Source organism: Pseudopodoces humilis, chromosome 14, assembly GCF_049639895.1.
Source record: "Pseudopodoces humilis isolate 2021_Gansu_Grassland_sample_001 chromosome 14, ASM4963989v1, whole genome shotgun sequence".
In the NCBI taxonomy this organism is placed as follows: domain Eukaryota; kingdom Metazoa; phylum Chordata; class Aves; order Passeriformes; family Paridae; genus Pseudopodoces; species Pseudopodoces humilis.
In genome coordinates this window covers 14,260,445-14,331,778 of record NC_142213.1, presented here as the reverse complement: position 1 = coordinate 14,331,778, position 71,334 = coordinate 14,260,445, and the positions used below count along the sequence as shown (strand labels likewise).

The following is a 71,334-nucleotide window of genomic DNA, read 5'->3' as shown; positions in this document are numbered from 1 at the left end:
TTGAGTAAAAATGGAAGAAAACCATTAACAGTAAAGGAACTTAAAAATCTCCAGCTGCAAGTGGAAATGTACAGTTACAGTGCTCACAGAACATTTTGAGTTACAGCGCTCACAGGTTGTATTAGGAGGCTTTGAGTAACCTGGAAATATGGATCCATCAGGAAACACAGTTCACTTAAGGGGAAGCTAGCAGTGCTCAGACTTCTTAAAATCAGGTCCATAAAGACTTACACCTAGAGAAGTGTGTCCCTAAGATAGCCAGAAACTAATTGGTCATGGATAATAATATAACATGCTTGCCCTCCACCATTAATATGGGGCTATATTAATATATCATGGCTTGGTAACATAGTATGATTGGAATCTATATCAAATGATTATGTCAATGGTCCATTAAGCAAATAGTACATTAAACCAACAGAAGAGCATTAAGTGTTTGCTCCATAAATGGGTATATAACAGCAGGTTTAGGATTTAAGACTCCCCAATAAATGCAATATTATATAAGCTGCAGGTTAGCAACGAATTTGCTCTACCTCGTTGATTTCTATATAGAACCAGACAAAAGGAGCCATTTTCTATCCTGAGGTTTGAACTGTAGCCAATTAATATGAAATATTTTCCTATGAAAAGTCATACAAACATGACCATGTAATTCTCTTCTAACAGAAATGTTTCATTAGTGTTTCTGATAGAGGTCATCAATTCTTCTTCATCACATTACTTCCATCTTGTCCAGCAATTATTTACAATGCCAAGGACACCAAACACATCTCCTATGCTTTTTTCCCCTCACCAATGTTTGAGTTCAGCTTGTCACAAAAGTTTAGTAATGATAAAAACTCTTGGACAGTAGCCTGTGCAGGATGAAACCCTTTCCTGTAGTGCCCTGATGTTGAAAGGAAATTATTCAGATGAAAGAGGTTTGACTTCTGTGCCCATTCCCCCTGCAGGGTTGTGATGAGGACTTCCAAAAAGAAAAAACAAACAAACAAAAAGCCAACCAACCAAACAAAAAAAATCATCCACCACAACAAAATTCAAGTTGTGATTGGAGATGTTTATCCACATTTCCAGGAAAGCATTGAAATTGCAACACTTGCACAGGTCACCATGCAGCCCTCACCTGGCATCTGACCCAGCCACACCAGGTGGAAGCTGGACAGCAGTGTCAAGGTGAGGGGCACCACATAACAACAGGAAGGTCACAAAGAGCTGAGTCTCTCCAATATCAAGCTCTGTCTCTGAGCACAGCATTAGCCCCAAAGTCACTTCTGTTGTGTTTTGCTGTACAGCCTCTGCCAGGCACCCCCCAGATTTTCCCGGCCTCTCTACTGCAGCTGCCAAGAAAATTCTGACAAGAGGCTGGATTGATCTGTACCTTCCCAAGCCTTCCAGCCCTCATCTTCAAACCATCTGCAAGGAAAACTCCTTTCACCTTATAAAGAAAACAAAAGAGATCATTTTTCAAACAAAGAAATAAACTGAAATTAAATTATAAAAATCTTTAAGCATGTTCCTGTGTACTGTCTCACCAGCAGAGCACAGGGCTGATGTCCTTCAGCACACAGCTAAGTCATGGCAGCAATCATTCCCCCACCAGCACCTTCCCAACCTGCCTGTCCTGTACGCTAGATCAAGAGTCACCTTTTTTTGTGTATCCTTTAACAAACTCACATAAATAAAAGCCATGTGGTATTGATACACACTATTAGTCTACAAGAAAGACTTCAAAAAGACAACATGGATAGGAGATGCAGAACCCAAAGGTTCAGGCCAGTTATTATAAACTAAAAAGGAATTCAAAAATAAACCACTAAGTCACTCAGTACAAGCTGCAGCTGGGGGCCAGGGCCACATCTCTCCCACTGCATGAGCTGAGGAGCAGCAGAGCTTTGAGGAGCACAGACCCTGCATCCCAGAGCTCCCCTACCACTGTCTGTGTGGTCCAGGTGCCCAGCCCTGGTTCTGGGCAGCTCAGCTGCAGCTCTGTGCCCTGTCCCCAGGGCAGGCAGGCTTCACTCAGTGCCTCTTCACCACAGCAGGGCTGTCACCACCACTCCCTTGCAGCACGCTCCTGGGGTTCCCAAGCCAGCCCTCCCCACCTCTGCCGCCCTCCAGGGCTGCCCAGTGCAGTTTGCATGCACCCCAGCCTTTTCCTTCCTGGGATCTTTCCCCAGCACACACAAGTTACAGCCCTTCTGCTTCTCTCTGCACATCGAGCACAAATTGCTCCCCTCCGCATGTGTTTTCTGTTCATGGAAACACGGATCTGGTGACAGTAATCCTCTTTAGTTTCAAAATGGTTAATGGTTTTGGGCTCAGCTCCTCTCCACTGTGCGTTCAGCTTTCTGGCCTCTACAAAGCGAGCATAAAACAGAGTTTCAGACACTTCTGTTCACTGTGCACGAGAGTAAAGTGCTTGAAAAGATGCAAGATAGTGAAAAATCAGAGCGGTGTGTTTCTGCCTCATTCATGCCTGCCAATATCATTTTAAAAAAATCAATAGATTGCAATTTGCATTCATTTTAATACATTTGCATAAACTCAGGCAAATACATTGAAAGCTTTGTCCCTAACAACTTTAAAGTTATGCTGGAGCAAAACACCAGCACCGAGAGCTCATTGCAAGCTGCTGCCTTGGGGGGTGGTTCGAGTGGGCAGGTTCTCCTGTCCCTGCTCAGTGCCAGCTGGGCAGGCAGCGGGGGCACGGAGCAGGGCTGGGCTCTGCCCTGGCAGCATCGGGAGGGATGGGCACGTCCCTGCTCACAGCAAGGCGAGCGTGTGGTGAGCCCAGACCGGTTTTGTGGCTGCAGGTAAGTTCTCAGACTCTGAGTAGTCTGCTCTGTTTCACTCCCACGTTTTGGAGCCCGGTGTTAGGTCCCTGAGGGCTGATCAGGCTCACACTGCCTGCAGCAGTCACTGAGCAGGAGATAGTTCAGGGACACACAGAAATGTGGTTTGACACTGGGACATTGAGGCTAGAGCAGACTGAAAAATCTTTCCTCCCTCTAGTGGGGAGCCTCTAGGTCAAATCTGTGAATTCACCTAGCTCCACCAGCAACTCTTTCTCTTTCCAAGAAGATGTGTTTCATCTCCCAAATCCACAGCTGATCGGGTATAAAATTTGTTGCAAGACAAATTTTGCTTTAAAAAGCATCAGGTTTTCTGGCTCTCCGCTGTGTCCAGCCAGAGCAGCATCCCCTCAGCCTGTGGCACAACCTGCTACATATTGGGACTGTCCCATGCCGTGCAAGGCGCTTCCTGCCATGGCCCAGGTAAAACCAAGCAGGCAGTGCAGGGCAGGGCAGGGACAGCCACGAGCCCCCACACCCACAGTGCACATCCCAACGCTGGCACTGTGCAGCTCAGCCCTTCAGCAGGGCACACAGCCCAGCCCTCCACCCCAGAGCAGCCATCCCCCACCCCTCAGCACGGAGAGGCTCAGCAGACAGCACTTCTCCAAGGTCCTCAAGCCACGCTGTTGTGCAAAAGTGGTGCTGCTGACAGACTGGCACAGCGTGGTGCCCCTCAACCTCAGCAGTCAGCCACAGGCACCACCAGAGCCTACCAAGATTTAAGGGGAAGAAAAATAGTGCTGCTTACAGGCCTAAAACCATAAATACAAGGGTAAAAAAGAAATGAGTAATGGCTTTTCTACAAAATTGTGAAATATCATTGAGAGACTAAAATCTGCAGATGGCTGGAATATGAATAGTAAAAAAATTCACAAATACACTGAGGCCTTCAACATTGCATCTAGACCAAAGAGGAGCAATGTGTTGGAAAAAATTCTTTCAAATTCAGTTCAGAGAAGCTGATTTCTGATGTTCTTCAACTCAGAACTTGGAAAAATCTTTTCCTCTGTAGGAACTTATACAAAAATGACAAAGAAGGAAAAATATATAAAAAGCCAAGAAATAATGACTTTTTAATCTTTGATGATATCTACTCAGAGGGTAACTATCTACAAGGATTGCAAAATTTAACCTATCCTTTCCATAGTGACAACAGAATTTATAGATTAAAGATTTATAGAATTTAAACATTTGGAACGAAACCATCTGGCTCCGCAATAGCCAGCCCCAGACTTAGTGCTTCAATAGCTAGAGCTCTTCTCACTGAACAAAAGCCAAACCTCAAGCCATCAACAGCATCTGGCTATGATAAAGCCCTGCTCCAACACCAACTATTCAGAGATGCTCTGCTAAATTAGCAGGATGCGCCCGAGAAGCCGAACTGCACAAAGGGGTAAGTGGAGACGCAGTAGGTGTCCTCTGGGAAGGCTGGAGAAGGTGCTGAGCATGTGCCTCGCTGGGGCAGGAAGAGGATGGTTGAAGCTGAGCAGACAGACTCAGTTTTTTAAATCTGCTCTCACAGGGGTCAGTTGCTGTCTGGGTGTTCACAGATGTCACAGGAGGCAGCTGCTGGGAGCAGCCAGCAGGGTGGTGCCATGCCAGGGAGGGTGACAATGCAGAACCCAGCTCCACTTGTCCAAGGAAGCCACCTCCACACTCTCCCTGTCCCCATCCTGAGGCTGGGGACCCCAACCACCCAATTCCCCATCAGGGAAGCAGGATCTCCAGGGCTGGTGTGGCCAGAGGCTTGCTCCCCACCCAGCCAACCAGCCCGTTTGGAAGCCATTTCTGTTCCTCAGTGTTAAGGTAGAAATAGAAAACTTGAGACAAATCCCTGACATTTTATAACTGCATTTCCACTAACAAATGTAGATGATACATTTATTGACATTGTAACAACTCCTCCAGGACAACTACATTTTTTTAAAAAAGGAAGAATAAAGATAAATCTCCCATAGATATTGCAATGAATCTTACCCTGACATCCTAACAGCTCTGATTCAATCCTTGAATAGGGAAGAGCTCATTAAAAATATCTTCCCCAGCCGCTGCATGGGGCCGATGGCTCCTTCAGCCCAGCCCCAGCGACTCCCGCGTGCAGCTGGTGGTGCCAGACAGGCACAATTTATGGTTTCATGAATTTGATGAAGTGATATATACACTCAGATTAGTATGTTTGTAAGAATTGTAAAGGTTTCAGGCCCAGATTTTGTGAACTACAAGTTTAATTGGCCCGCGATTACTATGACTGCATATGCAAATTAGATCAGCGCAATTTCACATGTAAATGGCCATAAATTGGGCACGCCGAGCCTGCTGTGGCCTCACTGCCACTCCACCCGCCTGGCACTCGAGCCAGCCCCTGAGCTCTCTACACCTGCATCTTGCTGGTGCTGCTGTCCCCAGGATCCATCAGTATTGCTGGGAAACGTGGCTGGAGGCTCAGCCTTGGGCTGGGGAAAGCACCGAGTGATGCACCACCAGAGCATGGCAGGCTGCAACCCAAAAACTGAGCCAGAACCTCTCCAAGGTGCTTCTCTCACCTCATGAAATCCTTACCCAGGGCTTGTCCATGCTGCTAACTCACCAGCAACTACAAACAAATCTTACCCCAAAGTTTTTCATACAGGCTTGGTTGTGCTTTAGAATTTTTGCAAGTTTTCCAGACTTCAGTGTCTTTCATCAGGACAGCCTCTTCCTCCTGGGTTTTAATTCAAGCCAAGAAGTGTCCACAGTTAACGGGAACCCTGAGGCACAGGACTAAGCCCCCATTTTAAGGCCATTTAGCAGATTTGAACCTAGACTGGTGCATTTCCACCCTGGGCCTGGAGCTTTGGTGCACTTCAGGGCAGCGTCTTGCCTTGCTGGGGACACCCCGCTTTGGGGCCTGGGGGGAGATGCTGCAGCACCTGGGGACCTGCAGAGGAGCCACCTGATCCAGACAGAGCAGCTTCTGCTCTGTCACCCTGAACATCTCATCTGCACACTGTTATTGTTGTTGCTCTTTTTAATGAAGAAAGACTTCAGATCTTCAGCCATGGACTTGGAGCTCCTCAAAAAGAAAAAATTCAGAGGCTAAAAGCCTAATATTAATGAAGAAAAACAGAGCTATGCAAGCCTGAGACAACTAATAACCTATGCAGAGCTATAAACTGATAAAGATTTGCTGGTCTTTAGTAAGAAGCGAAACACCAAGAGTTCTCATATAATAGGAAGACTCCAGCATTCAGTCTATCTGAACAAGATGCTTTAGGCTTAGTTTCCTCAAGACTTTTGTGCCTTTTATGGACCATTTCTGCATGTAAAACAGGAAATTAGTGCACTAAAAATGACTTATGCACCAAATTAGTCTGTTTTCATACCCACAAAATCCCAAAGCAGCTCTATTTAACTCTGACCCAAGTATTCACCTCAGGGGTGAATTACCTAGAGAAGCTGGGTAGGAAGCCTGCTTTACATATTCACCAATAACTTCATTTTGTGGAAACCAGTGCAGATTTGGTGGATGCTGTGCCACGACCCAACGTGGCAGGAACTGTTCCCATAGCACCAGATCCCCACAGTGATCCCTTCTGACCATGGCTGCTCTTCTCATGCTTTCCATTTTAGGTGAGCCCTAAAAATACATTCCAAAATAAAGAATTAATCCAGAGTACCCAACCTCAGTAACCTGCACACGTTGCAGTGCCACAATTTCCACACCCTGCTGCTGCTGGGCTGCGAATCTCACAGGGATGGGGATGCAGGTCTTTTATTCCTACAAGGAATATTCCTTCCACGTCATCCCCTGCCTGACACAGGGGCTGAAGGCACTTGGGAAGGAAAGCTAAGCATGTTGTGCAACAGCCTCCCAGACTGTGGAACTTGTTCCCACCCATTTTGGGGGCATTTTCCAGAAATGTGGATATCTTCCCAGTGCTGGAGGCACCACTCAAAACTTCCCTGTTACTGTTTCTCAGCCTCTGGGTGTGGGTTAGCCTTCAGGAGGTCACAAGCAAGAACTGGAATAGAAATTTGTATCTTTTGCTCCCTTTAACTCAGTGCAATCTCCTCTGTTTACATCTGCAAGCTACATCAGCAAAAACATCCTGCACAGATGAACTCTACAAGTACATAATAAATAAATAATAACAATAACAGTTTGTGTTAATATAGCACCTCTAATCCAATTATCTGAAAGCTCTTTGCAAATACTAATTAATTAAGTCTTGCAACACCCCTGTGACATAGGTTATTATTATCCCCACTTTATATATGATAAACGGGAGTCACCAGAATTCCGCTTCCCTCGAGCACGTGTTTAGAGCAGAATGGCCAGAGCCTGTGAGCTGTGCTCCAGCACCACACACCACATCACACCACTGATGGAAAAGGGTCTCTTTTGGTGAAGACCATCACGCTACAACAGCAGAAAGATGGGAAGCTTCCCAGCCATTACAGGGTACAGGCAGAGCCAGCCCTCACACATCACCGAGCACCAGGCTCCTCCCTGCTGCTTTCCTGCCCCAGAGGATCCCTGCAGATCCACACCGAGGGAAGATGAGGTCACACCTTGCCTCTCCAGCCATCAGCACAACAGGAAACAATAATTATTTGCCTTGGGTCTACTCCAAGGCTAGGCTTGCAAAACAAAGAGGCACTGAGGAAGAGCTCAAGCCCCAGAAGGGCTCACGGGCACGCAGGATTCTTTCCTGGCTTTGGTTTCCTTCAGGTGCTGTGAATTTCAGCATCCCCTGAAAAGTGTGATTTATGGCATGTAAATTTGTGTTTCATCAGGAAATGCTCCATCCCAAAAGCACAGCTGGGTGGAGGTTGGAGGGAGTGGCACTGCCCAAGGGCTCCCTCACCCTCTTGCCTGTGGCAGCCAGGGAGGTTCAGGCTCAGCCCCAGCTACACAGATAATCCACCTTGCTGCCTTTTACATGTCTCAGCAGCTTCAGTGCTCACTTTTTTCACAAACCTTTAGGAGATATCCTAACATCATGGAAGCAAGTAAATTTTTAGCTTGAATTTTATGAAAAATTAATTGTTTAAAAGAGAGTTGCTGTTCGCTCTTTGAGGAAAGCAGGCTGGGTTACTTCACATATCAGGAAAATTGGGGCAAAATACCTCTGAAAATTATTCTTTTTTTGCTCTCTTCTGATAGGGAAACACATATGAAGGCCTTCCAATTTGCTAGAACTCATTTTTTCCCACACATTTTTAATCATTGCTGTAGTCTTGGAGAGCTTTTGGAGCTCCCTGGACCAACCATCCAAGTCCTGTTTGGTACACTTTTGGCAGCAATGTAGTGGGAACCAACCATCACCTCATTTCAGCTTACCCCAACACCAATGAAATGGTGTAAAAATGGGAATATTTTACATTCCAGTTGTATCTTTCCAGGAACATGCTGACCTTCACCCCAGAAGTGTGTTTCTGTCAAACCCATCCCTGCTGTGCGCTGAGCTGTGGTCTGCTTGGTAGTAACAGGGGGGAACCACCCTTTCATCTGCAGTGAAATCCATCCTCCCCATTTTTTAACATCCAAGCAATAAAATTCACACAGCTAAATGAAAGATGTTGTTAATTATTTTATGGACTCGTTGCCAATTCATTCTCTCCCGTGTTATAGTGAGGTCAGTTAGGTGCTGCAGCTTCCCCACTTCCCCAGCAGCACCACACATGCCATGTGGAGAAGAATGGGCAAGGAGGTGTATTTAAGTATGCTTTAAGTCAAACAAGATAAGGTGTGTTTGCCAGTTGATTACTAAACCTAGGAAAGATCAAACAGCTCCGCTGGAGGAGAACTGGGTACAGCAGCTCGTAGCAAGTGTTGTGGCTAATTCCAGACCAAAGGGGAAGCAGGATAAGAGGAAATTTATGAGTAAGCTCTTGAAGTAATGAAACGAAAGTAATGCTGATTGGCCTCATTTGCAGCAGTTCAAAAGCTGATCAGCATTGCTGAAGTAGTGAAGGATCAACTGACAATCATTTCCGTGGTGAGGAGCGGAGCTGACCCGCAGAACACAGCACGGGGGTCCAGGCACAGGGGCCACAGCTGCCGGCCCCCAAACTCCCTCTCAGCATCACCCAGACATCCTGCTGGCCCTGCCAGGGCACCAGCCCAGTTTCCTTGGGAAACAGGGGGTGCAGCACTGCATGATGGCTAGAGCAGCTCACAGGGTGCTGTAAAAAATGTGGGGACAAAGCCGGAGAGTGGGGAGTGCCCAGAGACCCCTCCCAGGAGCCAAGCACCGTGAGTGGAAAACACTGCCCCAGAGCAGAGAGGAACCTGTGACCAGCTGGGCTTCACAGGGACAGGACATTGGCTGAGATCCCACCAGGAGCTCCTGTCCTTGGAGCTGGAGGGGCTGTGGCAGCCCGGGGGGACCACAGCCACCACAGCTCATGATCCTCCCTGTGTGCAATCACAGAGCCAGCAACCAACAAATCCACGTGAAAGCTGCTGGATCTCCAACTACCCCAGAGCCTGTATTTAGGATAACAAGGGTTTGTAGTGTGCTTACCCAGAAATGGGGAGGAAGAGTGGCACATTTGTTACTAATATACCTTTGCTTTGAGACTGAGTCTGACCCGTGTCCCGGTCAGAGTTGTATGGGAACACATTATTTGTGGATATGGAGCCATCTGGAAAACATGTGATTCCACTGGATTTGGACAAACCATCTGCCTATAGGTTGCAATGAAACGCTGATGGAACATGCAGTTTATGGAAATGTTTGTCTCTTCCTGGCTGATGTGCTATATTATGACTAATTTTTGAAGGCCACATTGCATTAAGTCAGGATGTGCAGTGGAAACAACATGCCTGATAAAATCTTATGTGAGACAATGAATTGTAATATGTACATTTTAAGACTGTGGAGAAAAAAAAAACTGGCCTTTTTCATCTACTTATTGATTCAAGTCCTTATGTAAGCACAAAATAGCTGACCATAAACAAATACAGACAAAATCATTGTGTTTCTAGTAGTGTTTCACATACCTGGGAGGAGGGGAAAAAAAAACATGAACCCTAAATTAGTAGAGCACTTTTGATCTTTGTGTTTTGACACTGGACACAGTGAGCTGGTTTAGTTTAGTCACTATAATGGGGAGAATATTAATCCACCCCACCACTGGCAGTTCTACAGGACACTGGTTGTGCCTCCATGAATTTCTTCCACACCAAACTTTATTCGTGTGGAGAACAAAATCCCCTAAGGGCCCAAGAGTTGCCGTGTGCCTGTGTGGTGGCCCTGCGTGAGGCTCTCAGGGCCGGGCTGCTCGGGCAGGAATTTCCTGCGCGAGAAACTTGTTCTTTTGGGCTGGGAGGGATGGAGCGGTGGGAGGGCAGACGGGAACCTGTGGGTGCCGTGGAGGGATGCGGTACAGCGGGGAGGATGCGGTACCGGGAGGAGGATGCGGTACCGGGAGGAGGATGCGGTACCGGGAGGAGGACGCGGTACCCCGGGGAGGATGCGGTACCGGGAGAGGATGCGGTGCCACGGGGAGGATGCGGTACCGGGAGGAGGATGCGGTACAGCGGGGAGGATGCGGTACCGGGAGGAGGACGCGGTACCCCGGGGAGGATGCGGTACCGGGAGAGGATGCGGTGCCACGGGGAGGATGCGGTACCGGGAGGAGGACGCGGTACCCCGGGGAGGATGCGGTACCGGGAGAGGATGCGGTGCCACGGGGAGGATGCGGTACCGGGAGAGGATGCGGTGCCACGGGGAGGATGCGGTACCCCGGGGAGGTTCTGCGGGGCCGTGCGGGGCTCGGAGCGGCCCACGAGGTGGCAGCAGACCCTTTGGAATGCGGCGGCGGGGCCGGCGGCGGCCGGGGGCTCTGCCGGGACAGCCCGGCCCCGCCGCTCCGGGACGAGCCGCCTCCAGAGGGGTTTCACGGAGCAGCGGCACCGGCCCGCCCCGGCGGGGCCCTCTGGCAGGGCTGGGCGGTGCGGGAGCATCCCCAGGCGGTACCTGGGAAGGAGGAAGAGCATCCCCAGGCCGTACCGGAGCATCCCCCGGCGGTACCAGGGGCTCGCCCCGAGGTGCAGAGAGCTCAGCCCTAACTAAGAAGCGCTGCCCGGTCTCCAGCCCCCTCTGCCTCCCGCCCCGGGACGCCCCTGCCCGCTGCCGCACTCGGCACGGCTGCTGCGGGACTGCCGGAACGAGGAGGAATTTAATGTTGTCGAGATCTTTTTAAACGTCACAACAGGAGGGAATTGTCCCTGGAATACCTGTGGTTCCCGGGAACAGCCCCTCGGGGCGGGTAGGGGCAGCCTGCCAGGCTCTGGGGGCACTGGGGCTGCTGAGGACCCGGCGGTGCTGGGGCTCACACGGTCCCTCGCCCACCCCGAGTGCCGCAGGCAGAAACAGCTTCCTCATTTCCTCTTCTTCTGCTTCATCTGCCTGCTGGGGCAGAATTAGGACCAAGCAGCCCTGCCCTGCCCTGCCCACCCTCCGGGAGCCGTGTCCCTGACGGGCTGGGCTGGGCAGGGCTGGGCGGGCGAGTGGCCCCCGGTGGGTCCGGCTTTGGCTACGGCTGCCAGGCACGATCGGCGGTGCGAACGCAGACACGGCAAAATCTCAGCGGCTGCCAGCCGTATCTGGGGACCTGCGGGGTGATGGCAGATGGCCGAAGGAGTTCCTTTATAAAGTGAGAATGCAGACGTGGAGTTGCTGTCCGCACTGAATTTCCCCCCAAAAGAGCTCACGCGCTGATAGAGACTGCTACACATCTCGGCAATTAAGCAGTCAAGGCGTGCTGAATAATAAATGAGCACAGAAAGGCCTGGGCTGCAGCTGGGACCGAGTCCCCCGGTAAACGTGGTGAGTGTGGCAGGCACACAGCGCTGGCAGAGCGCTCCAGCCCCGGCTGAGCCAGGGAAGCTCCCTCTGAGGAGAGCGGATTTCTCAGCAGGCTAATGCCTTCTCCATCCCCTGTCCATCCTCCTTGTCTCCCCGGCCAGCACGGGGTCCCGCACAGCCGGTGGCTGTCCCCAGCCGGCCCCTCTCTGCTCCCAGGGGCCGGTTCCCTGCCACCCTGGCACCTCTGGGGCACAGCCCGCTGCCCGCTTTAAATGAGCCGCGGAGGTAGTGTGCATACACCTGAGAATAAAGTGAAAGGTAATTAAAAGATATGACCTACATCTAGCAAGACCATCAAGCGCCTGTTACATTAAATGAGGTGGATGAGTCCTCCATCCTGCCCAGTTTTAGCATTTATTTTTGGGCAAAGCATTAGCACAATGGCATTTTACCTTCCCCTCCACACTTTGGGTGGCAATATACCTTTGTTTAAAAGACTGTAAGGAGCAAAGAAGTGAAAGGAATTAATGTAGTTTGAGGTTATTGCTTGAGTGGGCAGAAGAACATGAAAATTCAAAACATCCCAGCAGCCTATAGATGTAGGCAAACTCCCGGCTGTTCAGGCAACTGATTGTTCAATAAATGCAAATGGACAAAGCAAAGCATCACTGAACTTGAGAGATAAAGGTCCCCTAACAATAGAGGCTTTTTACAGCATTGAGTCCAATTTTTTTTTCCTGTTTGTATAAGTAAAACCCAATTCGAGCAACTGAAGCATCAGCTCCTTACAGTGAAAGATAATTTGTCTGGAGCAGCCAATAAGATAGTGTAAGATCCTCTAAAGGAAGTCCAAAATATGTATCCTCATTTCATTAATAAATGGCTTGAATCCAAGCATAAAAATGATGTGACTTTAATGGTTTTTCCAACTGGTAGCCACATTCCTTGTTAGCAAGAGATCCCATGTGGGAACATTAAAGTGAGACAACCCCACACAGTCTGGGAGTGATGAAACATGACCTAGCAGCTTCAGCACGCATCAGAGGATGGAGCTTGGTAATAAAATATTCAAATAAGCAATTCAGCCCTAAATGATGCTCACTGTCCAGATTTTGAAATTGAGGTTTAAAGATCTTCATATTTTGAAGTGCCAAGTTTCCGTAAGTAAATATGAAACTGAAAGTCAAGAGCTGGTAATTACGACTTGGTTGTACCTGGATATCTATCTGCTTAATTTAAACATGTATTTTGGGTTAGTCCAGGAAAACTATCAAAATCCAGCATCTCTTTGTGAATAAATCTCTGTGAAGTTGGCATGCCACAGGTAGGAGAAAGGTCATGTGATATGGTATGTTCTCATTTTTTGCTTCAGTAGACTCATTTTTTATTGAATAGCAGAGTAAATATTTAAGCAAAACTAGTGTAAACTGCTGGCAGGTATGCTATGCTAAGTAGCAATCATTTACTTTTAAATAATTAAAAGTCAATATACAAGCATAGCATTGTTGTTGCAGTGCAGCACACGGTGCCACCGCTCTGCCTACATGTCACTTCAGAGCCTGATTTACTAACAAAGCATTTAGTTCAGCTCATTTGGAGGGGGGAAAAAAAAGGAGGTTTTTAATAACCCACCCTCTATGTTGTGTGTGTTTGCAGGTATTTTGGCTATGCAGACCCCAGCTATTTCTGAGTGAGACCGAGTCTGTGTTACTTGTGGGGCTGGTAAGGAAAGCCCTGACTTTCTTTGCATTATGCATAGTGAAAGTGTCAGGATGGCTCTGATGGTGTTTAATTAAATATTTGGCAGTGTTTAATTAATTAAATATTTAAACATTAAATACTAAATAGGATGTGATGTCTGCTTAGTGGACATTATGTCTCAATAGCCATTAGTCATTAAATAGGACTCAAATTGGCCCTAGAAGACTCCCCTTAGCTAAGCAAGGTCTTAAGTACATGCACTTTTGGATCTTCATTAATAAGTAATAGAGGCCAATTCAGACTATGTAGCAACACAGAGATCCCTATTAACAGAAACACTGGTGTCTCTGTTTGAGACCAGGCTCTCCAGCCTAGCCAGCAGATGAGCTGCTCAGGGCAGAGGGGTGGAAGGGGCTCCTCGGGCGGCGCACGGCGCTGTGGCCAGGGCAGGAGGGCAGCGACAGCAAAACCATCCCCAGCGTGGCTGTGGGGCACAGCTCCCGCACTGGCAAGGACAGGGCTGCAGCCAGCACGTGCCTGCGGTCTGCCAGCACCACGATGTCTCCGTGGGACTGCTTTGGGTTGACTTCAGGGGGTTTTAAATGAATTCCATGGTTTAGTGTTTGCACACACTTAGGCTCGCTGCACGAGCCCTGCTCACCCAGGGAGCCCCGTGCAGCCACCTCCAGGTAAATGAGAATCAGGCTCCTCACGCCCACCCTTGGCCAGATTCCCACGAGTGCTGGCCACGGGCTGATCCAGCCAAACATTCCCATGCCAGAGCTCTCAGCCTGCACTCTTCCCATGGCAGCGGCACAACAGCTCACACGCTGAAAACTGAGAGCAGGCAGAAGCGCCTGGTGAAGTGGGGTCTATGAAAGTGAAGGGGACTGATGTTTTAAAGATTTTGCTGTAATATAATTTCAGCAGGGAAACAACATTTTACAGGCCCATGTGGTTTTGAATTTGCTCATTTATTATTCTCTATTCCCCAGACAACCACTAGTGGCAAACACTTCATGCTTTTCACCTCGGTGGTATTTTTGGTAAGATTTATCGGTTTTACCGTTAGATCCAACTCTAACACACAGTGATGCTGCCTTTCAGCAGCACGCTGCTCAGCAGAAGTTGTGTAGCCCACACTAGGGACTCAGGCTCTCTGGGCACAACAAGCAACCCTGGCACCCACCCTGCCAGTGGTGATCTGGGGCTTTTCAGGGTGTGATAAAAACAGATTACAACTTGAAGCAACTCTGAGATTGTTTTAATTGATGCTAAAGTCAAATTATAATCCAGCAGGGGGATCCCTAATTAACTGGAGGTTTTACTTCTTTGGGGAGCTGTGGTAACAAGCCACAGTGTCATCAGTGGGACTTGGGCAGGGCCATGGCAAGGGGCCTGGTGTGCTCCTGCCCCGGTGCTTCTCTGTGTGTGTTCATAGATCTCCCGTGCCTCCCAGGCTGCAAACACGCCAGTAATCCGATTGTGCTTCTGCCCAGTAGTCCTTACTTGAAATATCATTGAGTTAGCTCTTGAGGGATTTGTGTCTGGTGACATATATATTGGTACCGAAGCCAGAGGTCGCCTATTGCAAAGATCATCTTGATAGGATGATTATGAAAAAAGCCATGCTGGTTAGAAAACCCTCTAACTAGATTTGGCCATCTTCTTTCAGCGTCGCATTAGCAGATCCTGGTTTCTCTCCGAGTTTTAGTGATCCAATCTTTCTTCTCCTGAATTTCTCCCTCGGGAGCTTTCTACACAGACATTTTAATATATCACGTTATTCTCTGCAGAAATCATTTGCTTAATAAAGAGACTGGATATTTTTTAATTGTAACATTAGCAGTGCTCAGGAGCAGCCACAATGCCCACACCTACGCCTGGCAGGGGCTGGGAAGGGCTGGTCCTGGACCAAAGCCATCACAGCAGTGAGTCAGTGCTTTCACCTTCACATTTCCACCATGCACAGCTCCCAGGGCAGCCAGGACTGCCTTTGGAGGGGAGGGGGTGACTGCTGGGAGCAGTGCTCTCCACAAGATGTTCCTCCACCATTTTGCTCCATGCAAACTCCAGCTGGACCTTTTGTAGTTTTTAAGGAATTGTCAGTGTTGGGATAGGCACTATAAAGCAAGCACCCTATCAAATATTAAGCAGCACAGTCAGTCGCTGAATTGCCAGCTAACTGCCAAAAGCAGCTTCATTTTTCAGTTTTAACGCTTCTTGTTGCACAATGTCAAGCTGTCAGAAGACACTGCCTGAAGAACACAAAACAAATATCAGTGCCACTCTTCCTAACAATTCAGACAGTCTGCTCAGCATCCTCTGCCCACACCACCTTCCCAGGTGACACGAGGTGAGCCCACACGAGCTGCAGGTGGGCTGTGCTGCTCCCTGCACTCGCTGCTCTCCCAGTTATTTCTCCTGGTAGCTTTGCATGCTTGTTGCGTGCTGTTAAAAGGCTTTTCATTTCCTGACAATTTATAAATATGTATTGGGCCTGAAGGATGAGGGTAAAGCAACTGCTGTTTCTTTTTTTAAAGAAAATTAAACATGACAAACTTAGTTATTCATGCAAACCATCCGCCTGTTATCTCTGATTATGCAGGATCCAAATGGTGAAGCTGAGTGAATGAGTGCATTCATCAAAGTAAACTGTCAGAGGCAGGAACACTGGGTTTAACCTACCCCTACCTATTCTCTTTTGTACTTATGTTTCATCATCTTCATCAGGCAGTGCAGTTGCTTGGTATCAGGAGTACCTATTTCACTACCCTCTCTCTCTTTAAGGGGGTTAATTAGCCTCCAGAAAACAGAGGAGACCCTGTGTGTAGAGCTCTCCTGCTTTAAAACATCACTTCACCAGGATATTTTAAGCCTGTGGGCCAGATCATATCATATGGTATTTCAGGGGCAGAGGCTGGAGGCACAGTGCTCGTGTGCCCCTGCACTCACCCAGCCTGAAAGGAGGTGCAGCGTTTCATTGAGCCTTGGCACTCATGCATGTGTACATATGTCTGGGAGAAATAAGTAGAAATAAACTTCACACACTGGAAAGTAAGTGACAGATTGATTCTCACCCATCCACCAACCTGCCCCACAGCAACAGAGAAAACCTGGGACAAGTAAACATGAGAAAACAAGAAAGATTGTATCATACTGTCTGAAAATCGTGGCAAGCGCCGCTGTTCGCTTGTCTGTTTTAATGCAGAGAAGCTGCTTCAGGCATCAGCTCTTATACTCAGGAACAGCTTTGATGTATCTTATGAGGAAAATGCCCTTTACCTGGCCTGGGGGGATTGGGTGGGGCCAGGTCCCTTCCTGAGGCACCAGAGTCACAGAATGAGCTGAGTTGGAAGGGACCCTCAGGGATCATCGAGTGCAGCTCCTGGCCCTGCTCAATCCCCAAGCATTGCACCATGTGCCCAGGAGTATTGTCCCAATGTCTCCTGACCTCAGGCTTACAAGCCATCCTTTCCTCTCCCCCACAACCATTACCAGTGCCCTGACTGGTGCCTCCTAACTGGATGATGCCCAGGTGACCACTGGCCCCCTCTGTCCTGCACTACCCTTCACTGTCCATTCCACTCATTTTGGTGCAAGCCAGGAGCAGAATTTTAAGCACCATGGTGCTGTGCCATGCCAGGGTGGTTAAAGTGTCCAAGGATTTTTAGGGTGGGCTGGAGGGCAAGGACGGCTTCTTGCAGCTGTTATTGTACCTTCTGTGGTACAACATAATGCTTTAGCACCAGGGAAAAGCCACAGCACTCTCCCAGCGTGATTTACACTCTGGTTGAGTCAGTGTGACAGCAGGACTACTTAACGCTACCCTCCGCCCCCACTGTTACAGAGTTATGACTTTAAACGCCAAATATGAATCAAAAATTTCCTCTCCATTCAAGTCCTCCTTCTGCCCTTCTTATCTGACTCATTTCCAGGCTGCCCACTGACCTTCATGCTAATTGATCATTACTAATAGATAAGGGTAATGCAGCTTTTGAGCTGTGCTTACTGTGTGCTTTGTGCTTCTTGATTGGCACAGGCGACATTTTTTTGCCTAGACGGAAATTAAATGAGAAGCCAGTGGACAATGCCCCTGCACACTGGAGTGCCATGCTGCTACAGGCACTACCTGAAACAGCTGGAAAAGCCCAGTTCCATCGGAGGTGGGCATTTGCAGGAGGCTGGGTCTTCTCTAACACCCCCACAGAGCACGCTTAGTCTCACCAAGCCCTCTTAGAGCAGCACAAATCTCCCGGGAAGGTGCCTGAATTCACTGCTGTGAGTGTAGCACTCCCCAGCTGCCCTTTCCCAGAGGCTGAGGTGTTTCACAGGTGTCAATTAGCTCAGGAAGCCACGCAGCTCCCCAGGTATCCCTGGAGCTGAGCCATGTGTGCCTCTGGGTCCAGCGCAGCGGAGAGGATTTAAGTGACTTGTCGGGAGTTCTCGGGAGAGCCCGAGGTGCAGCTCAGATCTCACTTGCTGCACGCAGCTATCAGATACTGCCAGCCCTCTGCCACGTACCAACACCAGGGAGCACATCTCATACACAAATGGATTATTACTGCAATCCTATAGATAAAGCCATTCGTCTTCTGAGGCCCTTGGGAGTCTGAGAAGTTAATGCACACCACAGCAACAAGACATATACAGCACAAAGACACGGGGAAATGCACCTGCAGGAGTGCTGAAAGGGAGACAAGAACCGGAGCAGGAGAGCAAATCTGCACGAGATGCACAGCTGTACACACAAACTTCACCAAAAATCCCAGATCTTCAAGCACTTTCAGGTGAAGCCTTCAGAAATATCAACATGAGCTAAAAACTTCAAACTCCTTTTGTCCAGCCACCAATTTTCTTGGAAAGACTGCCAAGGATAACAGTAATTATCATCCTTGTTCTCAGACTTGCCCAGGCATGGGAGCAGTCACAGGTGGGAGCAGGTGCTGGTGGCACAGGACACCCGGCCTGCCCAGCCCAGGTGTTTGTACATCTGCCCCTTTATCCAGCCACGGTGACAAAAATAAGAGCAGAAATCCCAACGTCCCATTTTCACCAGCTTAAACCCTGGTGATGAGCACTCTAAGAACCCATTTCAGGCAGAATAGAAAATTAATGAGGGAATAAAAGAGGTTGAGTCACACATCTTACATCTCAAATATGCCTTGCACAAATCGGCCGTGATGAATTGCTGTATGAAGTCTGGGCAAGGCTCCTCGCTGGTCAGAATACAGATAAAGCATGTGTGGGGCTTCTCACATGTTAAACAGAGCTCATTAAGGGAAAGATGCTGTTTATCCTTTTAATTCTGACCACATCATTCACTCGTCATCTTATTTAGACCCTATTTTTCCCCAGACTGGCAGGTGATATGATTGCATTGGCCTCAATACAATCACAGCTCACACTTTGCTAGACAATCCAGCAGCAGTGACCAGAGCTTTTGTGCTGGTGCAGCTGGGAGAGCCGAGTGCCTGCTCATGGACTTCCCAGCCCAGCAAACCCACGCGGCCGGCATGGAAACAAAACCAGGCAACTTCCAGTCCATGAATATACATCTCGTTCAGAGCAAAAAGGAGGCTCTCCAGCAGCAATGCCAAACATGCAGATTAATGACAATGCTTTGCCTGTGAAAATGGCCTTGCTGAGTCCAAACACGTTCTCCCGAGATGCCAGATTTTGTAAGTTAGCAAAAATGTTGAGCTGTCTGTTTGCTTTAAACAATTATGTCAGCTCTGCAAGTAAAATATGTTCCCTCGCCTGACCTCCCCATGCTGCTAGGTAGGGCAGCATTTGGCTGGCTCTTGCTTTAACACAGACATCAGGGGACAGCTGGAGACTTTCCTTGAGAGAAGAAGGGCACAGCCAGCGAGGGGAGAGGTGGCAGGGCCCAGCAGCAATGAGTGTTATCACCTGCTGCATCACAGCAAAGCCCTAGTACCCCGACAGAGGTAAAAACGCTGGTCAGGTGTTGGTTTAAGTCTTCAGTGGCAAGTAAAAACAGACAAGTTTTCAGAAGGCAACTCTTTAAGTAGGTATCTGGTGCCACACTTTATTAAAAATACAGTCCTAAAGCAGACAATACAAAGGAGCCTGTTGTTGCTGCTCCTACCTCTGTCCCCAAGGGAGAGCTGCTGCAGGAAGAGAGATTAATTGATTTATCCTAGGTCACAGAAGTTAGTGGCAGAACTGGGAATTGCAGAGGCTCCCCTGGGTGCCCACCCAGTTCATTAAGCACAAACTGAACCCTCTTGTCCACAGCACTGGGTCAGAGGCTGGGTCAGGCATTCCCTGAGCTGGGACAGGCTGTCAGAGCCTGGCACTGGGCTGCTGAGCAGGAAACACTGGCTGTCAGCACCGAGGGCAGGGCAGCAATATTTATATCAGAGCTAATGGAGGCAAACACCCATCGCTTTGCTGTGATTTACACCCAACACTGCATGGCCAAGCTGAGCCAGAGGAGCCCATCCTTCCACCCCCTTTCCAAAATCAGCACCCCAAACCAGTGGGACTGGGCTAGAGCCAGCCTGCAGGGTATTTTCTCATGTGAGGAAACACTCACTTGACAAGCATTCAGTAAAATGAGTCACACAAGCACAGCTTAGCCTAGGGCTGGTGCTTGATGTGAGACCACAGGAGGCTCCCAGCCTGGAAAAAACATTGCTTGGGCAAACCTGGGCTGGATGGCAACAGCCTTGAGTGAACTGCAGTGGAAATAAAACTAGAGGGCAACCTAGTGACAGTGCTCAAACACACATCCCAAATATTTCATCACCAGTATCACCAGAGCACATCTAGGCAGCTTTCTGGTATGCAGAAAATCAGGTCTGGGAGAGCCAAAAAAAACACAGAATGGTACTGGGGGCTGTGCTGAGGTGGTTGATTAGATCATGAGACAATTCTGAATACATGAGGGGGAAAAGCCAAACCCAAGGGGAAAAAAAGAAAACCCAAGCAAAAACCCCCCAAGAGCAATAAAGGGGTTGTTCAGTTTTGCAGTACATTGCAGGGACTGCAGGATTGCTCATGTGAGCATCCCTGGGCCACAAAGCTCCTGGACACTGCAGTACCTCAGCTCTGCAGGTCTCTGCTCCCTGGAGCTCCCTGGCCTGTACAAGGAACCTCCTGCACCTTTTAACTACTAATTCATAAAAGTATCTTCCTGGGATGCAACAGCAAATAAAGCCAATACTCATCTTTTCTCAAATACAGCAAAAAACTGTGTGAAAACACACAATTGAAGGTACTTCCCATGCTATAATCATGCGACAGTTCTTCAGAGAGAACAGAACTGTGCAACAAATTCAAAAGCCATGACACTTCTGACTGTGATGATTTCACTTCCAAGCTAGCAGCAGGTGAGGACAACACAGTTTGCTCTTTCCAATATTCAAAAACAGTTTAGCATCAAAAAATCTTTCAGAGTGATCACAGTCCAGGAGAATACATCTAATTCCCTTTAAAATAATTTGGAGCTTCACTGGGTAGAAAATTGCTATTTCTGCTCCAATGCTAGAGAATTCCATTTTTAATTATAGAAATTTCTGTTATGCACAATTATAATATTCTTTCACATTCTCCCTCACTCTTAGCTCAAACACACTATTAGCTTTTTAAACTACTGCTATGCATCAGGCAGACACAGGTCACTCCTGCTGCACAGGAATGCTGATGGTCCTGCCTCCAGAATCAGCTCAGACCAAATAACAGAGGATGAAGCACGTTTTTTTTTGTATATTCCAGGACAAATTACCATAACAATCAATGACTTTTCAGATAGAACCTTCAATCAGATGCAATTAGAACATAAAAATATTAACTGCCTTCTCCAGGGTGCAGATATATGGACTGATGCCTTGTGGAATGCAAGCTAAGGACCAAATTCAGTGAGCAGAGTGAGAAACCCAACATGGGAATCCAGAAGCCAGTGAAACAGAGGAGCCCCTTGCTACTGCCTGTGTTTGCAGGATCAGGAAATAGAGGGATAAATTCTCATGTCCCAAACCAATAAACACAAAATTATCTTTACACAATAATTAATCATCCTGTAGAATGAATCAGCTGAACCAAAAAATAGCAACCTGTTTCTGAGGAGCTGTTAGGGACAGCAGCTGGAGATTCACAGCTCCAACCTGTCCCAGTCAGATGAAACGAGGGCTCCAAACACACAGGAGTGTGTCCAGACACACATCCCCGGGATTAGTGTTTGCACAGATACAAAGATGATGAATGAGTTGCTTTAATCCGTGGCTGCATTAAACAGATTGTCTCTGTACATTTAGTACCTGCTTTTTCAGTTCCAGCAGGAATTTAGTACCTTTGCTGATCAGAATCGATAACTTTAATTGGTAGTTTAGAGTTAGGTGCAAGGTGCATTGACACTAATGAAAATTACTTGCTTAATTTGCCAGTGACACCAGGGAACGTGCTGGGGAAGGCGCAGGTGAGGCTGCTGCTCTCCGTGGCCCATTCCTCGGGCACAGAGGGATGGGAATGGGGATGGGAATGGGGATGGGCCCATGCAGCAGGAGGATGTGCAGGCAGCTGCCCAAGCACACCCAGGAGCCCAGGCAGGGGCCACATCCCTGGGTGGGTGGCCACAGAGCAGTGGCTCAGGTGTGAGTGCTCAGGAGAGCCGTGCTCCTCCTGCTGCCCAGGGCACATCAGGAGCCCCGGGACCCGAGGGAGGTGAATCCAGGGGCTCTGGCACAGGCAGGCTGCTCTGTAGCATCTGTAGGGCTTTCTGTGCACCTTGTGGAGCAAACCTCTCCTCACCAGTGAGCAAACCCATGGCAGAGCTCCGAGGGCAGCAGAGGAGGCAGGGCTGTGCCAGGAGCAGCCTGGCAGCGAGCTCCTGGTGCCCAGGACAGCCACCCAGGGACCACCCCGGGCCTCTGCTCATCAAACTGAAGAGGCCACATGCATCAAACCCCCAGGATCTTCCAATTAAACTCATTTGGTGTGGATCAAAATTAAAACACAGCTACCTTGCGGGCACATTTGAAGCCCTCGCTAGCCAGCAATTGAAAGGGCTCTGGCTGGCCCCATTCCCTTTGAAGCATGCCTGCTGGCTGTAGGTTTCTCTTGTGCTCCCTCGCAATTACAGCACTTTTCAGCTTCTCTCTCTCCTTTTTTCTTTAATTTAAATAGATTGAGAGGAATTAAAAAAACCCTCATCAATCAGACTTATCAAATAAAACTGTTGAGGTAGGGCCAGCTGCAGCTACATATGTCAAACTCAGCTGCAGATATGAGAGGCTGTAATTCATAGGGTGCTCAGCTTTTTGAGGGTTTAGCAGCAAAGCTAAACCCATTGCTATATTCCTAAACCTATAGAGATACCTCCAAGGTAGGCAAGGATCAGTCCCTGCATACACAGGTCTGTCTGGACTCTGCCCCCTGTGGAAGGGGGTGTCTGTGCTGTTCTTGCTGCCTGGACACATTCCTTCACAAGCTGCTGCAATGTCCCCCTCCTCAGGGCTTGGGAAGCACTCAATAGACCTTTGGTTTCTTTCCTTGTCCTTGTACCACGTGTGGCTGAGCAACCTGGCTATATCATCTGTCTGAAATGGTGTGCACAGGTTGTTCCAGTTGTAAGAGCTCAAGTGAAAGTCAAGAGCAACAGCAAAACTTCTCATTGATTAACATGGGTCAGTATTTCTCCAGCCTTTGCAAATTTTGGTTCACCGAGGTTCACTTTTGTTGAACACAATTAGCTGAGTAACAATGCAGCCAAAGAAATCCAAATGCAGGTAACATCCCCAGATATCTGCATGAGGATCTTGATGTGTGGGTGAGAGCAATCCTCAGGGGCACAAGCTGAAAATGATGAGGAATAGATGTCTTGGCAATGCAGAAAGTCAGAGGTGGAGCAGTCTTCCCCCATTATTAAAAAATACTGCTATTACCATGTACCCCCAAATGCCTGTGTTCTGGGACACAAGTGATGCCCATGGTTCTCCTGCAGATCCTGCTGGACAATACTTTTTGCAAATACCCTGAGCACAACCCTCCTTCTGTCATGGCAAAATGTCAAGGGGAGCATTGAGAAACCACAGCATCCTCTCCTCTCCCTCTGCTTTTCCACACTGCTGTGGCATGGCCAGCTCTGTGCAAGGGACATCCCAGCAACTGCTGACTGCAAACAGCAACCCCAGGACATCCAGGGACAAACACACCTAACAAGAGACACTGAGGGACACAGAAGTGTGGAAGTACTTCATGGCTGTCCTCATGGTTATTTTAACAAAAACCTAGTTTAAAATCTGAAAGGAGAGTTAAGAGGTTTCCCAGCCAATGGAAGCAGAGGCTTCCAGAGCACATCCCACACAGCAAACACTGTCAGTCTTTCCTTGCTTACAAAACCTGGTTTCTCAGGCTGCTGCCAGACCCTCGTGTCCTCCAACAGACTCCATCTGCTGGTTTTTCAGACAAGCAACTCCTGCAAGGACAAAATATATCGAGTTAAATAATACACACTTCATCTTCTGTTTCTCCCAGCAAAACTGTGCAATTTTTGGAGATATTTTGTAAATTCAGATTTATGATGATTATTTTTCATGCTATGGCTACCACAGTGACCATAGAGAATTTATGGAGGTAATAATGTATTTAAATAGACAATTTTGAAAAAAACTGAGCCATTGCAATGGATTAACACTCAAACCATTAATATTCAAGCATATTAAGTCACTTGAAGGATTTTTTTTGTGTGTATGCATATTTTGGGGTATATTCTCCTTATAATATGTGGAGAGAAGATATGCTTTACTGTTGACATTTAACACATTTTCTTTATTGCTTTTCATTTCATTGTGAGTAAAAGCGTTATTTGTCCACCCAGCCTTCCTTAGGACTAATGCCATCATTTCTGTTTGCAGAGGCAACCAAAAATTAAAGGAAATATTTTAGATGTCAACATTAAATGTCAAAAACTGATTTTAAGTAATTAGTAATACCCTGGCACATATGCATTTTATTCAGAAAATTCCTGTTAAAAATATTCATTGGGGAATATTCAAATTTATTATGTAGAACAACACGGCATTAACGTGCTGGCTTCTATTTAATGCTTTGGTTCATAGCAACAAAGATACCAATGGGAAATCATTAAACAAATATGAGATTTTTTGCGGCATAATGGGTCTATGTTTGGTATCACTTGAAAAAAAAAAAAAAGAAACCCCTCACCGAGCTCAAACTGACAGGAAAAAAAAAAATGCAATGATCAGGCAAAGTACAGCAACATTATAAATGTTAACAGATTTCAGAAAGCGATTTTATGTTAATTCAAATGTTAACGCTGTCCGGGGCTGCGGGAGGAGATAGACGTCGCCGGCAGGGAGCACAAAGGGCTGCCTCTAGACGGGGTGTGGGGGGGAAGTTTTATTAATTATATTTCCTTTAGAGCCCTAACAATAACATGTCAGTAATCTACACATTCTGTACTTAATTGACGTTAATGATTTGGCCGGCCGGGAGCCTCCCCGCGCCGTGAGAATCGCGGCCGTCCCGCGTTCCTCCAGCCCCAATTAAAGCGATGAGCGTGGGGCCGCGGAGCTGCTCCTCCTTCCCCACGGCCCCTGGCCCGGCCACGTCCCACACCGGCATCCCCCAGCCCTCCTCTGGCAGCCCTGAGCCGCCACAGCCCTGCACAAAGGGACGCGCACCCAGCCCCAGGAATGACCGCCCTGCCGCGGGGGCAGAGGCGGAGCTGGAGCGGGACCCTCTGCTTCTCCTCTGGCACGACACCTGGGGACATTCGGGGGTTTGTCTCTCAGGCAGGTGAGCAGCAGGTCCCAAAGCACACACAGCCATCCTCAAAAAGCCCAGCCATCCTCCTGCGTGCCTGTAGCTGCCCTGGATGCTCCGATCCAGGCACTCAGCAAAGCCATGCACGCAGCTATGGAAGGGAAGTGATGCCTCTCAAAACCAGCCCCTGCCTGGGTTGCTGTAGTAAATTCACCTGTGGTGCCCCTCGGCCAACACAGAGCGTCCCAGACTCCCAGAATTTTCATCTCCAGAGTCGGCCCTTTGGGTGACAGCAGTCCCTGGAAAGGTGGTTTCTCTTTAGGCAGGCGGCTGGGGAGAAAGCCCAGTGGGCAGCAGCAGGATCCAAGCCTGCTGCGGCTGCCAGCACCTCCCGACTTTTCCCAGTGGCAGATGGTCCTTGGAAATGGCAGGAGAAACCTGGAGTCCTACCACGCTCTAAGAGCACATGGAAGTTACAGCAGCAGCACCAGCAGCTGCTCTGGGCAGATGCAGGATGTCTTCCTGGTGTGTTGCAGCAGTGCATTCCCTGCATCCTCCCAGCACAATGGTATGCAAGGAAGTCATGCAAATTCCTCCATGAGAAGGGGTAATAGATCTGCTTTTGTGTACGGCATTTCCTCCCTCCTTGGGGCTACTCAGACTCTACTCACCCCACTTCAGTGCCAGATGTGCATCACAGCCGGCAGTGCTACAGCCCCAATCCCTTCTTCCTCTCTTCCCACCTTTGATCCTGAGGCCTCCACCATCGCTCCTGCAGGTGTGGCTGAGCACAGAGCACGGTGGCTGAGCCTGCACCGCTCCTTCACAGAGGACAGTTGTTTGTCTGACTCCTTTTTCTTCTTACCTGCATTAACAGAAGTCAGATCTTCTTTAAGTTGTCCAATGGATGAAGCCAAGAGACAGGGAAGTGGGGAGAGGAACCACAAAAAAAACTCCATGAGTCCAGATTTGGTAGGAAATCAGGTTAAAAAAACCAACTCAGTCACTGCAAGCAAATTCCACCCCCTATTAAGGGGTTTTTAGATCAGCCTTCCCACAAGCAGCACCTCTCCCACTCCCAGCAGAACAGGGTGGCCCAGGCAGCAAAACATTCAACAAATTGTTCCGTTGCCACTTCTCAGGGGAAAACATTTGCTTAAAAACAGTCAGATGAATTTGGAGTGATCTATAGGGCACTTTGTTATGTTAATGACTGTTACCAACTGTCTGTTCTTTATATTAAAGTGTTGACTCATTGTCAGTTGGGGCGAGACAAGACAGCTTGCTTGTGCCTTGCAGTCCTTTTGCACTCACCCAAACTACTCATGTGAAGACACTTTAATATGAAGAGACACTGTCTGTGGCTATTATTAATCTCCTGACTGAAGCCCAGAATACTAATAACACCACGCAGGATCAGCTAACCTTTCCTCAGAGCATTCTTCATTCTGCAGGATTTTGGCCAAAACTAAAGCATTTTTCTCTGCTCTCACAAGGCTGACAACCAGACTTCCCAATCAAAGATGTAAAAAGATTTTCACTTGCCCTCTCCTGTGCTCAAATAACATCATCATCATCATCATTCTGGCAGAGGTAAGAGGGGTGCCTCCTGTGAGCCCAGAAACATCAGCTTTACCCACATCAAACAGCAGCATTTGGCAGGTCTGGCTGAGGTGAGAAAGCAACTTGTTTATTCTCAGACTGATCTTAAACCCAAGTGTAACAACCAAACCTCATTTTGAGCTGTACAGTCCAAAAAATGACACTGGCATCTGGTAAGAACTGCAAGATGGATAAGGGGGTGAAAAGATAACCTTTATCTTTTAGCTCTTTTCCTGGTCAATAACTCTTGACATGTAGAAAAATTGTGCTGAGGTACTGAGCTGCAGAGGCTGGCGTCCTGATAGTACCCCCCCCGAAAAAAATCCAAACACCTTGCACAGAACTGCAAAATAAAGCACTGTATTACAGTTCTCCATCTGATGTTGCTGCTCTGGGATCCAATCCAAGAAAGCTCAGACCATTTATCCTGGTCGCACGCAGAGCACACCATAGGTAAGTTTGTGTAACTGGAGTCTGAACACGATAACCTGAGCAAATCACAGCTGTCCCTACTTCTTCTTTTGCCTTGGGAGGAGCCAAAACACATTCTACACAGTATCATTACATTTTTACTCTCTGCTTTCCAGCCAAGCCACTTATTTTAGTTGTATGTGACGCCTCTTCCATCCATATTTAAGAAAAAAGCAACAATCCTAGATGCAGAGCAGTGTCTGCTCCCTGCTCATGCAGACCAGCCATTCTCACCCTGTCAGCTTTAGTGGACTTCACATCTTCGTGTCACCAACAGCTTCTTTCTGGAAACTCACATCTGTACATCAGTTACTTTGGGCTCCTGACCCTACTGAGAATAAAAGAATCTGCCCCCAAAGGAAGAAAAGAGACCCGGCCATGTGTTTAGCACCAGGGAAATCACGTCTGTGGTGTAGCTGTTAACTGCATGATTTTCCAGAAAACGTTTAGGCTTGTTGCTTTTCTCTGTCAGGAAAATTGTTTAGCTCTTGATTGAACCCATTATAATTTAATTTTCAAGGAATGCTACTGTATACAGTTTGTGAGAAATCCAAACATTTGATGCTTTGATGTTGCCTTTATAGTATAAAAGTATAATATATGTGACCAAATACTGATTTTTAAATGAAGAGTGACAAACTCTAATATTGCCAAAAAGACACTAAGTGCATTTCAATTTACAGAAGCATTTCCCCTCCCCAGCCACTGTCCATAAACAAAGTAGCTTCTCTTCTTTCAATAGTCATGGGAGTTTTAAAAAGCAGCAAAACCCTTACTTCTTCAGCCAAGCCAAGGCAGAAGTTAACATTTGATACTCAGAGCACAGGCTGATACAGAAAATCTTTTCCCCTCACAGACAGATCTTGTCAGGTGCCTGCTCTCCTCCATCCCAGGAACAGGGGCTAGGGCACATCTGACAGAACAGACACCAGGTGAGAAAAGCTCCACACAGAATTTTTCCTCATATCCCAGGCAAACATTTAGGATTTCACATTTTATCTCCTTGAATATTATTGCCATCATGCTGAAAATCAAAAAAGAAGTGCATTATATAAACGTATTTGCTTCCTTACTATATGAGTTACATGAGAATGTTTGGCTTGGTAAAACAAACCCAGTTTTCAAGTAGATTTACCCTTCCAGTAGACAGCCTGCTCCCCTGAATTGCCAGCAGCTGTAGGACCAAAGCCCCTGGGGATCAGAAAGGTTTTCCTTCCTTCCTTGATAGCCATCTCATTTAATTTGCCCTCAAACACCCAAGTGTGCAGAGTTTTGAAATCTCTGTTTTTATTCAGCCTACAAAGAATACTTCCTTTCTTTTTCTAACGTGAAACTCACCTTTAACAGAAATAAAAAACTTCATGTATAAACCTATCCTTTATGCTTAGCATAAACTTATTATTTCAAGAGATTGAAAGGAGATATCTCATATAGCACTGCAATATTCTGCAGTCTTAGTTAACTGTTTGATTATGTATAAGTTGTGGCAATAGCGGACTACTCAAAATTTGAGAGAAACACATTTTCTACTTTGAACCTGGTTTGCAGATAGCGTGGCTGAAAGAGCACAGGATCATCAAAATATTTACTGTTCATCAACTCGAGCCAAGTGGGTGCTCTGCTGTAGTTTTAACTCCAAAGCAGAGAAGTTTCACAAATTGCTATAACAACAAGAAATGGACATTAAAGTCTTCTCATATTTGTACATAATTTTCTCCTGCCATCTCACAGACACAAAAAAAAAATAAAATAAACCCCCAAACCTCTCGGTTTCTCCACCTTGACTGGCCACCCCACGGCTGGGGCAAGGACAGGACAACCAGAAGGTGAAGAGCCCTGCTGCTTCCTTCCACAGGCAGCACATGACAGAGCTGCATCCTCGATTTAAATGCCAGACCTGAACAGAGACTACAAGAGTCCAGGCCAAGCTGCCCTGGCCTCACCAGCAAGGCCTTGTTCTTAATTCCAACAAATTCAAGGCTAGGCAAAGTTTCCTGTGTTACTGCACAGCATATACCAGTGTATTTTCTTGATGGTAGAGACTTATGGAAGATGAAGTATGATTAACCTGGTGCTTTAAATGCATGTTGACAAATGTCTCTAGAGACAGCAGGTCCCTCAATTCCCAGAAGAGGAGGCTTGTGCCAACAAACGAGGTGAAGTGGGTACACCCAGGGTCAGCCTGTGCACTCACCAGTCCCCTGCTGCACTGCACACTGACCTCCCAATGGTTCCATAAGGCTTTGTCTTGTAGGTGCTACTCAAAGTCTGGAAAAAAGCCCATTGTAGGCTCTGGCAAGCCCCAAGCTAAATTTCAGGTTCCCTGACACCTCCCCCCTGAGCAGATGCTGCTGTAAGCCTCGTACACCGGCAGCAAGGTCTGAGCTGACAGCCTGGCTGGAGGAAGAGTGTTTCCATGTGAAAATCCATGTGGATTCAGGCTGCTGCTGTCCTGTGTGGGCAGCAAATAGCACCCAGGAAGAGAGAGAACCCTGAACCAGGCCTCTTGTCTCCACCTTGTGCGAGCAGGGATGCAATAACCCCCTCGTGTTGTAATTGCTGAGAACAAAGAGGAGCTGCTGACCTCAGACCTAGAAATAGAACCTGAGAAAGACCACACTCCTGCTTTAAGGGCAGACAAGCTATGCAGAACTATTTCTGTGAACTATTTATACCAATAACTATTTCTGTTAGGTACCTACAGCATTTACAAGAGCAGAGCATCTGGCTGACTCAGTGGGGATTGCCATGCCTCCGTCCTTTCTGCTCACCAGCGCTGCTCCTTTCCACCCCAGCTCACAACTGCAGCCTCAGCTCACTCATTTGGGGCAGTTTCCTTCAATACACCCACAGCAACTCTCAACTTCCAATTTTACAGCAGCAGTAATGCAAAATTAGCACTGGATTCAGTTCTGTTGTTCAGTTTCTCTGATGCCCCCAGCTTTCAGACCAAGGTGAGGGTTTGATGCATTGTTATGACAAACCTTTCAGGAGGAGAAGATAATCATGCACCACCTGGGTTACTGCAAATTCAATTTACTTTGCAGCATGCTTTATGCTGGTCTGGAGCTATTAAAGAGAGACAGTTTCCAGTTGAGGAGCGTGCAGCATTGCACAGCTAAATTGCTTTCCCAGGGCTGCCCAATGCTGCCCCTCCTGCATCACCCTGGGGCTGTTCATCCCTGGAGGCCTCTCCCCACCTCTTGGGAGAACACATCACGGGGCAGAGCCTGCAGGAACATGACATTGGGCATTAGCCTATCTTTGTAGCCCCGCCCAAACACCTCAAACCATTTTCTCTTACCTACTCAGGCAGAACTGTCCCCTTACTTCCCCCCACCAGACTGGGCCAGGATCAGAATTTAGGAGAATAGGATCCACAAGCAAAGAAATAGAGAGAAAATTCCCTCTTGGAGGTGATTTTTTTCTAATAGGGACAACTATCTTCCTTTAAATTACCAGCACTCTTCTTCTCTAAAAAACTTTTCAGCTTGTGGCAACCAAGGCAAATTTTTTTCAAGCTACCCTAGAAAGGCAGCACCACAGACAGTATCCTCATGTTACAACAGACAACCAGAAAAAGGTTCTTATAAAAGATGAGATAAAAGATGAGAAAGTAAGAAAATAGCTCTAAGGCAGGCCCCCCCAGCTGGGATGTGCTGCATCTCTGGGACACAACTGCATTCCTACCTGGGGAACTGCAAAGCCACGATCTCCACACTCTGAACACACTGCCTTCCACCAGAATAAAGCAGGCTGACCTTTCACAAAAGAAAGAATTGTAAATTTAACAGGATTACCACCTGAAGCAGAGATTGCATTTGGAGATGCCTGCTGTCTGAACAAGTTTAATTCATAGGTGTATCTGTCTCTCAGACCCTGGTTTCCCATGCAGCCCAGAAACACATGGATCATCAACATTCACTCTTGCATAGGTATAACCATAGTTAAATATTAAGCTGAAACTGAAAGTTAAGAGTTTACCATATCTCTAATAATATTACAGGATATTTTCTTAAAGAGTTAAATGCAATCCCCATTTTTAAGAGGACAGTTAGAAATTAAAAAATGGAATTGATAAAATATGAAACATCTAAAAGGGACTAAGATCTGAAAATAAACACCAAAAGGCCTAGCACTGAAGCATGGTTGGTGATACAGGAATTAAACCTAGAGACTACCTTTCAGGAGGATTAGCTTCCCTCATCCACCCCAATTTTGTATTCTACACTGAAGGACAAAGCACCAAAATATGTCCTAGCAAATCTTCAGAAATCAGCAAATAATACACTTTTGTCTAGGGCATGCAATTCTCTGAGAAATTAAAACCTCTCTAAACTGGCAGCAGCAAACATGTTCAGCTCACATTTACACTTGTTTTGTTAACACAGAACTTATAACCACTCATTGCAAGGAAAAAAAGCCAGCAGCACCAAAGAACTTGCTTACCATTGATTACCACAGGCATTTTTATTACATTAAAGCTTTAACATTTATCAGAATACCGGGTCAGGGAAGAGAAAAAAGCAAAATAACTTTAAAAAAATAATAAAAAGCAGCCTTGGTGGCAACTATTGTTAAAAAAAAATCTAACCAACACCAGAAAAGGAACTTCCTGAAATATTAAATGTTGGAGCATTTAAGTTATCCGCAGCAGGACATGATGAACCCTGGTAGTCTCACAAAAGTTTTCAGTGTTATTGAACAATCCTTCAAAGCAAGCACCAAAAACATGCAAAAAACAAGCAACCATTTGTGTTCCACTCTTCTCCAGAACCATGAGTTTCCAGAACATGTCCCTCTAGGACCTCTGTGATTCTCAGACGTTGAAACAGTCAGACTTTCCTGTTAAAAGGCACATACCTCTCCAGAATTTAACTCTGCACACATGATTTTGTCAAATACTGTGCCAAACCCCCAAAGTTTAAATGATTATTTAAGAGGTAGATTTTTCCTACTTACGACCACTCACTGAGCATCACCCAAGGGTAACAATCTGGACCTGATTCAAGAATTTCCCAGTAAGCTGATCATTACAGAGTGTTAAGAAAGGATTCCCCATGCACTTGTCATGTTTATTATCCCCTCCCCAGCCTCCTGTACCTGGCTAGAGGAAATCCAAGTAGCCCAATACAACAATTTTACCTTAGTATCCAAATAAAGAAGTTTCTATGGATAAGCCAATAGTGGTAAATAAATAAAGCAATAGTTACTACACTACTCATCCCCAACTCCCACACTTATTCATGGTCACAGTGTGAAACAATCTTAACTGATCATAATTAAAAGAAATATAGAAATATACATAAAACCAGCTGTCTTAGACAGCATTTTTATTAAAATGAATACAGAGACATAGCAGCTTTTACAATAAAGAGTTTTTTAAAAGGCGTCAAGTTGTAAGCCAACCATTCAAAAAAAGAGGCTTTGAAATGTTGTCTTCCACAGCACGTTCTTCCCATTTGTCAACGAGGGACAAATCTGCAGATTACCCCAAGGCACAGTAACTAATCTAAACTCCAAGCCCTTTTTCTGAACAGTTGATCAAGCATCACCCTCCGTAGCAGCATCTGGAGCACACTTCAGTGTTCTTTCAAGTGGCTGGTGTACTTGATCCATTTCTTTAAAATATTTTAACATTCAATAAAACTATTTCAAATAGAAAAACTTCTGTCACACGAAAGTAAGGTTTGTTTTCAGATTCCATGGAAGCTTATGAACTTCACTGGCAGCATTTCTGTAACGGAGCAGGAGCTACAACCAGCAGAATAGGCACTTCAGCAAAATTGTCCGTCGACAGTTCCTAAAGTCATAATGATTGCAGTCCACAAGACAGTTTCTTACTACTTTGTGGTGGTGTAAGGACACCAGTGGGGAAAGGTGAAGTCCTATTTTGCTCAGCCAATATGGCCTGTTTTGCTTGAGCTCTGTCCTGAAAGCACATGAAAAAGAGAAAACAAAAATCTTTACTTTGGTGTGTCTGTGCATTAATAGACTTCAGTGTTTTATAAACTGATAGACTGTTAATCTGGAAATGCATATCCATATCTAACCCTCCGAACAGTAACTGATAAAGCACATAGTACTCAGTAGTTACTTGTAGTACAGCTCCAAGAGATCAGTATTAGCTTTTGCAATCTGATGATTAGCATTAGGTATTCATACCTAATCCTAATGTACTCCTGTACATTCAAGAAAGCAAAATTCAGAAACAACTGAGCAGTAAGAACTTCAACTTCTACTTAAAATTCAATAACCTAAAGAGAAAAAAATAACCCAAATAAACTTAAACCACAATTTGTTGAAGATGATTTTGATCCTCAGAGTTTCTCACACTAGAAACCACTCTTGCTCCACTGCTTCTCAATGACCATTGTCATGTAACAGTCCCACTAGATCAGTCTCAAGTGATCAGTCTTCATTTTTCTCTGGATCAGACAAGATTATATTAGTGGTTTTATATTTTCCTAGAGAGTGATTATATTTTCCTAGAGAGAAAAGTCTAACACATGGTATTTGAAGTATCCCAAAGAGTAAAGAAATGTTTCTGATTTCGAGGGTAATTATATGCTGTTTGAGATGAGAGGCTGGAGGCACAATCACCTTTTTAAACTAAATACTGAACAAGTCAGTCCCAAGACAAGTCTTTGTCTCAAGAATTTTGGATCTGGACTACAACCTTATGCCTTTTAGCATCTAAATACACTCAGACTCAACCTGCTAAGGCTTCACTTAAGTTGACTGTATTTTCTAACCAAAAAGCAAGACTTCAGAGATTTTACAGACAGGTCTTTGTCTTCACTCTGCACATACATACCAGCAAATCAAAGCTGTTTATGTGTGTCTGTATATTGTGCAAATCTTCAGGAGCTATCCCGCTAAAGTGTTTGAGTTTGGAGCTTCCTACTTCCCTCAGAGCCATGGCAAACGGGACCATCCACTTCACACAGTCCTCTATCTCACAGAATTCATAACCTGCAACACAAGACACATGCTTATCTGCCTGAATGAAGACATAACATTTGTCAACACACAAGATTTAAGTTTATAAATGCCAATACCTGAAACTTTCTGCATCAACTCAGATGAAGAGAAGTGATACAAAGCAGAAGCTGCAAGTATTCCATAGGTATACTCCAAGCAGCCAATATCCAGCACACAGAGATCCAAGAGCTACAAGACAACAGATGTTTAGTAAGCCTGACACAAAACCACTTTTCCAGGTGAAACAGCATTTGAAGGAAATCAGTCTTACCTCTGTTATTTGTACAAATATCTGCTGTGGATATTGTGGCAGCATTACCTCATAAAGATCATTTAAATATGCAACTTGCAGGTAAATGTTTAGCCAAGATACAACAGTCAGTGGATTTAAGTTCCAATTAAGAGCCTGAAAGAACAGACATACAAGACTTCAGTGTCAATTTAAGTTAAGTTCCTAACAAACCACACAAGATGGTTTAACAATCAGAAGCTCTAATCCCAGTTGGCTAAAGCATCTTTAAAACATGCAAATCAAATACTCTCACTCTTCCTGCTGATACAGTCAGGGAACAAATAATTTTGTTAATACACACATACTGGTGGATGTTTTAGATCTCTTATTACCTAGACAAAACACTGCTTTCTAATTAGTAAGAGAAATTGTGCCTCTTGGCATCACCTATGATTAACCAAGGAGCTCTGCTTTTAGTCTGATTATGCTATACATTTTAAAAAACTAATTCCACTTTTAAATATTACCTTCATAATGATCAATTCCATACTGATGATTTCATCTTCTGTACAGGCTCCATCTGTAACATATGCAAACTGGTGCAACTTTGGTGGATAAATTTCCTGAAAGATAGGAGATCAAGTATTTAATTCATGGAATAGGTTGCAACTAGTTTCATGTGTTACATTAAAAAAAAGTAAATAAATAAACAGAACAACCACTGCTTCAGCCTTTCAAAACACAAAACTTCTAAATTCTGGTGTTCTCTGCCTTTAATAGACACAGATGTCTCGTTCATCATAGCCTTCAAATTTCACTTTGGATGGATCAGTACAAACCTACATGGTTTGACTACAGCACCACTGTGATTGTATCATAACTGACATCAAGATTTTTTTAAGCATCCTAAAGAAAAGTCCTTTTGTCTCTTGCTTAAGAACAGACTGAACAGCAGTTCTCTTAAACAACTAAGAGCTTGAAAAGCTGTGTATTCTAGTAGTTCAAATTGTTCCTGTAAATAATAGCCCAGACTATCATGCAGTAGGTACTCTATTGCAATGAAATTGCAACAAGTGGTCCCTGTCCACAGCAACCAGCCAAAAATTCATTTAGCAACTGCAACTAAAACTTTAGATTTATTCTAACACTGAAGCGTCTAATAAGAAAACCAGCTAACACCACAGTATAATTTTACCCACTTCTAAAAAAAAAGGTGCATTGAAAAGAAAAAATAGATCTTTTTTCTCTCTCCCAGCTGAAAGAAATGATAGAAACTAACTCCATAAAGCTTTCCACAATGTGTCCAGCATCCAATAAGTGTGCTGTGTGTCCATTCACATTTTTATGTTAAGTAAAGCTGGAGATACTTACCTCAAGCTTTGCTGCTATGAATAGAGAAGTGACACCAATAAGCTGCAACAGTGTTTTTACAACATCCTGTTGTGTTGCCATAAAGCGATCAAAGAAATCTTGTGCTAAATAAAAAGTTTCTCTATGAAGTTTGTAGGCTTCACAAACCTGGAGAGACAACAGAGATTACAAAGGTCAAGAACAGTGTTAAAAAGTCAAAACAAGATGTTACATATGTATTAAAAAAAGGGCACAAGATAGAGATAAAATTTATATTGGCTTTCTACTTCACTGGTATTGTGAAGTAACATGTTAACTAAGTGCAGGAGTTAAAGAGTTTCCTTTGACACAAGTGACAGTCATTACAGTAACTTCCAAGAAAAAAAACAGATCAGAGTGAAAAACCCTTCTAGGAAATGCAAGCACATGTTCCAACAATGTCAGAACATCAGTTCCTCGTTTTTTGCAAAGATCCATCATTCCAACACCTCTAAAGAGAAAATTTTCACAAGCACTCTAAAGTTAAGATCAGGGATTATGCCACCAAGTCATCCAAATAGCAAAAAATACTCAGACACGGAGGAGTTGCAGCACATTCTGTATGACAAAAACAGACAAAAAGGCTGTGAGATGGATCTGATCTGAGAGCTATCCACCTTCCTTTTTACAGCGACTTTTGTAATTATTTGTTCAGCCTTTGCCTGCAGTGTGGCCTTAAAAGCTTACCCTGTGTTAGGGACAAATTGATTATTATCCACTATCAATCAAGATGAATAACAGAATATATTGTCAGTTTGCAAATCATCAGCTCAATACATCATATATTCTTTAAGTTTGCTGCCGTTCATTGACAAAATTTAAGATGAAAACAAGTATCTGGAGCTAAACATGCTCCTGAAGTGCACTCATGACAGTTATTAGTGCTCTTCAACAAAAGCACACTTGAAACACTCACAAGCACAGAACAGCTTACCTCCATTAGCCAGTCTAGAAGGATGGCTCTCATTTTAGGCTGCAGCTGGGGATGCCTTTGCATGTAGAATTTATCCCTCATGTAGGTCTCTTCTTTGTTTATCATGTTTTTCCATACATCATCCCTGTTTGCCCAGCTAAGAGAGATCAATGTTTAGTCTTGGCTCATGAGACAAGAGGAAGGCAGAGCAGCAGCAGCCCAGCACACTCACCCTAGAGCTGGCAGTGGGGTAGCTCTGGTGGGAACAACGCTCAGATGGATAAAGCGTGAGTAATCAACAGGAACGGGATCGTCGTCTTTATCCGGAGTGGGAATCAGCATGTGGGCATTCTCATGAATGTTATTCCAGGACATCTATTAAATCAATCAGGAGATTTTACACTGTGCTTTTTTAAGTAATTGCTTTAACTGTACACAGAAAATACTCATAACTTTTATCACAATTTCTTGCCAATGTCTTATATGTTTAAACTGCACAAAATCACAGAATGGCAGAGGCTGGAAGGCACCTCTAGGTCTTTTGGTCAACTTCCCTGCTCACACAGGGCCACCAAGAGCCAGTAGCCCAGGACCATATCCAGAAGGCTTTACAGTATCTTCAAGGAAGGAGACTCCACAACTATTTTGGACAACTCGTGCCACGCTTGGCTGCCATCACAGCAAAAAGTGTTTCATGATATTCAGAGGGAACTTCTTCTTCCGTTTGTGTCCATCTCATCTTGTCCCAAAGAAGAGCTCGGCTCTATCTTGTTTACATCATCCCTTCAAATGGTTATAAGCAATTGATACAAATTGCCACAGACCTTTTTTCCCAGGCTGAACAACCCCAGCTTCCTCAACTTTTCCTTTTAAGAAAGATGCTCTGGATCTTGAATTACCTTAAAGGACCTTTCTGGACTCTTTCTTGTATGCCCAGTCTCTTTCTTTAACTAGGGAGCCCAGAGCCGGACACAACACTACAGAGGTGGCCTCACCTGTGCTGAGTAGAGGGGGTTTTGCTTGTAAGCACAGTAGAGAAAGCTTGGAACTAAAGCTGAAGAACGTTCACCCTGCCATCCTTTTGAAGGACCACAACTGTTTTGTGGAAGGATATCCAAGTCAGAACCTCCTACTCTCATGCTGCATTTTGTTTTTACCAAAAATATACTTGCCCTTAGGTAAAGAACAAAGCAGATAGAACTCAAAGACCCAAATATGAGGTCAGGATTTCTGGTAAAGGATATGTAAGATAACATGCCTGAAGCCATGCTTTCATGCAAAGCATCTCAGATGGTGAGCACAGCAAAAGTTTGTAGAATTTTGTACTCATTCATTTAGCAGCTATGATAAAAACCCAAAGCACATATGACCCAATTTTCAGAATACAGCCAACTACATGTTAAACAATTGCTACTAAACTATCAAGCTAGTAATTTTATATGACAAATTCTGCCATGGTCTGCAAACATCAGATATCACAAACTTTACCTACCATGTCTTTTCAACTCTTATCTGGACCAGAACTTAAGTCTAGGCTTACTGTTCCACATCTAACTTTTAAACAGGATCTTGTACACTTCACACAGTGCCCCAGGAAAACACTGCTTTCTTTGCAGTAGAATACAAAGCCAGACCTATGTCATCATATCTAAGCAAATTAAAATTGAGCATTTTTGCTTCACACTGAAGTCAGCCATCTTGCTGTAAATTGATCAGTTCTGCACCACTTAAAGGACAGAACTCTCTTAATAGATTTCTAATGTGCTAAAAAAATAAATTAAAAATAAGTTCAGATAAATCATTAGACACTATCAAGTAAAACACTATGTGAAACTTTGCCTCCTGCAAAAAAGCTTCCACAGCTGATTTTTGCCATCTTGCATATGACATCACTTCCCAGAAAAATGGCTCCCTCCTGCACCAGTTTCACAAACAGAAACCACTGACTTGATGAAACAAAAACCACATTTCACAGTTCTCTCACAGCTAAGACTGCTTAGCACTTTGAGTTACTGACACACAAATCAGTCTTTTTTCTTCTTGGGAGTTCTACATGCAAATATAGCATAGCTATATACCCAGCCATGCCATGATTTAATTTGGGTGGGGAGGAGGCAAACAAGAGAATAGTATCATTATCTTAAACATTACTGACTCCTTGCAAACTGAAGGTTCGAATGAAAATGTCACATCGGCATTGCCTGAAGTTAACTTTTGTCCTCCCTCAAACCTAGACTTTAGTCACACTTTGTTCTCCAAACTGCACAGCAAGCCCAGCTGCCAACAGCCTTTGGAGAAGTGCTGTCTTATCAGTTAATCAGCAAACAGAAGAGCAGTAGTTTATACAGTATCTAAAGATGCATGCTACACCAGCAGCTTCTGGAGGACAAGAGACTTGCCCACAAAGTTCTCAAAGCAGACAGATCACATGCAACAATACTGAAGATATTTCACCACCCAAAATTTTCTATAAGGACATAGAAATCAAAGTTCAAGAGCCTCTTAAGTGTTTTGAAAAGAAGGGAAGAAAGCTTTTGACTACATAATGTCACTTAAGACACTGAGGAAAAGATGTGAGCAACACAAGTACACAGCTTAGACAAGAACTAAAGTAATGTGCAGGGCCTCAAAAGAAAGCAGCTTATTAGGGAAGGAGACAGGAATTAGTTTAGGTGAGGGAGCACCATAACTCTGGCATAGATTTTGGTTGAGAGAATGAACACATGAATCAGGCTCTTAAGTCTTTAAAGCAGATTTAGCAAGACACTCAATTGAAAGTAAGGAACACTATCAATAAACTGCATTACCTCACACTGCAACTGTAAGGAAATAGGACCCACCACTGAAAAAAGGAACAGTTTAAGGTGGGGAGGATATGAGGAAAACATGAAGAACTTCCTTTGGGCTTGCACAGAGCCAATTTGAAAGCGGAGACCTATCAGAAAGCAACAGATGTTACCCAGAATCTGTGCAGCCTAACAGAGGAAGTACAACAGTCCTGAGGTTCTGAGACAAACAGGGGCTGAATTGGCACACAAGCAAAAAAAATCAGCAGGGAGAACAGCCACTTCAAATCTATGTGGAGCCCAGCAAGAAAGCTTGGTGACACCCACGGAAGTGTTCCAGGTACAGGAGCAACTAATCAGATGCAGATCTCTGTCTCAGACCTAAGAAAAAGACACAGACTGGAGAAACTAAACTAACCATGCGAAAAGGCTCATAGAAGAAGGGGTACCAAGAGGGCAGAAGGTGGGTGAGAAATTGATTAGAGCACCCAAGCCCATACAGCTCCAAAGAGAAAACCCAGGAGTTCAGAGGTGAGGTCTTTTTAAAGCTCAAACACTAGCAGGCCTCAGTTTCCCACAGCATATCACCATTCACTTGTCCATCAAATACTCATAGAAATTAATCTCTTTGAACCTTCAGGACATAGATCAGGCACAAAACAGAGCAGGTATTGACCACTGGGGTTATTGATTATAGGCCAGGCAAGACCTTCAGTGAAGAAGAAACACCTAAAAACACAAACTGCTGAAACCCTTGTGCACCAAAATGTGAGCTAGGAGCCACCAGAATAAGATTTCACTGACAATCAAGGAATGCAGCAGGAGGAAGAGAATAACCCAGAACTGCATTCAAACAGCAACATCAGAGGTTTTTCAGCATGGAAATCAATGGCAAACAGGCCTGTCTGTCACCCTAAAAGCAGCACCTTATACCACAGACGATGGTATCACTTCCAAGTCCTCAGCCTTAGCTTGCCCATCAGAAACAGCAAGACCTATAATGCTAGCCATTTCTTACTCATAGGATGCATTACTTTGAAGTACTGAATTTTTCTTTGCCATCAGAAGGGAATCCCAGATTTAGTAAACAGAACAGAGAAGAGCAACTCACACCATTAAGTTGTTCCAATCCTCTTGAGATAGCATAGGAGCTTCTACTCCTTTTAAATAAGAGTCTAAATGTCCTGATCCAGATTAGAGCCAAGTCAGGTTCTCAGCCTGGGTATAATTTACACTGCTTTTTTGCGGGCTTTGTTTTGTTTTTTTAATTGAATCTTCAGAAGTTAATTTAGATTACTCAAAGAAATTTTTTGGAGGATATTTTCAAAACACTTAGGTGGAACACTTTGAAAATGCTAAAATCATACTCTGGAAAATGTCTAATGAAGAACTGATCAAAACTCCTTCCTGAGTGTTTATTCCACCTTTACATGTGAGAACATGAGCTAGTTTCATCTAAAGAAACTAACTTCTAGATTTAATTCTTCACTTTACATGGAGGTGACCATGCAACTTGTATCACAATTGCACAGATTATTCTAATCCAGTTAGATGAATTTTGTTTTACATGGAGCCTTGGAAGTGCATTCATCCCCACAAAGCAGCCAGAATTAGTATGAGAATTGCTAGCAGAATTACAGCAGTGCCAGTTCTCCAAAATCAAACACAGAATTTATGCAATATTCTGCTGTCACAGACCTGATAATATAGCCACCCTTTCATCACATAAAGGGTAACGGCATCCTAATTAAGAACTGGGGCCTTATGTTCCACAGAAGCAAACTAATGAATTGACTATGAAGATGTCATAAAGTGGGATGTGACTGTGATATTTTGCCTTGTGGATAAACTAGTGTCAGTAAACAATTTATTTAATGTAGAAGTCATGTGGTATAGGCTGCAGTGGATTTATAGCTGCTTGCATTTTAGAACTGTCGTGTCTCCACAGAATAACTGTTGCCCTGGCTATCATTCCAGCCTGCTATACTGCTGCTGGAACCGTAAACATATTCTCATTAGTGGTCCATGGCAATTTATATCAGAGAATAGCTTGTGTCACACCATAGACTGAAGAGCTGCTGCTGTGCAGCCAAATGTTAGCTTTTTTAACCAGATCTGGAACAATCTGGCTACTTTGTCACAACAAAAATACTTTCCCTATGTAGGAAGAGGCATGATATCATTTATTGTTTATAGAATGAAAGGGTCAAATTCCACCAGCATCCTACAATTACCTTGAAAAATTCCCAAGTAAAGATTTTTGATGCCTACTGACTAAATTATCTAAGTTTTAGTTTACCTATCATTCCTGAAGGAACACTGAATGGCTACCAGGCCAAGAGCACAAACAAGAAGACAGAATTGGAAGTCTTTATCTGCTTTCAAGGTTGAAGGCCAGCATATGCAAAAGATAATTCTAGTTTCCTTCCACTGTCTTTTTTACAGACAGTAAAACTGGGTCCCTATTGAGATTTTCTAACAAATACCTTGTCATTATGCAATAAACATGCACAAGAAGGCCTTGCTCAGTTTAAACTGAATGAATCTTCTGATGAAGGAGAAAGCTGCAGTGAAGGACAGGCAGCTCTTCCTTGTCAGAAGTGAGAAATTAGTTTAATATACTGTGCAAAAGAAAGACAGAAGGGAAGGAGAGATCCCCTCATTAAATGCTCACCATTTGAGCCCTGCTTAATACGTTGACTGATAACTAGTGTACGCAGTTGCAACAAGCAGAGGCCATTCCAAACAATGATGCCCATCTGTTATGGTAGCACTTCAGTCTTAGAACTTCCAGCTGCCACTTTGGGTTAGATGTGCCACATTATGCACAGCCTTGCCTACCAAATAGGGACAGGCTGCACACCCTGACCGTGACTTCTGCAACCTCAGCATCACCCTGCATGTGCAGGGACAGGCTGAAGTCTCAGTGACAGTGACTGAGCAGGTGTGAGTGTGTTCAGGGAAAAAAGGAGAGGAATTCACATATTCCAGAACACAAGCTACTCAAGGTGCAACAGCATCTCACTTTCAACCTCACTCACCAACACAGCATCCAACAGAGATACCAAAAGCATCTGCTTTTTCAAGAATGTGCAAAGCACACAAAGGGAACTAGATGATACCAGTAAAACTAGCTTTGACTTTATAAGTCAGCTCATTCTACAGGCCTTACTAAGAAAGCTAGCAATGGTCACTATCAACTTCTACTGCAGGACTGATTTTCACAGGTAGAGTGACTTTACAGAAATATTCCTTCATTCTGCAGAGAAACAAAGCCTCTTTTACTGTACCATGAGCATCTAGTATATGCTTCCAAGTTCCAATCAGGAACCCCTTTCCTAGTCTGTCTAATAATTATCCTTTACAGTAGAAATAGAGTTGATGCTGGAAGGGGAAGCTTTCCTCTCTCCCAGATGATAGAGAAGTAGAGACATGACTGCAAAGAGAACCATCTCAAGAGATGATTCTGCCTGCATGCTTAAGTGTCTTGTGCTTTGGCCAGCAAGCTACAGGGGCACATGTGCAAGGTACATAAACACATGACTGCACTTCTGCACCTCTCTGGAGAGGTAAACAGAGAATAGGTCAAAAGGCTTGACAGGTGCACCCTTGCAACCCCAGGACAGCTGAATTCACTTCGGCATTAACATAATGTTTCAGACCAACACAGATCTTGTGTCTTGCAGAGACTTCAAAACTACATTTATGAACCAAATTGTTTTGCACACTCCATCATCATCAAGGGCCAACAGTCCCCCTTGCCCACTGCCATGCAGCATGTGGCAGCAGCATACCTGTTTCACCACATTAACATAAATAATAAGGTATTGCAAAGCAGAGCAGAGTTAAGTAAGATTACAATATTTACATATAAAGCAAATTCAATTACCTGTTTTTCACATGGCTTTTTTCTAGTCATCTCCATTTTGGCAATTTCTTCATCAGGATCCTGTAAGAACTATAAAAAGTAACATGTAACTTCCGGAGTGCAAAGCGCGGGACAAGCAGCTGTTGGCTGCCTGGTCCCTCAGGAGCAGAGCCCCGCAGGCCGACCCGGCCCCCGGCCCACCGCGTGGGCCCCGCACCCCCAACAAAAGGCGGCGGGGCCCAGCCCGGCGGCGGGGCGGGCGCTGGCCCGCGGGCCCCGGGCCGGGCCCGCACTCACCGTGGCCACATCAGCTTTCCTCTTGCGGGCTCGCATGGCGTACTCCGTACCCGCGTCCCCCTTGGCGGGACCCTTCTCGTCCGCGCAGCCGCTGCGGAGAGAGGGGAAGCTGAGCGAGCGCCGGCCGCGGGAGCCTCCCGAGGTGCCCGGCGGGGCGCTCGGCCTGCAGGGCCCCGCGCAGGGCGGGCCCGGCACACTCACCTCTCCCGGTGCATAGTACCCGCCTTGGCCGGCCAGGGCGAGCCGAGCGCCGCGCGGGACGCGGCCGAGCGGGCCCGGGCCGCAGACCACCCGCTCTCCCCCTCCCCCCAACAAAGGCCGGCAGAGGCGCGCAACGGGCGGCCCCGACCGGCCCCACCGGCTCCCCCCGCCCCGCGGTCGCCCTGTGCCTACCCGCACTGCTGCTCACTCACCGCCGCGCCAGCCCTCGCCGGCCGGGAGCGGGCGGCCGGTGGGTGCCGTGCCGGTGGGGCAAGGCGGGTTTCGCCAGGCGCCTGCTGCCTCACGGCGCGGCCGCTCCCGTCCCTGCGCGCGGCGCGGGCCGCGCCCGGCGGGACATTTAAACGCGCGGCGGCGGCGCGGGGCCGCCTCCCGACCGCGCACGTGGCCCGCGCGCGGGCCGGGGCGGGGCCGGCGGGGCGCGGGAGCGGAGCGGAGTCCCGCGCGCGGCAGGGGGCGGGGCCGGGGGCGGAGCCAACGGGCTCCCGCGCGGGGCGGGGCCGGAGGGGCGGGGCCTGAACGCGGAAGCGGCGGGAGCGGCTGTGGCACGTGGGACCGTGCCGGGGTGAGCCGAACCGAGCCGAACCGAGCCGAACCGCTGAGGATCCTGTCCCGGTCCCGGCCCTGGTCCCCGGGCCCGGTGTCTGTCCCGGTTCGCGGCGGGAGGCGGGACCGCCACCATGGCCTGCCGGGCCCCGCTCCGCTCACGCCCTCCTTTCCTCCCCGCAGGCCATGCAGCGGCCCTGGCTGTTCGGGCGGCTCAAGGCGGCGGTCATCGGGATGGTGCACGTGGGAGCGCTGCCAGGTAAGCGGCGGGGGGGCGGCACGGCCGCGGGACCTGGAGCAGGACCGGGACCGGGTCTGGGTAGCCGGTGTCAGCCCTTAGCCGGCTGCGGGCCGCCGAAGGCTGTCCCTTCACCGCAGTCACCGCCCCGCATGAAGCGCCCGAAGTTTGGGCGCGCCCCGTTTAAGAAGAAAAAGGCGGGAAACAGTTCCACATATGGAGCTGGGCTGAGAAAACAAGGATTTGGGTTTGGTGAGCTCTGTGTTTCAAGAAGCAAGGGTTAGGGAGTTACACAAATGGGCGTTGAGATAGTCTGGAGGTTGGATAGAGCTCTCCCATGCCCTTAGAGGCACTTGGAAGCTCAGACAACAGACAGGATCTGGCAGCCTGGCCTCCTCGTCCACCTTTCCAGCGGCTCAGGGTGGGCGGAGCTGACTCGGACAGCCCACCTTCCCCCTGACAGGCCGATGCCCAGAGCTCGAGGTGCCCCACGTTTTCCCAGAAGCAGCCCCCAGGCGGTGAGGCCATCACCCTGTGCTGGGAAATCAGGCCAGCTAACAGAGCTGGCACAGGGCTCAGCACAGTCCCCATTTCAGACTCCCACTGCCTGACCTGAGGAGCCCAAATATCAGAAGAGACTTACGGGAAGTTCATTGAACTCCAACAAAATCCGTATGTGTGTATTTCTGCCATGAAGATCGGATTTAATCAACCTTGCAGATTAAGGATAGCTTTAGCTGGTTTTAAACTCACTGTTGTTTAGCATAGGTGTTCTGTGCTGACCTAGAGGTCAGTCTTGCCCATAGGTTGTATTGTCTGGAGCATCACTAATGCAGGATAAATTGTAAGTACATATTATACAATTACACATATTATACAGTTGTAAGTAAAGCTAAGAGCAGGCCTCGTACAACAGTGGATTATAGCAGACTCTGCTCAAGTTTGTGAATTAGATTTAGGAGCTGAATGGTTACAGCAGCTCTGCCAAGTTCAGATAAGGAAAGAGACGTCAGAAAGGCATGTCACAAGGAGATCAGGCAGCCTTTGAGCATGTTTGCCCTATACGTCCCTGTTTCAGTATGCAATCCCCATGGATGTCCTGCCCAAAGCAGTCCCTGTCCATGACTTTGGTTTGTGCATGCCCTGGGGTAAGCAGCATTATTCTTGCAGGGACACCAAGAAGTTCTCTTCCATTGACCCAGATCATTGATCAAGCTTGTCAAGAGGCAGAAGCTTACAGGGATGCTGGAGTTGTAAGTTTTGGTTTCTTTCTTCCCATGATGGCCATTACACAAAACCACTTCTGCACAGGCAGACTTTTAAATTGAGCCTATATAATTCATCAAAAGCATCTTGAAGCTCATCAGTTAGGGAGATGCATAAATCCCATGTCTTTTATTCCAATATAGGAAGTAGGCCTACTAGATTACAGAAAAAAAACCCTAAGGTAAGTATCACCTGCACCCAAAACAATTGAAAAGGCTGAGATTCAAACTGTACAATTCAAATTGTTTGAGTTGAATGAATCAAGTCAATTTAAGGAGTTAAATAAAAAAAAAGTGGCCTGAAACAAGGGCTGGCATTCAAGGTCTCTGGCTGTAGAATGCTTCATCAATCCAGTCTGACAAGCAACTGTATTTTTAGTTCTGTACAAGCCTCTGGTTTCCTGAGGTCATGGAGGAATGCCATGTGCACAGCTGATACACCGCATGCATACCTCAGGAACCTGGAGGGTGCAGGATCACCCCACAGCTGTGTTTGTAACAAAGCAGCACAGATAATGCAGGATATTTAAAAAAAAAAAAAAAGAGGCTTAGGCCCTTTTCTGCCCTGTCTAAGCCTCTCTCCAGGCCCCTGGCAGCAAACATGCCTGCTTTGCACATCCAGAAGAACAGGCCCAAAAGGCCAGTCTCAGCCAGAGGCAAGAAGATACTGCTGTCAGAATTGCTGTTGGACCTAAAGTGGTGTAGTAATCTTCATAGGTCAGTAGATTTTAACAGGGTGTATGTCCTTTTGAAAGGTCAGATATGTTTTAAACATTTCATTACACCTTGTCTTGGGATGTTGATGTGCTTTTTCTTTGACCTGCCCATAGCATTACGAACATTTTCTGGTGGTGTACTAATGTCTAAGGTTTGAAAATTTCTTCAGTGAACAAGCTGTCACTGCTCTGAGTGGCTCTTTTCAGAAAAACTTTATTAACAAGCTGTTTGAAACATTTTTAATCTATAAATTAGAATGATGCTTTACAGACAGAACAAAATTGAATACAAGAGCTTAGTTTAAAGAATAGAAGACCAAGGTCAAAATGCAAGACAAGTCACACAAGGTAGGTTATGGGCAGAGCACTGATACAGCTAAATTAGGAAAGAATGCTGAGAGTAGAATCACTGAAAGGACAAACAGCACTGGGGTAAAATGATGCTAGCCTGGTGGGCTTCAGTACCTGTGAACCAGATAATCATGTGTGAGATCTCTACCCAGTCAGAATAGTCCCTGACTGCAAGCTGGATAGAACAAGGAAGTGTTCTTCCTTCTATCCTTTTATCTTACTTTTATCTCCTTTGAGATAAGCTTTAAAATCAGTACTAACACAGAGTTTTAATTTGGCTTTTATGCTTTGTCTTTTCAATGGTTGTACTGAATTCTGCAGTTCCAGATCTTACTGGTTTGCCTTTTTGTACAAGTGCACTGCAGTCTCTGAACTTGAATATATCTTTAAACCTACCTGTCAAGTAGACACGTGGGGTGAATACAGTCATTCCTCTACACATTTGAACAAATTCAGGGCTTTGAGAGTTATAATTAACCCATTTTCTTATAGAAGTCACAGGAACATCATTATATTTCTACACTAGTCTTCATTCTAAAAGTCTTAGTGTTAGAGAACAGAACAGTGTTTGAGCCATATAACAAACAAGTCCTTTATTAAGGAGATAAGTCTCAGAGATAATCAGGAGAGCCTCCATAAACATCAATAAGGTTGCTTAACACCTTCTGCAATTCAATTCTTTAGTTTTTTTGTGCTACTTCAAGAGAAATGCAAGTTTTCATGATAGATTATTCAGGAGCTTCCCAGCTTTTACACAGAGATCACCACTGCCAAACCATTCTGGAATGGGAATATATATTTGGGTTTCTTGCTCAGTATTCCAAAGGCACTGTTAAGCAGTCTGTTTTCCTTGTGGAAGAAGAGCTAGAAAAAGTTTTTTTTCCTGTGGATGTTTGTGCTGACAGTGTTCACAAATGCTGCCCACAGTAGCCCTTAAGAAGATACGTAACCATTTGCTGCTATTTAGATGTTTACACATTGTTTCAAATTGTTCGAATTGGTGTTAACATTTAAAAATAAAGTATGTGGTCCTGCTCACTCCATCTGTGTTGCACTTGGAAGTAAATTCTGGTGTATTCAGAGTAAGGTGACTTGTCTGGCACGTTCGCAGCTTCACATAATAAATATGAAAAATTTGTAATATTAGAGCACAGTAATGAAAACAAGTGAGTGCTCAGTTAGGAAGCCATCTGTGCTCAAAATGTATATGCTTTGTACTTGTGTGTTGTTAAACAATGAAATTCCCTAGACAAGATTTTATAAGCAGCAGGCTATGAGGCATTATAATCCCTCCAATTTCTACCAGCTTTTCTTTAAGAAAGAGGCAAAATATATATTCAGGTTAACTTTCATTCGTTGCATTCAGCCTGGCTGACGTTTGTTTTGTAGCTAGAAAATAGAATACAAGTTCCCACTTGACTGTTAGTTACTGTTCCTAACTGTAGCTACTGGAGTAGCTGACATTAAAAACAGTTACTACTATATGTTTTACATTGGTGTTTTAAAAAAAATAAAAGAGTGTTAAGCCTATTGCTCTTACAACTACAGTGATAACTGGAATTCACAATGCTTAGAGTTTAATAACAGTGGAGACAGAATAACGTAGTATTTCTGCATAGAAACACGTAGGCAGCTTTCACTTGGATTACAGAGGTTAACATTTCAAATCTCAGCTGTATTACAGGAAAATAAAATAGCACACAGACTGCCCACAGCTACCTCCTATGGCACATGCAGGAGAACATGAGGTATCAGCTTATTTTTGTTAGTGATCTCCTGTTCTGGAGGTGAGTTTTAAAAGAAATTGCTAAGAGCTGTGCTTACAAACAGCAATTAAATGCTCGGCAAAGGCACCTGATTTCTTTTATAAGGGGCACATGAGGGTAATTGCTGTCATTGTCTTAGTCCCCACCTGAGCCTGTATAATAATAGGGATGGTCCAAGCTCCTTTCCTTTTCTGCAGGAAGGAATAGAGGTGATGAGCTTGGAGAGTTTTTTACTGGTGTGTGTGTGCTTGCAGATAAAGCCTTTCTCTGGGGAGAAACACTCAGGTTGAAGTTGCCCTGGGTAAAAGTCACATTCAGTATATGCTGAGTTAAAACTTGTGCAATTGTTACATCAGTTGTGGTTTATAGTGTTGTTGCTGTTTTGAGGTTTTTCCACTGTAATATGTGAGTGGCTGAAGTGTTTTAAGAGGTTATTTCTGTAAGCAGAATACAACTAAGGAAATTATTTTTCATGTAGTTAGAGAGTTCTTTAAATGACCTATTTTTCAGTAGCTAACTGTGATACAAAGGGCACTTCACATGTGTAGTACTTCAAAAGTCATTCAAAGTAAAAAGGAAATATATTGTTTGAAAATTTCTTATAATGAGGCTTAACACTTAAATCATCTTAATATTTAATGGAAAAGGAACATAGAAGGTATTTGTATGAGTTTTATCTCATACTATCTAAATAAATCCTGTTTTGGAGGCTTTAATGCAGAAGCTGTTTCCATAGGCTTCTAAACCATAACTTAAGTTCCAAGAACTTTAATTTAGCATAACTGTTTTCTTTCCCCCTTTTTAATCAGTTGTTTGATAATACTGAAGTTTGTTTCATATACGTATCAATTCAGTAAACACAAATCTGTGGTGTTACATTTCTGTATAAAATATGAAAGAAAGCTTTGACTTAATGCATCTGTAATTTAGCTTTCTGTACCGCAGAACATATGTTGTTCTCTTTTTAATTAAACAAAGCATAATATGCAAAAGAACAGTTGGATGGTACCAAAAGAATAACACATTATTAAAGTTCTATCAAAAATATTCACTGTAACTGTGGACCTGGAGGCCATAGGAAGAGGCAGTTGCTGAAAAGTGAATATAGTAAATTTAAAGCAGGAGAGAGAACTGTTGCAATCCTCCCATATGCCTGCATTTTGAGTTAGAATTCAATGAAATATTTTTATATGTAGTACTATGGCTAGGGGTTTTTATAATTTATTGAAAGAACTAATTCATTAATGTAGCTAATGGAATAATTTGCTTTATGCAAATCCAGAACTGTCAATGTAGTAGCAAGTTGTGAAAAGTTCAGTTTCACTGTGGAATTTCTGTGGAATTCTGCCAGCCCTTGCTCTTGATTATTTTTTGGCTACTAGCATCACTCTTTAGGAGCTGAACATTTTGAAGCCCCATTCCCAGTTGCCTTTCTTCTGTTAAGATTGATTCTTGACTGCCTGGAAGTCTGGGGAGGCAGTTTTGCAGAGCCTGGTTCCTGGTCCTTGTGATAAGCTTGGAGTTTCCCTGATACCCAGATTTTGCTGAAGTCTGCTAAGTAGAGCATTTCTGAGCTGAGGGCTTCCAGGCTTTTTGGCCTCAAGGAATTACCTGATTTTGATGGTTTGTTGCATTTTTTTGAATTTGTTTTAAGTATTATAGTTCTACATTAGTCTTTTTGCCACATGCAACTACTGACCAAATTTGCATTCTTGCTTAGACTGACTTAACACATTTACTTGTGGAGAGAACAAGAGGCTACAGGATTTCTCTTTCTGTTGGTACCACAAAAGAATTCGGTAGTTGTGCCTGAGATACCAAGATGATTTGGTCAGTTCAGGTTTGTTGGAACAGTTATTCTAGAAAAAATTACTAAAAATTGTCTTTTTTTTTTTTGTGGTTTTCTTAGGACAGGGTGTTATCTTTGTCATATAGCTACCTCCCATCACAGGTAGAGAAGTGCAGATGTTACAGATTGAACTGGGCACACAAAGTCAAGCACAGATGTTTTGGTTGGTTGCCATACCTGATTGCCTAATTCAGGTTTTCCTGGGCTGGAATTGTGTCATTAAATATCTGATGAATGGCACCACATAGTGCAAAGGTCTGATGTGGAGTGTCATCATATCAGGTCCCCTTTTCCATTAGCAGGTTGTGTCCCTTTGCTTTTTAGGTAGCATGTGTTTTGTGTGTTTAGATACTCAGCTGTGAGTAATTTGGGAAAAGCAGCTGTGCCCTGGTGCATTGAATGTTTGCAGCTTGTGTGCTTGGGCTGACCGTGTTGCTCCACTGGATTATTTCCTTTCCACTTTTCCCCACCCTTTCTGTTGGGTGTTCATTTATGATGCCTGTGCCTTAACCTGTAATTCAGCCATTAAATGCTTATACTGTTTTATATACTTTATTATCTTTTACCGCCAGAAGGGCTTCCACACTATAACAAAGATTAGAGAAGTGTTACATATAAAAGATCTTTTAAAAGGAATTTTTTTTTGTATCCCCTTCCTGATTCTCTACATTATTAACCAAGCTGCTATGTTTAATCTCTAATTGTATTTTTTCCAAAAAAATGTTCCTTCTATTCTTGTTCAGTTACAAATCTTTGAAAGGTGGAGCTCTCATTTTAAAGGATTAAGATGTGTGATAAAACTCTAGAGAGAGCAGAATTTATTTGCTATATATGCAGTTAGTTTGTCTCTTAAACTTTCTGCATTCTTAGACTTAAGCTGGTGAGAAATACCTGGTTTTCTTTTCATCTTCTTACTGCTAATGCAAAATACCAGACATAGAATATGTTTCAAAGCTCCACTTTTACTCTTGTTATTAATCCTTGACAAAATTACATTGTATCTGCAGTTGTTGCAAACTTTTTGGTATAGCCTATGCAATGATTGGGAAAGACTGTGGCATTAGACAATGTACAAATTGTATCAGCAGAGTATTTTATCATCACTCCATTGTTTGCCACGAGCATGTCCATGTGGATGAAGAGGCATAATAGACAATAATAGATAAATAAATTCCTTCCAGTAATTCTGAATACAGAATGGGAGAAATATCAATAGTTTGTATTATGGCATTTGGCACAATAATAGTCAAACAAAATTTTTTTTATTTATCCAAACTAATACTTATTTTCTGACACGAATTGAATTTAAAATTGCCCTGATTGTCTTAGAGTCCTCTGTTATCTGAACATACTCAATATCTTGTATTCCCCTTGGATAATTGAAGTTTGACTTTACACTATTTTTAATGAGGTATAAGATTTAACTCATTTGCCTATAGTTCACATTTTAGGATGGATCAAAGGGACCCAAATTGATGAATGTATAATTAAAATCACATTTATTTCTCTTCATGATTTCACTGCAAATACCACACTGTTGATGAAAGCACTTTTATAAGTGGTTGTGTGCATCAACACAAACTTGCTGTAGATAATCCTTCCTTGGAAGGAAAATCTTTGCATTTATGTGTCTTAATAGACAACATATAACAGTAAACTGGCCACGTTTGTATGGTACAATGATGTTTTTTAACAATTCTTTCCCCAGGATGGGTTGATGGTGGAGAACATGCACGACGTGCCGTACACGGTGCGCCCGGGCCCGGAGGTCACTGCGGCCATGGCAGTGCTCGCTGCTGCGCTGAGACAGAGCTGTCCCCGCGTCCCGCTGGGTGTCCAGGTGCTGTGTGCTGCCAACCAGCAGGCAATAGCCATTGCTCTGGCTGCAGGTAAAGGAAAGGGCTCCTCGGTTATTCCTGCTGTTGCTGTGGCATTCGCTCTCCACAAGCTGCACCTTGTGCTGCCATAGAGACCGTGGAACGCTCTCCGTACCCTGAAAAAGCAGCAATTAGATCCTGAGAAAGATGCCTGCTTGATTAGAATGGATGGTACTTGTGCACTGCTTCAGTTGGAGGCTGGTAAAGGCTGCTACCACAGCTTTGTAGGTGAAACCTGTCTAAATGTAATGATTAAGTTTAAATCTGATCGTGTATAAAAGCTGCCTTTGGTGTAACTCTTATTTACTTCAGTTATATGTGAGGATCAATTTAACCCATGATGGTTAAACATCCTGTTTCAGCATCTATTTATATGTTGTTGCTGCTGCTGTTATCCATTAAAATGAAGTTTTTGTTGTCTTTTTTTTTAATGAATGAATAAAATGAAGCTTTTTATATAATGACAAAAATTGAGTGTACAGATACCAAAGTACTTAAAATTAAATTGCATGTGGGGGAAATTAAATACAAATTAATCTATCCATATTGCATGAATCCTAGAGTTGCTAAACATACTGCTCTTACTGTTTTCTAAGGCAATTTTAGTTTTTCATAAGTAACCCTCCATGATGTAGAGGTGAAGGCTGGCTTAATTTGGAAAGACTGTACTTCCTAAATTCATAAATGAAGAGAATCAGTGCATGGTTTTGCCCAAATTGACTGTCATTATAGTAAGGCTGCACATTTTTGCATTTACAAATTTTATAGAACCAGGCAGAAGATGCTGGTATTAAGTGGAAGCTGTACTTCAGGTACAGTCATGTAGGCTAACCTATCTGCAGTGGCAGTTTTAATTAAGCCTTATATGTTCTAAAAGCTTTAAAATCTTGTTAATAGATGTGTTTTGAACAGACATTTGTTTTGTGAGCTTTAAAATCAGATGTTGCCATTTTCAAAGTATCTAGTCACTTCACAAATTAAGAAAACAATTTTTATTGTTGCATTGGAACCTATATGAAAGCCTCAAATAAAAATGGTAGCAGAATCCAGCTTTAGTTTTTAGAGTTTGCTGCATGTGGGCCACTGGAGGTACATAGGTATTTGGAAAGATAGCACATACCCTATTTTTAAAAGCAATCCTTTGAGGAGCAAAAATCATCCCTATATAAGGGATATAGTCTGGGAACAATGCATTTCTCTTCTTTGCAATTATTAATGAAGGGAAAAACTCCTGGAGGGCTTGAGTTTTGCTCAGCTCTACTACTGTTCTGCACTATTTCCTCTGTAACTGTAGAACACCAACCAGAAAGGGCCTCTGTTTAATGCATTTCATTTCACTTTTCTAAAAATGATTGTCTCAAGTTCACTGAACAGGGAAGCAGAAAGAAAATCTCTTTAAGCAAAGCCATAGTAAAGTGGGTACCTACTTTTTAGGTAGCAAATTTAAATATTTTTTCTGTAGTGACTTTAATGTCAATACAGTTTTGACAGGTGGCTATTAACAAAGCAAATCCTGTATGCTCTTACTACAAAAATAACTTGCTGAAGGTGTTTCAGCTAAAAACCATATGTAGTATCTTCTGCCTACTATACAGTTACTTCATTTTCCCTGTGGAAATCCCCGTCTTTGGTAGGAATAGCTGTTCTTAAGAGAACCACACAGGCAATTTATAACAGGTCTCTAGGAGAAGGTAATGATTTTATTTTGTAAAGGGCAGGGGGAGATGCATAGGTCTGCAGTGTGGCTAAGTGCTCAACTAGCTTGAGCAAGGACTTGTAGGGTCCTGTGCCTGGGTGAGCCTGGGTCACTTATCATGAATCAGGGCTCAATTTTTATCTTATAAATTTAGAAAAAAATGATTCAGTTGGAAGGGACTTTAAGCAGTCATCTAGTCCAACTGCCATCTCTACCTGAAGCTGCCCTTTTTCCTTTCAGAATCAAGTTACTGAAATTGCAGTTCTGAATCAGTCTTCATCAGTGATGATGACATGGTTGATAGCTAATAAATGAGGCACCATGTCAGGAGATATCCCAGATCTCTCCATGTCATTTGTAAACACAGCTTTGCTGTCTGAGCCCATTCCTTTCCCTCCTGCTCCAGCAGAGTGGGAATTCACTTGCTATCATCCACTATACTGTTTAGGGTAGGACAGAATTGGGCAGAGTTGTGCTTTTTGCTGTCCTTTTTTACTGCCACCATATTAATGCAGTGGTAAGAGGAGGCAGCTCAGCTGAGAACTGCAGCAGGGAGCAGCCAGAGGAGCACAGAGCAGCCACAGCAGGGAGTGCTGTGGATCCTGCTGGGGAGACCCTGCTCCTGTGTCATGCTGAGCACGGGAGGAGCTGCTGCAAGATAATGTCCTGAGAAGTATTTTTGCAGCACAGACACACCGTGCCTCCAGTGTCAACAGCAGACAAAGTCAATGCTCTTCTAAGAGTTCTCTTTATTAATTTTCATTGGATATTCCCTATTCTTGTTTCCCAGTGAAACTACAAAATATGTTGTTCCCATATAAGCCAGAATTGGGATTGCCTATTAACTATTCAATGGCTATTACTTTTCAACTTGCCAAATGTGAAAGTAAGCAGTAGTATCATTCTCACAATTTTATGAGCATAAAAATGAATTCATTAGCAGAATCTGATTATGGCTTCATAAAACAGAAGGGTAATGATATGTGCCTGCACCTATTACACTTGGTTAAAAATTGTATTTTCATGACTTCCAAAAATGCAGTGAGAGTGCAGCCTTGTTAAACTAAGTAGAATTCATTGTTTAGCAGAAAGTCTTGTATTACTGCACTAAGGAAACACAAACCAAGCATCAACAATGTATAAGCAGTGACTTCAGTAAATGAAATTACACAATGAATAGGCCCTGTCCCGAGTTAAACCTTGATTGCTGTGAAGGTGTCACATATCTCTAGGCTCATCCATAGTTTTATGATTAGAGAAATAATTATATAACTCTGAATTGTACTGTAGGCTTGGGTGATGTAATTAGAAGCTATAGCTTTTGTTCCTAGATGTAGAAATCTCAGTTTAGCTACTTGCACTGTGTTTATCACCCAGTGTCTACAAGCACCTGCAGTGGTACTTGTGGCACACTCTTGTCTCTGGATCCTGAGCACACTCCACACTTTGCACCACTAATCTCAAGGCACAGGACAGCTTGCATTTGATTTGGCATCCATCTGTGATGTTTCTTGTTAGCTGGAGTCTGTGTTGCTAAGCAATACAGTCTCTTCTCTATCAGGCGTAAGCTTCTGTTTCTGCAACTTCAGGGCTTTTGGAAGGAAACTGAAATTTTAAAATAAACAGACACCTTGTCATTTGGTAAATAAATTTTCAAGATCATCTACGTTTATAGTTGGAATGTGCTAAGGCAATGTCTCTGTTGCCTAATCAGTTCTCTGGTGGGTAGGATTGCGTTCTTGACGACTGTTTTCACATGCATTGCTTTCCTTTGTATGATGTCAGCTCTAATTAAATGTGCATCTGACTCCAAAGCTGGAGCATAGCAGAGCTTCAGAAGGTCATGGAAGACACCTCCAAAGCAAGCTGGAAGAATAGCAAAACTGCACAAGATGAGTGCAGAGCTTTTACACAGATGTGTAGAAGAGGCAGGTTTTAAATGACAGGTTCAAGGCTATGAAAGACAGAAGCAGGGAGTGCAATAAGGGAGTCGGAATTAAACCTCGTGGCTCACAGCTCTGGGTTTATAGCTCTGTGGTCCAAGGCTTCAGTCTTACAACAGAGATACTTTCAAGGCTGTGGAGGGTGGCCCTGAATGTCAGTGACTGGCCCATGTGAAGTAATTCCAATTCATAATCTTCCTTTTCAGTATCCATCCCACCAAACCTTCCTAGTGACAAAACTTAATGAATATGGTGAACCCATGTTAGTAAGGCGTGGCAGAATTGATGGTTGGAGTAGAATGGCAAATGTTTGACTCTCCCTAAGCCTTTGGCACAGCTCTAGAAGCAATTTGTGGTGCTGTGTAGGAAACATACGCTATGTTCAGATGGAGTCACATGGGTTGCATATATAACATGTTTCAGCTGTGTTTCCTTGCCTAATTTCCTAAAGAAAGGTGGCAGTGCTATTCCTCTGTGTCTGTAGCCTTGATGCTTTTAACCTGATGGCCAACTTCAGGCATATTTAACAGGGGAGTAGATGTCAGAAAAGCAGTAATGCAATGAAAGTTTCCAGAAAGAGGGAAGAGATGCAAGTTAATGACCCTCTTTGGAGAGAAAACACATCATTAGAATAATGGAGCTGTGTTTTGACCCACCTGCTCCTCTGTCTGGCACATCATGGCAGGAGACAGGGCAGGGTGTGCAGCTGCCTGTTCTGAGCTGCACAGGAACAAACCGAGGGGCTGAGGGAGAAAAGGGCACCAGGGGCTGGGGGAAAACTGGTGGGGTCAGTGGGAGAGAGGGGAGCTGAAAGCAGTGAGTGGGAAGAAGTCAGAGAGAATAGGGGCAAAAATAAAGAATGGAAAATATGTGGGAAAGTGAGGTTGGTTAGTCCTAGAGCACATGAAACAATTTGTGTTGGGATCAAATAGGAAGGGCAGTAAGGTGGATTTTTGTTTGGCTTTAGTGTTTTTCTTTTCCAGTTCTCAGTTTTATCTGAAATGTTGCTTTTGACTGTTTTCAGGTCTTGATTTTATCCGGGCTGAAGGGTTTGTGTTTTCTCACGTTGCTGATGAAGGGATTATAAATGCCTGTGCAGGTGACCTGCTACGATACAGAAAACACATTGGAGCAGACAACATTCAGATTTTTGCTGATATTAAAAAGAAGCATAGGTAAATACAAGCAAAATTTTATGTAAATATGAATGCAATCATGATCTTATATTTTTTTCCATTTTCTGATTTTTTTTTAACATCAATTTTCTTCCAGGAAAGTCAATCATATAGAGAGAGGTTTATTATTTAAGCGCAGACTTGCAGTGCTATGAGGGGATACATTTAAAAATAAATCTGCAGCTGTAAGTTGCAAGTTGCTTTATCTGTGAAGTTTGTAGTTGCTTAACCTTCAAATTTTCAATATGCCAGCTATAAAAGCCTTGCATCTGGTACAGGAACTTTGTATGCACATGTGTATGTCTATTATGTCTAAAGAAGTTTCATTGCTGAAAGTTAGGTATCTGAGATTATTTTTTAGTTATGAAGGCAGTTGCCATATAAAAGCATGCAAGTGATAATATTTTGGCATTTTAAAAAGCTCTTCTCTTTCTTCTCCTTTCTGCCAATAATACTGATTCCTGCTACTTAAATCAGTGCTGTCTATGTAAGGGTTATGTTCTATGATTATCAAACAGAAGGAACTTATGACAGATAAATCCAATTTCTTTTCTACTTTATCTTACCTGTCACATGGTACTTTCAGCTATTTAGATGTCACTCTTTGGACTTGTCTTTTTTTCCCCCCAGAAAAACTGCTCAAGTGCTATGTATTATACATGCCAAATAACCTAATTAAAATGTTTGTGTGTAGTATGTGAGCAATCGTGGGAATAATCAAGTTTTGAAGATCTTAAATATGTAATAAGCAGGTAACAAATTTCAAAAGAGAAAGGAAGCAATGCAGTGTGGTGGTCAGATGAAGCTTTCCAGATCCTTTCAGAGCAGTTTCTTTCTGACGACTTTTTTATGTATTTATACAAATATGTATATATATAAATGCAAATACATTGCATTAGACCTTCTGTAAATGAAATTGCATCACGTCATTTTTATTCTTAGTCTTGACAGCTGATGAATTGGTATTTGGATTATACTTCCCATTTGACAAAGAGTTGGCCTTTAAGGAAGGGGGAGAAGTTTTCGTTTCAGGCAGAAACAAGCTCAGAAGGAAACTCTGAAGGACTTGGTTGAGCTTTTTAATGTAGAAAAATGCAGCTGCCCCTGAGAGCTGCTATGCTCCTGTTCTTTAAATGAGGAGATACTGTTCTTGTGCCATCACCACTCAGCAGTGCAACATGTTTGCCATAGCTGTTGTTTTCTATTTAAATACAGAAACAACAGTGTTGGGTGTTCAACCAGCAATGGCCGGAATTCTTTCCAAGTTGGGGACCACATAAATTAATAGCTGCTGTTGCGATAGGTTTCAGACCAAGTGTGTCACCCATACATCAAAGCCTGCTGTGCAACAGCTGGGATGCAGGTGTAATTGATGTTTGTAATTGCTGTGTAAGATGATTCCTGTGGTTATATCAGGTATTAACTATACTTTCTGTTAGTTGGACTTGTGGAGGTTGTTGATTCTGTCCTAGACAACAGGATCTGATTTATGAATGAGGGCACATCCACAACTCCCACTCGAAGTCAGAGAGCTCTGTGTGCTCAACACTTGTGAAATACAGGTGCTTGACATGTGAGCAGCTGTCTCAGTTGACACTTGGTGGTTCACACTTAGCACTCGCTCTCCAGAGCCAGGAGAGCCGGGGCAATAACCCATCAGTCCGGGCACTGCAGGAAAAGGTTGGTTTTTACCTCTTGCTCGGGTGGCAGTGTCAGTGTGAACCCTGGGGGGTTCTGCGGGTGGGAGGATGGGGAAGCAGAGCACAGAGTGACGGCCGTGTCCCCGCAGTGCTCACGCCCTGACGGCCGATGTCAGCGTGGCCCAGACCGCGGGCGCTGCCCAGCTGTTCCTGGCCGACGGCGTGGTGCTGACCGGCACGGCCACCGGCCGCCCCGCGGACCCCCGGCAGCTGCGAGGTGAGAGCCTGCCTGCCAGGGAGGGGCAGAGAGGAGAGAAACTCCATTGTGGGCTCTGACTTGATCAGAATGAACATACTTGTGTGTTATTTACATGGGCAGGGGTATGTTTTTATACAACAGTTTGTACAGGGCAAAAATGACAATAATTCCAAGCTTTTATAACGCTGAATGATGCGGAGGCTGAAAGGAAATACTGTTTCATTTGTAAAAAGCTACTTTATAACCCTAGGAAACTAGCCATATTCCACTAACTAGCTGGCCATAAATCTTTCCACTGAAGAGTTCGGTGTTTTTATCTTTCACAATGAAAATGGAATTCCTGCAAGAAAAGGGGCATTTTGATAAGGCACCGTTCCAAACATTAATACCAGGGAAAGTACTGCTTGGAAGATTTTCAGAAAGAATACAAGTTCTTTGGTAGACAGGAAGTTATTAACATCAAAATAATTTTTAAATAGTGTGGATTTTTTGTCAAGGGAGGCGCGTTTGACCTATGAGTTCTGACTTTTCTAAAAGTGCCATGATTCTTGATATTTTTATATTGGCATAAGTTTGGGCTGTGTTCATGAAATGGTATTGCTCCCATGCTAGAATTAAAGTTCTGTCATGGGGACATTTAATATTCATCACTAATTTTAATTTAGATCAATGACTTGAATTTGAATGTCTCACTACATAAAATAGAATGTGTATTTTTTTAGGTTTTACTTTACCTCACATGCTGTAACTTGGCATGTTTTGAAGTTCCAGTGCACTGTATTGTATTCAGCTTAAGTTAGCAGATCAGCATGAAAAATATACTTTAGCTGCCAGAGATAACCTGGACCTCAACAGGTTGTAGAGACTGCAGCATTTTCTTAGTCTAGGGATCCATCCCTGTTTTTACTTAATGTCTCCACTGATATTAATGCAGATTAAGTAACTTTTAAAAAATATTTGGTATTTCTTTGGGCAAAATCTTAGGTTAAATTCTGCTTTCATATATTCACATGCAACCTCCATTGATTTCCTGCATCAGAGCAAAACCTGCCCTGTAGGCCCAGAGGCTTTTTTGTCACAGGACCCCAACCAGACAGAACCATAGCTTCTGCTTTTCTTTCATGTGAGCAAACTTGTCAGTCTCTGTCTCTTTCTCTTTCTGGGTCCAAAGAACAAAATGAATCAGAGTTGGCAGCTGTAATGAAGTACACATTAATTCTGTGTTTGGATTTGTTATGAAAGCAAGAGTGTGCAGATCATGGGTTTATTGTACTTAGATCACAGCATTTTGGATGTTAGCAGGCCCTCTCATGAGAAAGGTGTCTTAAAACAGTTGAGAAGAACTTAAAAATCAATATTCCGCAGTATAAAAAAAATTACAAATTAGGCATATCTATGTCAGGAGATTCTTAAAAGGGATCAGATCTACAGTCTACAAAGTTGGTGTTGATGTGAGTGAGATTTTGCATTTCAGGATTTATGCAGCCCCGGCAGTGCCGTATTACGGTGATACAATTGGGCACCTTTCATCACACTGCAAAGCAGCTCTTGAAAGCAAAGCTGAGAGACAGATGAGATTTTTGTCATGTCTCTTTTTCAGCTTTGTTGTGCAGTAATATAGAAGTGGTTTTGCCTTTGTGTCTTTGTGTGGAATTGATTGATTTGTGATGGGCTGTGGGAAGTGTTTCCCTGTCAAGGCAGAGATCTGTGTTCAGTCAGGTTTTGTTTGCAGTTTGTGTCGCTGCCTTCTCTAGGCTGGCAGGCTCTGCTCCAGGGCTGCCTGGACACTCCAGGGCACCAGAGGTCGATGGAGTACGAGGTCTGAAAAATCAGGCTTCATGTTGTTAAGGAGCAAGAATTATAGCTGAACATTTTGAATTACAGTTCATTAATAAACCACGTTCTTATCTAAGAGTTTATAGAAGTTCCAGTTTGCTGCCTTGTGGAATGTTCTTTGGTTGGATGTGTGAACCCATCAGGTTTTTTCTTTGGCTGTAACTGCTGAAATACCTGCTTTGCATTCAGTTTGTATTTTGAGTGACCAAAGCTTTGCATAATGACTGCTCAATTATTTCTTTGAACAAAGCAAAGCATCTCAGCTGAGTAACCTGTGGAAAACAGGTACATAGTGAAATCCAACAGCTGGCTGTGACTGTCACCTCCTTAATTACTGTTCATAAAAGGGGCCTCAAGACTGACTCACCCTCTCATTTTTTGATAGCCAAAATAGAGGCTGCTGCCTGTGTGATACCCTCAGAGACAGAAAAAGTACTGATCACTCACATCTCCTGTTTAAGCCCAAAATTTAATGACAAAGTCCTTTGAATTAAAAACCTAAAATGTGTTAAGAGTAGAGCATTACCATAAACATAACGCTGTGTATGGTACAGTGATCACTGCAATGAGAAAGCTGTTAAAGAAGAGTAGTCGAGCAAGTTATTGGCACAGTGGTGCTTATTTTTATACCACTATTTGCCATTGTTTTCAAGCTAGGAGCACTTGGCCTTTATTTCATGAAACTTGTGCATACCACAGTTCAAATGCTTTCATTGTGCTTTGCAACCAAGCACGATTGCATGGGGTTTTATTGAAGACCTGTGTGCAGCAGTGCTGTCACAAGAAAGAGCACAGTGCCCTCTAGTTACAGTCCACTGGAACAGAGAAATCTGTGTAAACTTCAGTGTCTTGTTACTGTAACAACACAAAATTATCTTTTTTCTCACTGTGTCAAAAAAAAAAAAAAGTCAGAAAAAGAATGCCAGGAAAACTGAGAAATTTGAAGCAGAGCTCTATGTTTAGAGCTATTTTGACAGTGACTGAACATTGCCACACAAAAGCACATCTCACTGCTGTTGCTTTATTTTCTTTTACAGGTTAGAATTTGTGCTAGCACAGCCAATACACAAATCACCTTCTACTAATCAACTTTAGGCCCTGATGTGCTTGGAAAGGACTTAAAAGTAGCATCTGTAGCATGCTTAATGAGGTAACACATCTCACTGCACACTGAGCACTCCCTTTGCCATTCTTCACACTGTCATTCTGAGTAAACCTCCAGCCCAGGAGATGAGTGTGCACTCTGTGTGTCACATGTGGATCACAGCAGCGCTTGATTCCTTCCCACTTTGGAAGGCTTTGGGTTGTTCTGGAGTTTCAGATCAGTCTCAGGTTTCACTGGGTTTTTCCCTTTGCCCAGCAGGGCTGAGTTGTTGTCTCAGACCCATATGAACATGCTCTGTTTAATTATTTGGCTCTTCATTTTTTCTGCTGATGGGAAATAATTATGAAACAACTCCCTGCTAATGTGCTTTATGCACTTGTAAGAATAAATATTGACTTGGAGCCTGGTTCCTCTGGGGATTCAGTCAAGTACTGTCACTAATCTATGGTCAGATGCACCTTAATCATGCACTGGTATTGATATAAAGCAGAAAGGATATTCCTGAGAGCATATAGATATTATATAAATAAAATCCTTTTTGGAGCAGGATATCAGTAATAATGCTATAAGTAACTAGAAAGTAATTATTTTGTTGCTGTAAGCAGAATGACTAAGAATATCAAATATGCATAGAAATAACAAGTTTTAATCATATATGCATGATCCATCTGATTTGTTTTACATTTTCAGGAAGGGCTATGTTGAATGGTTTAATTTTTGTGTTAAAACCTTTTTTTAAGAAGGAGTTATTGTTCTTAGATGGAAAAATGATAGAGCATGTGACCTAAAAAGAGATTCAAGAGCATTTTAATTGATCCCTTTTCTTCAGTGAAGTAGGAAGGTGATAAATAATTAGTCTTCCCTGAAGCATAATTAATAAGTTAGGCTTCTGATGAAACTTCATTTAAACAGTGTTTTGAAGCAGACTTTTATTTGTTGCATGTGTGCTTTCCCTACGTACCTCAAGCTATAACTACCTTACCATCAGTTTATCACTAATTAAGCAAATTTATATGTTTTTAAAGGTCAGAAATAATGGCTCACAACATTGCTCTAAGGGATGAAGCATCCAGTCTTATAAGTCACTCTTTGGATGGTCAGTTTGATATAAAATGATGAGAAGGATGCTTAAGTAATTCTTGAACTGGGCTTTTTTTTCCTCCTCCCAAAGCTAGTGCTATATTTTGAGTTTTGTCTGTTTCTCCTCTTGAAACCTGGTAAAAGGTCAGATGATTAAGTAACACTGTATATAGGAAAAATAAGAGGCTTTTTTATTCCATTGTCATTCTCATACTGGTAAAAGACCACTTCTCTTTCTGGCTTTTGCTTTCTGGAAAGACTAGCTGAGCTGTCAGTGGTGCCTGTATGATCCCTGCTGTCTTTCATACAAGCAAATATAGGAAGCATTCCAGACAACAGAATGTAAAAAGTAAGATTTCTTTTTTCTGTTTAGAGGTTTTTTCTAGAGAACCTCTTTCATTCTGCAGTAGAAGCAATAAATACCACAATCACAAATTTCTCGATACCTTTATTTTTCTGTCAAAAATTAGGCAAATTAGAGTCTTTATGGAGAGAGTTTCAAAGACAGGAATTAACCCTGATTTTGGTTTTCTTCTCCTCAGAGGTGAAGCATGCTGTGAAGATTCCTGTGCTGGTTGGGTCTGGAGTGACTCTGGAGAATGTGAGGAATTACTTGGATGCAGATGCTCTAATAATTGGTTCATATTTCAAGAAAGAAGGATATTGGGCAAATGCTGTTGATCCTGACCGAGTCAAGAAATTCATGGAACACATAATTAAACTGAGGGAATGAGTTTGTCAGTAAACACTCTCTGTTTGTGTGTGTTTGTAGAATTGCAGCATGGTACATCCTACAGAATTAAAGCACAAATCGTGGCCGGATGGCAAATAACACCAAATAAAACCGCACATCATCTCCATTACTAGCTGGGAAGCTTGGACATACTTCACAATAACCTGCTGCTCCAGGCAGCACATTTCTGTGGTACTCAAAGCTACCATCAATGCAAAGCCAGCTCTGAAATATTATGTGAGATAATCTCTCCTATAAGTTAAATGCTTATGGAGTTTAAGAATTTTTAGAAAATGTTCATCACAGGTGAGCTGAGTTCTGTTTTGCCTTTAAGTACAGTAGGATATCCTAAGTTTACAGCTAAAAGTGTTGTAAATTGGACAAGTTAATTAGCCTTTCAGTTTCCCCATCTGTAAAATGATGATAATAGCACCTGCATCACACAGGGGCCGTAAGACATAATGAATGAAAGAATGTACAGAGCTTTCATCTCTCCAAATGAAGGGCTCTTTTAAAGTTCAAGATCATTATTATTTTCATTAGAATTGTGCATTTATACAATTGCTACATTTTTGTAATACCACACAAAAATTTAAGGATAATTGGGGTATTGATTTACTTACAATACTTATTAGAGAATATATGTAAATACTTAATTATATTTTAAAGTAGATTTGGAATGTAGTCAAAATGCTTTTGTAAAAACTGGAAATTTTAATAAAGGTTTATTATTTTTCAGCAAGCACCTGCAGCGTTGTACCTCTCTAGATTAATAATAGTGATGTAAAAACTTTTTTGGACTACACAAGATATAATTACAATAGAAACCTTTCTACCAAAGCCACAGGTAATCAGAGATTTTTATTTTTTGTGCAAAACGTAGGGAAAAACTATTACAGTCTCACTGTGAATGTTGTAAGAGATTCCCTTCAAATTTGATCCTTTAGCTCTAAGGATCTTAAAAGAACCTAAGGAATACCTGTTGTGTCATGGCTGCACAAAATGTGGGCATATGTTTTCCTTCCTTGGGACTGGGAGCTCACTTTGTTCTCTAGGATCTCTTTTTCCTTGATGTGTGCACATCAGGCTTCTGCTGATGCCAATGAAAGTTAAATTGTGGGTATCAAAGCAAGTGTACAAACATGGGGTTTGTGGCAGCTGGCAAAGCACCAATATTTCTCTGAACAAGATACATCCTCCTTCCAAGGACAAAAAGATTATCAAGATACTTAGTTTGGTTAACAAAATGGTGATTCCAGAACCTCACGGTATGGTTGATTCTAGAGTGTCACAGTATGAGATTGATTGCTCAGGTGTCTTTTTTCTGGACTGGCCTGTTTCCCACATGACTTCCATCAAAAGCAGTGAAATCTCTGGTGTGTTGATACTGGAAAAGAGGTTTTTTAGGCCCTGTGGAAACCATGGCTTTTCTCCCTTTTTCTCCTAAATACACTGACACAGCTTCAATGCACAGAAACCCTTTCAGGTGCCTGGTTGTTGTGTCTGGCACTGCTTTGTTGGAGTTCACATTTACAGGGGCACTTTAAATCTGTGTGTGGTGGTGCTTCCCTCAAGCAACAGCTGTGTCCCAACCCTAAGGGAGCAGCCCTGTGGCCTTGCAGGGGTCAGGAGACTGATTCTAGCTGGAACCTAACCCAGCTTGTACCAGCCACACTCAGGATGGGGAAGGGAGAATGGAGGTCATCTTCCTCAGTCCTTGCACCTGCAGCTCTCACTCCAGGCTCTTGGTAGAGGCAGTGCAGAATTATTTAAAGATCATGAAGATGCTTTTTGAATTTGTATTCCACACAGCCACAGCAGCTTTTGCAGGTAAAGCAATGATCTGGTTTAGTCTTACAATTCTTAGCCTGAGTAACATATGTTATTTCATATCCTCTGTATTGTGAAAACCACCATATTAAATTAAAATAAAGGTAAATTCACTTAGATACCAGTAGTATCAGTCTGCCTAAATCAGCCGTATCAGTACATGTCAGGACTGTTTTGTGTGTGTTTCCATACAGCATTGCACAGAAGATTTAGTGAAGGTTGTCCCAACAGGTATGCACTAATACAATTGCTACCAGCTTTGGAAGTTATTTTCAGTAAATCTGTGAGCTTGAAAGGCTGATGTGCAGGCAATGAGCACTGTTGCTCTAGTGCTACAAGAGTAAAAATCTTTAGATGAAAACTACAACAGATACACTGATAAGGATTGTTCAGTGGGGATAGTTGTTTTCAAAGAAACTGGTGCCTGTTGTCAAAAGTCACATTCACTACTGTGAGTTTAAGGATTTTGTGTTTGCCAGTGTATTTCCTGAATTGGTTTCTACTTACTCACATCCTAGAAACTCAGAAGTGCCTGAAACTCAAATGGGTTTTCATCTGAATAAAAGGAGGGGGTAAGTGAGAACTTCCTCAGTGCTGTATGCAAGGTCTAAAGGCAGTGATGTTATACACAGTGGTTGTTTAAGACAGAAGCCTCAGTGAGTTGGTGTAATACTTGTAATAATGCAGTGAATATTATAGACAGCACTTTCACTGCCAGGATTTCATGTAGCACACCACTGTCTAAGGAACACCAGCACTTGTGCAAGGAACAGGTCATAATTTGAGTCTGTATTGTTGCATATGAAAGGTAAGTGCAGAATTTAGGGAACAGAAGTAAAGGAAAGCTGATTTTCAAGCCTGAAACTGTGACTGATCACCAGCTCTGTATCATTCATTGTGCCAAAAGTATTTGTCTAGCAGCATTAAGCATCTGCTTGCCTGTTTCACACAGATGCTGTAAGTAGAATTTGACCTTTTGTTCAGCAAGTGTTTGAATATTTAACGTGAAAATATTAAGTTATCAGAAAGGCTGACTCTTTTGGGAAGACTGTTCAATTTTTATACAGCCCAAGTTAAAAGTACTTTGGAGCATGAACAACTTCAGAGCAGAACAAAGCAGCCAGTGCTAATGTGTAGAAACTCCAGAAGTAAATAACAGCTGTTCAAGAAGACTTCTATTAAATATGTATTAATTAACTTGAAGTGCATCACTTAAATATGTGAAGAGATTATCTTGTGTTAATTTACATTAAAACACACAGCACTTGTTAGCCTCATTACACCACCCTAAGTATATCCTAAGCTATCACCTCATCTTACACTGAGCGTTTTGTTGGGTGTTGATTGCTTTCGATTTGCCCTTTTGAAATGTCAGATAGTGGCCTCCATTTCTTGTTGGATCTCTTCTTTCTCTCAGGTTTTGCTCTTGCATAGTTACTGTTCTTACTTGTGTCTGTTCTGTGCTGAGCAGAAAGAAAAATAACAATAGGTTGTGAAAATATAATAGTAATTGCCCACCCAAACTTCACAGGTGGGTCCTGCTGTTAACCTATGAACCAGCAGAAAATCCAAGTGTCCATTTGTGTAGGAAATGATTTAATGTGAAGATTCAGTATCACCTTTAGACCAGGAAAGATACATAGTGAAATGGAGTCTCTTTAGTGAAATTATAGATAAACAAAACACAGTGCTAATAATAGTGGTCTAAATCAATGTATCAATCTTCATAAACTCTCATTCCATCCATAAAACAGGTATTTTTAGGTGGACTTAAGTAAAAACTCATCCATCTTTCTATTTTGGTGCTGAAATTATATAAACTTACAAGATTTTCTTTAGTATCATTTTAGCTGCTGATCCAGCTGTTGGACTGTTCTGTCATCCATTATTTTGACTGCACAGACTCCCTGATCACAAGTTGGAGTCCAGTTCTTGTTTCCCACACCTATCCCATCACACTCCTCACTAGGGGGAGACTGAGGAATGTGAAAACTCACAGACAGGCTCTGGCAGAGCAGGAAGGGCAAATGAAACCAAAATATTTGGCTCTAGCAGAATCTTGAAGTCCTCCACAAGTTGCTCCATTGCATGGCTCTCCTGGGAGAAGTGAAGAGGGGTGTTTGCTCTATTTTCAGGCTGTTTGCAGCCTCTTCAGTTGAGACTTTGTGAACTTGCACCTAGGTTATGTTTCTAAGAATGTCTTTGCTGTATTTGTGCTTAGGGAGACATTTTTTCCTAAGTGAAAGCTGGCTTTGCAAGGTAGTTTTGGCAATATGGGAAGTGCTGGCTTTAGAGAAATCCAGGCTTGGAATTCACAGCCCATTGGTTCAAGAGCAGATTTAGATGCATGTATCTTCACAAAAAATCCTTTAAAGGCAACTTAAACCTTCACTTACTTTGCCCTGACATCCAGGCAGTGTTTGCTGTGCTGAGGAAGCTGAGTTTAGGAATAGAACTGACTTGGACTTTTTTCTTGTGCATATAATATATTTATCAGAAAGGGTGGAGAACTGGGCTGAGATACTGCTTTTGAGGGCTGAAATGCCATGGTGTGTAGTAGAACTGGCCACCCCTGCAGTGAAGATATTTTTCCTAATATCCAACCTAACCCTCCCTTGGTTCAGCCAAACTAAAAGGCCAGGTGGTCTCTGGTGAAATCTTGAGAGTAGTAGATGCTTTTTCACCCTAATTTATAAAATCGCAGATAATTAAAGGTAGAAAAAAAGTCTTCCTGCAATGCAAACAGGAAAGCCTTTCATATGAGGTAAAAGGGTTGCAATTTACAACATAATCTTTCTTTGCTTACAGTTAGAATCTTTAGAAGTAGCAGAGCTAAGGAGAGCCTAAGGTGTTTCTTGCTAAACACTTAAGGATAGGAAAAGATGTGTGAGGGTAATTATCTTGATTAAAAAAATTGATCATCTTAAATAGGTATTTTTCAAGGTGCTAAAAAGGGATTTTGCTGATTTGGGCTGAAACTACTACTCTGTATCTATATTTAACTCCTCTGTTTCCTGTCACTCAAATTTTCATTGTTTCATGAAGTAAAATCATTGTCACCAGCAAATGTTAATGTTTCATAATTTCTTTTTTAAAAGGATGTCACTCCTTTAAAAATAAGTGATGAATGAATGAGGGACATTCATGAATGGGATGCTGAGATGCTGTTTGGTGCATGGGTTACTGAGTGTTTAGTATATTAAAATGCAATTTCTCCCTCTGTCCTCCCACCTGTGCAAAGGGAGGTGGAATATTCAGTGTAGGGAGTAGGAGCTGCTGAATTGGTGGGTATTTATTTTATCACTCCATGAACAACATTAAGTGTAAAAATGTAAGTTAAGTATAAAAAAAAAAAAATTATATATCTAAATTTGGCAAATCTGATATGAAACCAAGTGTTCAGGGTAGTAGCTGAACTCAGAATTGTTTGACTTTGTGCTTGGACACTGTGTTGGATGTGCTATGTCATACTGCTTCAGAAAGAGGTCACAAAACAGAACACTGAAATTGTGTTTCATACAAATGTAGGAGGAATCCCAAATTCAGCAGTAAACAAAGATGAAAACGAAGGCAGCACAATAAGGGTAAGAAAAGATGCTTAAGTTTCCAGCAGTTCCTGCCTCATTGTTTATTCCAGCTTCCTGTTTTTTCAGTCTGCTTCTCAAGCCTTTCTTTTGCATATACACAGATTATAGTATGCACAAGAATAAGCTGAAGGCAGAAACTGACTTAATGAAGACATTCTTGTGAGAGAGAAAAGATTTTGTTGTCCACAGATGCGCAAAGAAAAACAGAAAAGCAGCTGCCCTTGTAAAAGTAGAGCTGAGTGCCACGTCATGATGCTTTACTCAAAATCTGGTGTGTTTAAAGTCTTTAAGAGCTTCTGTACTGTTGTGCAGGGATGTAACCAAGAGGTGAAACAACAAGCTTCTGTAAGTCTCACATCTTAGATACTGTCCTGAGCAGTGCCAATTTTCAGGTGGCAAATAAGGATAAAAGGGAAATAGCTTTCATAACTCTGGTATGGATGACACTATTAATAATCAGTTTTGTGTCAAAAACTTCTCTTTCCCTAAGACCAAGCTATAGAGATAGTCATGTGCTGCCATCTTCCTCTTCAGAGGAGGATTCTGAAGGGCAGAGGTCCTCAGCTCACTAGTTCCCATCTCTGTGGGAAATAAGTTTGTCTTTTCTGAAACCTTTGAGGGCAGGGACAGTATAAATGATGGGAAAAAATTGAGTGGCAAGTTGGGTGGGGAGGTGAGGTGAAGTGGAGCTGAGACACAGCAATTAAGTGAAGGCTTCTGGTCACTTGGCCTGCAGAGTTAAGGAGTTAGGGATGCTGGTTAGCAACAATTATTAAATTTAAGGAATAGCTGTACTACACACACAAGGCTGTGAGCACTGGCATCTGGGTGAATTGGGCTGGTTTATTCTATTCCTTGTGTTATTTGTTTATCAGCTGAAGCATTTATGAGAGCAAATGCAGCTGGTGGCATTTGAGCTGTGGAAATTATAGTTTGCAATATTCTTCTAACAGTAATTTGAGAGTTTAAAGAATTCTATAACTAATATTTCAGTCATGCACTGAAAACCTTCAAGTTTTAGGAATTTTTTTTTTCACGCTACCTTTATCAAATAGCCAAAAATTCTATAGGATTCCTCTGAAGCACTAACCATGGCTGCAGCAGTGTACCTGGTGAAATACATCAGTGGTCCAGTCTGCTTTGACAACTCCTATGTAACCAAATATAGGAGAAAGAGAAGAGAAAATTTGTAGGGCTGCTAGTGGCTTGTATTTTTCAATAATTTATCAAGATTCGAGAGCACAGATTTCCTTTGGGAAATATTAGTTCTAAGGTTTACAAAGTGCCTCAGTTGTAAATACCCATAAAAATGACAATTTGGTAGGTTGTATTTATTCTTAAGCAGGTCAAAGGACATTAGCGTATTCCTACTGTATAAATCTGTCAAGTACAGAATTTCTTTATGCTCCCAAATCACAAAAGCACCTCTTACAGTCAAGGAGAAAGCGTCACATTATTGCCAATCAAGGACAACAAGCAAGAATATTGATCTCTACCCAATAACTTTTGCCCTGCTCACTAAGTTTTTATTACTGAAACTGGACACATCAAGGGATTGGATTTAATATATACATATAGTGCTGATTTATTACAGGAGGAGAAATATGGTCTGGCCTTACTTCTGGCTCAGTATTTTAACACTTATTTTATTTCTTGCATGGAAGCTTTTTCTACAGCCAAAGTGTAAAATTTCCAGCTAGCCCTGGATGTGCACAAATCTTCAGCTTGCAGTACACTGACTTATGGGTGTACAAGCATCCTGCCTTTGGTGGGTTTTGAGTCGTGAGTCTTGATTTTAGGAGTTTATGTATGTGAAAGTCTGTGTAGGGGGATTGTTACTTCAGAAAGACATAACTAAAGATAAGCTTGGGGAGAGAGGAGGGGAGATTGAAGGGTGTGTGGGCACAAAAGGTCTGGGTGCTGCTTGCTGAGCCTGGTGTGAAGATGTGCTGGCTTTCTGCCCATCTGTGGAG

General features: G+C 43.6%; 2 protein-coding genes across 6 annotated transcripts; one reads left to right on the top strand and one right to left on the bottom strand.

Moving 5' to 3' along the window:
- Positions 1 to 32,490: 32,490 nt before the first annotated feature.
- CCNE1 (cyclin E1) lies at positions 32,491 to 44,551 on the bottom strand. The gene is made up of 12 exons (XM_088062432.1): positions 44,456 to 44,551; positions 44,044 to 44,384; positions 43,651 to 43,741; positions 43,375 to 43,443; positions 36,932 to 37,074; positions 36,721 to 36,856; positions 35,769 to 35,915; positions 34,925 to 35,020; positions 34,437 to 34,571; positions 34,243 to 34,354; positions 33,999 to 34,156; positions 32,491 to 33,113 (listed from the first exon to the last, which is right to left on the bottom strand). The coding sequence occupies exons 1-12, from the start codon at positions 44,549 to 44,551 to the stop codon at positions 32,991 to 32,993; spliced, it is 1,647 nt and encodes a 548-aa protein (XP_087918558.1). The 3' UTR covers positions 32,491 to 32,990.
- LOC102113941 (uncharacterized protein F13E9.13, mitochondrial-like) lies at positions 44,383 to 64,649 on the top strand. Of its 5 annotated transcripts, none has more exons than XM_014255440.2 (7): positions 44,383 to 44,434; positions 44,599 to 44,674; positions 45,824 to 45,906; positions 52,309 to 52,489; positions 57,141 to 57,291; positions 59,081 to 59,208; positions 63,754 to 64,649. In XM_014255440.2, the coding sequence occupies exons 2-7, from the start codon at positions 44,602 to 44,604 to the stop codon at positions 63,942 to 63,944; spliced, it is 807 nt and encodes a 268-aa protein (XP_014110915.1). In that variant the 5' UTR covers positions 44,383 to 44,434; positions 44,599 to 44,601; the 3' UTR covers positions 63,945 to 64,649. The 5 variants fall into 5 exon arrangements, with proteins under 5 accessions (XP_014110915.1, XP_005526451.1, XP_087918373.1 ...); XM_005526394.3 differs by having other exon boundaries at positions 44,392 to 44,521; XM_088062247.1 differs by lacking the exons at positions 44,383 to 44,434; positions 44,599 to 44,674; positions 45,824 to 45,906 and adding an exon at positions 48,956 to 48,987.
- Positions 64,650 to 71,334: the final 6,685 nt, after the last annotated feature.

Bases quoted from the DNA above. Each gene is read 5' to 3' on its own strand.
- LOC102113941 (XM_014255440.2), top strand. From the start codon at position 44,602: ATGCAGCGGCCCTGGCTGTTCGGGCGGCTCAAGGCGGCGGTCATCGGG. The intron at 45,907-52,308 runs GTAAGTTTTGGT...TTCTTTCCCCAG, and splicing joins CTTACAGGGATGCTGGAGTT to GATGGGTTGATGGTGGAGAA. The intron at 52,490-57,140 runs GTAAAGGAAAGG...GACTGTTTTCAG, and splicing joins AGCCATTGCTCTGGCTGCAG to GTCTTGATTTTATCCGGGCT.
- CCNE1 (XM_088062432.1), bottom strand. From the start codon at position 44,551: ATGGTGGCGGTCCCGCCTCCCGCCGCGAACCGGGACAGACACCGGGCC. The intron at 44,385-44,455 runs GTTCGGCTCGGT...TTCCGCGTTCAG, and splicing joins ATCCTCAGCGGTTCGGCTCG to GCCCCGCCCCTCCGGCCCCG. The intron at 35,916-36,720 runs GTAAGCTGTTCT...TTGTCTCTCCAG, and splicing joins TTCTAGACTGGCTAATGGAG to GTTTGTGAAGCCTACAAACT.